The sequence below is a fragment of the Ursus arctos genome, unplaced genomic scaffold (assembly GCF_023065955.2).
Source record: "Ursus arctos isolate Adak ecotype North America unplaced genomic scaffold, UrsArc2.0 scaffold_22, whole genome shotgun sequence".
NCBI lineage: Eukaryota > Metazoa > Chordata > Mammalia > Carnivora > Ursidae > Ursus > Ursus arctos.
The window spans coordinates 41,759,925-41,832,013 of NW_026622897.1; the positions used below are offsets into that span (position 1 = coordinate 41,759,925).

Genomic DNA, 72,089 nt, shown 5'->3' on the forward strand with positions numbered 1-72,089 from the left:
CCGTAGGAGTAGTGTTTTTATGGAGAGAGGACACAGATACACACAGAGAGAAGACCATGAGGAGACACAGGGAGAAGACAGCCCTCTACAAACCAAGGAGAGAGGGCTTGGAAGAAACCAATCCTGCCAACATTCTGATCTCAGACTATGAGAACGTAAACTAGAGCTGTCAATGTCACCCATTCTGTGGCACTTTGTTATGGCAGCTCTAGCAAACTAAGACCATAAGGATTTTAGAGTATCCTAAGTCCTCCTCAATAGTCAACAATTGTCTAAGAACTCCTGGGGAGTTATTCAGCCAAGAATGGCTAGTCCTGCTTCTAGGCTGAAAGAGAACGCAAGAATTAGACATGACCACAGGCAGACGCTAGCTTTTTGACTCTCTGGTTTCTTTTGCTGCCAACTGGAGGAGTTGAGAACTTGTGCTGCCCTATGGAACATTTCCTGATCATCTTTAGGAAAGACACAATTACAGGTCTGGATCCTACTCCCATGAGTATTCTCTTCATCCACAGGTGCTCAAGAGGATGTACAAGGTTAGCGTTCTTTAGTTTAACTATGAAGGTCCAGCAATTGTGCCTAACATTTTCCTCTGAGGTAGGGAGAGATTTCCAGTATCAGCCACACGCCCATTCTCACCTCTGTTCAGGGCCTGCTGTGGAACCTGGGTGGCCAACCAGGCTCGCCCTTCCCTCCTGGCACCTTCTCCTCAGGTCCTTTCCTGTCAGTGGATTTTTTGTGGAATATACTCAGTTCAGCAGTAAAAATGTGATAGTATTGAAGCTCAAATAGAAAGAAGCTGGGATCTTAATCTCTTCCTCTCAGGAGGTTCCTAAGTCCCTTTACACATTTTTCTGTATGTTTCCCACACCAGAGTTCTGCTGATTTAGGGAATTAGGTGCCTATTTGATTAATATTTGCCTAAGGGACCTGTTAAGTAAGTCTCTGCAGAATAAATAGATCTGATTTATGGTGCTTTGCAGCTCCACCATGAAGAAGAAGATGAATTTTTTTTAATGGTAAGTTTTCTTGCTTAAATCCCAAACAATCACTGTCATGTAACAGAAAAAGTAAAATGATCAAAATGTTCTAGTTCCAACAGGTCTTAAATCACCACTAATGTTATCTTCTAAAAATAAAAATAACAACCAGTTCCTACCCCTGACCCCCTCCTGCCCACAGGCCTCAATCCAGATAACTTCTTAACCTGGCTCCAAATAGAAAGCCAAGGAACACACACAAAATAAACACATTTCTACTCTTCTCTTAAGATTCAGCTCAAATATTTACTCATTTTTTAAAAAGATTTTTAAAATTTATTAGAGACAGAGAACAAGTAGGGGGAGTGGCAGAGGAAGAGGGAGAAGCAGACTCTAACTGAGCAAGGAGCCCAAGGAGGGGCTCAATCCCAGGACCCTAGGATCATGACTCAAGCCAAAGGCAGATGCTCACCAGACTGAGACACCCAGGCACCCCTCAAATATTCACTCTTACCTATGTGCTCCCAAATACATTGATTCATGGTTGTTTTCTTTGATTCCTTTTTTTTCAATTTGAAAATAAATTATTATTGAAGTATAGTTGATATTCAATGTTATATAATCTTCAGGTATACAGTATAATGATTCAAGAATTCTATAGGATAAGTGGTAACCATCTATCACCATACATTATAACAGTATTATTCACTCTATCCTATAGGCTATGTGTTTCATTTCTGTAACTTATTTTATAACTAGAAGTTTGTACCTTTTATTTATTTATTTTTTTATGATTTTTTATTATATTATGTTAGTCACCATACAGTACATCCCCGGTTTCCGATGTAAGGCTCGATGATTCATTAGTTGTGTATAACACCCAGTGCACCATGCAATATGTGCCCTCCTTACTACCCATCACCGGTCTATCCCATTCCCCCACCCCCCTCCCCTCTGTAGCCCTCAGTTTGTTTCTCATAGTCCATAGTCTCTCATGTTTCAACCCCTTCTGATTACCCCCCCTTTCTTTATCCCTTTTTTCCCCTACTGATCATTCTAGTTCTTATGTTCCATAGATGAGAGAAATCATATGATAGTTGTCTTTCTCTGCTTGACTTATTTCACTAAGCATTATCTCCTCCAGTGCCGTCCATGTTGTAGCAAATGTTGAGAACTCGTTCTTTCTGATTGCTGAGTAATATTCCATTGTATATATGGACCACAACTTCTTAATTCAGTCATCTGTTGCAGGGCATCTCGGCTCCTTCCACGATTTAGCTATTGTGGACATTGCTGCTATGAACATTGGGGTGCATATGGCCCTTTTCTTCACTACGTCTGTATCTTTGGGGTAAACACCCAGTAGTGCAATGGCTGGATCATAGGGTAGCTCAATTTTTAACTTTTTAAGGGACCTCCACACTGTTTTCCAGAGTGGCTGTACCAACTTGCATTCCCACCAACAATGTAGGAGGGATCCCCTTTCTCCACATCCTCTCCAACATTTGTTGTTTCTCGCCTTGTCTATTTTTGCCATTCTAACTGGCGTAAGGTGGTATCTCAGTGTGGTTTTGATTTGAATTTCCTTGATGGCTAATGATTTTGAACATTTTTTCATGTGTCTGTTAGCCATTTGTATGTCTTCATTGGAAAAGTGTCTGTTCATATCTTCTGCCCATTTTTTGATTTGTTTATTTGTTTCTCGTGTATTGAGTTTGAGAAGTTCTTTGTAGATCTTGGATACCAGTCCTTTATCTGTAGTGTCATTTACAAATATCTTCTCCCATTCCGTGGGCTGCCTCTTACTTTTTCTGACTGTTTCCTTGGCTGTGCAGAAACTTTTAATCTTGATGAAGTCCCATAAATTCATTTTATCTTTTGTTTCTCTTGCCTTTGGGGATGTATCATGAAAAAGGTTGCTTTGGCCGATGTCGTAGAGGTTGCTGCCTATGTTCAACTCTAGAATTTTGATGGATTCCTGTCTCACATCGAGGTCTTTCATCCATTTGGAGTTTATTTTTGTGTATGGTGTGAGATAGTGGTCAAGTTTCATTCTTTTGCATGTAGCTGTCCAATTTTCCCAGCACCATTTATTGAAGAGACTGTCTTTTTCCCACCGGATGTTTTTTCCTGCTTTATCAAAGATTAGTTGTCCAAAGAGCTGAGGGTCCATTTCTGGGCTCTCTATTCTGTTCCATTGGTCTATGTGTCTGTTTTTGTGCCAGTACCATGCTGTCTTTGTGATCACAGCTTTGTAGTACAGCTCAAAATCCGGCATTGTGATGCCCCCAGCTTTGTTTTTCCTTTTCAACAGTTCCTTGGAGATTCGGGGTCTTTTCTGGTTCCATACAAATTTAAGGACTATTTGTTCCAGTTCTTTGAAAAACGTTCTCGGTATTTTGATCGGGATAGCATTGAAAGTGTAGATTGCTCTGGGTAGCATGGACATTTTAACTATGTTAATTCTTCCGATCCATGAGCATGGAATATCTTTCCATCTTTTTATGTCTTCCTCAATGTCTTTTAAGAGTGATTTATAGTTTCTAGAATAAAGGTCCTTTACGTCTCTGGTTAAGTTAATTCCAAGGTAACGTATGGTTTTTGGTGCTATTGTAAATGGGATGGATTCCCTGATTTCTCTTTCTTCGTTCTCGTTATTCGTGTACAGAAATGCAACTGATTTCTGAGCATTGATTTTGTATCCCGCCACGTTACTGAATTGCTCTATAACTTCTAATAGTTTGGGAGTGGCTTCTTTTGGGTTTTCCATAGAGAGTATCATGTCGTCTGCGAAGAGAGACATTTTGACTTCTTCTTTGCCGATTTGAATACCTTTGATCCCTTTCTGTTGTCTGATTGCTGTTGCAAGGACTTCTAGTACTATGTTGAATAATAGTGGCGAGAGTGGGCATCCTTGTCGTGTTCCTGATCTTAAGGGAAAGGCTTCCAGCTTTTCCCCATTGAGAATAATATTTGCAGTAGGCTTTTCATAGATGGCTTTTATGAGATTGAGAAATGTACCTTCTATTCCTACACTCTGAAGGGTTTTAATCAGGAAAGGATGCTGTATTTTGTCAAATGCTTTTTCGGCATCGATTGAGAGGATCATATGGTTCTTGAGTCTTTTCTTGTTGATATGATGTATCACGCTGATTGATTTGCGAATATTGAACCACGCTTGCATCCCATGTATGATTCCCACTTGATCGTGGTGGATAATCCTTTTAATGAACTGTTGGATTCCATTAGCAAGTATCTTGTTGAGGATTTTGGCGTCCAAATTCATTAGGGAAATTGGTCTGTAATTCTCCTTTTTGAGGGGGTCTTTGCCTGGTTTGGGGATCAAGGTAATATTGGCCTCATAGAATGAGTTTGGTAGCTTTCCTTCTCTTTCTATTTTTTGAAATAGCTTTAGGAGAATAGGTATTATTTCTTCTTTGAATGTTTGGTAGAATTCCCCAGGAAAACCGTCCAGGCCTGGAGTTTTGTTATTTGGAAGGTTGTTTATCACTGACTCAATTTCTTCATAATTAATTGGCCTGTTTAAGAAATCAATTTCTTCCTGTTTCAATCTTGGTAGTTTATAGGTTTCCAGGAAGGATTCCATCTCTTCCAGATTGCTTAGTTTATTGGCATATAGCTGTTGATAAAAATTTCTAATAATCCTTCCAATTTCAATGGTGTTCGTCGTGACCTCTCCTTTTTCATTCATAATTTTAATAATCTGGGTCCTTTCTCTTTTCTTTTGGATAAGTCTTGCCAGTGGTCTGTCAATTGTATTGATTCTCTCCAAGAACCAGCTTCTAGTCCTGTTGATCTGCTCTACTGTACTTCTGGTTTCTGCTTGATTGATTTCAGCTTTAATTTTGGTCAACTGCTTCCTTGTGCGTGGATTAGGCCTGTCCCTCTGTTGCTGTTCCAGCTTCTTGAGGTGAGAATATAAAAACTGCATTTTAGATTTTTCTATTCTTTTGAGTGAGACTTGGATGGCTATGTATTTCCCCCTTAGGACTGCCTTTGCAGTATCCCATAGGTTTTGGACTGTTGTATTTTCATTCTCATTGGTCTCCATAAATTGTTTAATTTGATTTTTGATTTCCTGGTTTATCGAGTCATTCCTGAGCAGGATGGTTCTTAGTCTCCAAGTGTTTGAGTTTCTTCCAAATTTTTCCTTGTGGTTGAGTTCCAAGTTCAGAGCGTTGTGGTCTGAGAATATGCAGGGGATAATTTCAATCTTTTGGTATCGGCTGAGACCTGTTTTGTGTCCCAGAACATGGTCTATTCTTGAAAATGTTCCATGGGCATTAGAATAGAATGAGTATTCTTTGGTTCTGGGGTGTAGTGTTCTATATATATCTAAGAGGTCCAACTCGTAGAGTATGGCATTCAAAGCCTTTGATTGTTTGCTTAGTTTTTGCCAGGGTGTTCTGTCTATTTCTGAGAGTGGAGTGTTGAGGTCCCCTACTATTAATGTATTTTTATCTATATGTCTCTTTATTCTGGTTAAGAGTTGGCTTGTGTATCTTGCTGCTCCCCTGTTGGGGGCATATATATTTATAATTGTCATATCCACTTGTTGAATACTTCCTTTAAGAATAATATAGTGCCCTTCTGCATCTCTAACTATAGTCTGTAGTTTAAAATCCAGTTTATCTGATATGAGAATTGCTACCCCAGCTTTCTTTTGAGTTCCATTTGCGTGAAAGATGGTACTCCATCCCCTTACTCTCAGTCTGAATGCATCTTTGGGTTCGAAATGAGTCTCTTGTAGACAGCAAATGGATGGGTCATTTCTTTTTATCCAATCTGCAACCCTGTGGCGTTTAAAGCAAGAATTTAAACCATTAATGTTAAGGCTGAGTACTGAGAGATATGCTTTTAATTCTGCCATGTTGTCAGTAAAGTCTTTGTTTGTATTGGCTGTGACTTTCTGTTTTGTATCACTCTTGGGGCCTTTTTACTTTTATAGAACCCCCCGTAATACCTCCTGTAGGGCTGGTTTCGTGGTTACGAAATTGGCTAGTGACTGTCGATTCTAAAATGTCTTTATTTCTCCATCAATTCTGAATGACAGCCTTGCTGGATAAAGGATCCTTGGCTGCATGTTTTTCTCTGAAAGAGCTTTAAAAATGCTCCCCCAACCCTTTCTCTCATTCCAGGTCTGTGTAGACAGGTCTGACGTAATTCTGATGCCTTTGCCTTGGTACGTGAGAAATTTCTTTGCCCTGGCCGCTTTCAATACTGTATCCTTGGATCTCATATTTGCGAAATGCACTATGATGTGACGTGGTATAGGTCTGTCAAGGTTGAGCTTGGGAGGGGTCCTCTCTGCCTCTTGGACACGAATGCTTGTTTCCTTTGCTAGATTAGGGAAGTTTTCAGCTACAATTTGTTCAAATATCTCTTCTAGATCTCTGTTTTTCCCCACCCCCTCGGGGATGCCGATGATTCTAACATTGGATCGTTTCGTTGAGTCAGTAATCTCCCGTAGCCAACATTCGTGGGCGTGGATTTTTTTAAGACCATCTTCTATTTTTATTTTTTCCTCTATTAACCCATCCTCCAATTCACTAACCCTTTCCTCTGCTTCGGTGACCCTGGCTGTCAGAGCCTCTAGTTTTGCCTGCATTTGGCTCATAGAATTTTTAATTTCTGTCAAATTCGCTCTCATTTCCGCCCTTAGGGATTGTATATTCTCAGTAACATTTTCCTGAATACTTTTTTCAAGTCTACTCATTATCTTGACCATTGTTACTCTGAATTCCATTTCTGATAATTTGGTTACATCCATATCCGTTACTTCTGTGGCAGAGGCCACTGACTCACTGTCTTTTCTTTGCTGGGGGGGGGCTTCTCCTTCTTGTCATTCTAATGAGGGGAGGTTGCGGGGTTGTCCAGAGCCCAAAATTATTGACTGGGTCCCAGGCCGTGCCCCTTGTTTTATAGGGATCTTAGAGATGTGGGCTTCTTCTTTAAAGATTTTATTTATTTACTTATCTGAGAGAGGGAGACAGTCAGCAAGAACGGAACAGAAGCAGGGGAGTGAGAGAGGAAGAAGCAGGCTCCCAGCAGAGGAGCCCGATGAGGGACTCCTTTCCGGAACGCTGGGATCACGCCCTAAGCCGGAGACAGGCGCTCAATGACTGCGCCACCCAGGCCCCTCGGGTTGTGGGCTTCTTGATTTTTCAGCCTGCCTTCTGGGGGAGGGGCCTGCCGCGCCGATACTCAGGCAACCCTGTTTGGTTAGAGTCTCCGTGTCCCCTGCGAGGGAGGATGGGGATGGGCACTCTCTGAGCCAGTATTTCCAGGCTTTTGTTCTCTGGCGGCTTTCCCTGGCGGCCGGCTATGCCTCTTCTGAGGGTCAGAGCAGCAGAGGCTGCATTGTCACAGAACAGAGGGATTGTGGCCCGTTCTCCACTGATGTTCTGGCCACTTTAACTCTATTACTGTTGGTGCTGCTCAACCCTGAAGCGTGCCGGGATGTGCGCACCATCTCGGCGTCCCTGCCCTCACTTCCAGGGCCGGCGCATCTCTGTCCTTTGTGTTTCTAATGCCGCCAGCCACCGGCCGTCCTGCACGCTCCCGGTCTCCCGGTCTCAGTCTATGCCCGGTGAGCACACCTCGATTCCGGAGTTTCGGGAGAAGCCTGGTGGCGCACGCACCCGGTTCAGGGTCTCAGTCTGCTGTTTCGCGGGTGCCGACCTCGAGTCCGCCCGCTCCCCGTGCAGGTGGCCCGCCAGCCGCCAGCCGCCCCGCTCGCGCTCCAGGAGCTCCCGGTCTCAGTCTGGATCCCGTGAGCACACCGGGGATTCCGGTGTTCCGGGAGATGCCTGGTGGCGCGCATTCACGGCTCACCGGTCTCAGTCCGCTCTCTCGCGGGTGCCCTCTGTGAGTCTGCCTGCTCCCCCGTGCAGGTGGCTGCCGCTTCCCGGCGCCCAAACGCGGCGGCTCCCTCCCCCTTCCGTTTATCTTCCGATATCTGTGCACGGTTTACAGCTCCCCTCTTGGTACCTCAATACTCAGCGCTGGAGATGTTCATTTGTAGAGTTCCAGATGCATCATCCTGCGTCTCAGGCTGATTCCGTGGTTATTTAGGCTGGTCTGGTACCTATCCAGCTCGACTCAGGGGACCGGCTGAAAAAGGGGTCCCCTACTCCTCCGCCATCTTAACTCCTAGCAGAAGTTTGTACCTTTTAATCCCCATAATCTACTTTGCCCAACCACCCCTCCATCTCCCTTCTGGCAACTATCTCAGTTTATTCTCTGTATTTAAGAGTCTGTTTGTTTTGTTTTACTTTTTAGATTAAACATATAAGTGAAATCATATGATACTTGTCTTTCTCTGTCCAACTTACTTCACTTAGCATAATCCACTCTAGGTCTATCCATGGTGCTGCAAATGGCAATATTTCATTCTTTATTTACAGCTGAGTTATATTCCATTGTATGTATACACCACATCTTCATTATCCATTTATCTATTGCTGGACACTTGGGTTGATTCCATATATTGGGATTATAAATAATGCTGCAATAAAAATAGAGGTGCATATGTCTTTTCAAATTAGTGTTTTCTTTGGGTAAATACCCAGTAGTGGGATTACTGGATCATATGGTATTTCTATTTTTAATTTTTTGAGAAACCTCCATACTGTTTTCCACAGTGACTGCCCCACTTTGCATTCCCACCAACACTGCACTAGGGTTCCCTTTTCTCCATATCCTCACCAACACTTGTTATTTCCTTTTTTATTCTAGCCATTGTGACTCATGTGAGGTGATATCTCTGTGGTTTTGATTTGCATTTCCCTGATGATGAGTGATGTTGAGTATCTTTTCAAAATATGTCTGTTGGCCATCAGTATGTATTCTTAGAAAAAAATCTATTCAGGTACTCTGCCCATTTTTTAAATCAGATTGTTTGGGTGTTGAATTGTGTAAGTTCTTCACATAACTATGTATTAGATGTTGTATTTTGTATATAATTCTATAGTTCTATATTTTGGATATTAATCCCTTGTCAGATATATCATTTGCAGATATCTTCTTTTGTTCAGTAGGTTGTCTTTTTGTTTTGTTGATGGTTTCCTTCACTGTGCAAAAGCATTTTATTTTGGTATAGTCATAATAGTTTATTTTTCCTTTTGTTTCCCTCACCTGAGGAGATGTATCCATAAATATACTGCCAAGGCCAATGTCCAAGAGATTACTGCCGATGTTTTCTTTTAGGAGTTTTGTGGTTTCAGATCTCACCTTTAGGTCTTCATCCATTTGGAGTTTATTTCTGTGTATGGAATAAGAAAGTGTCCAGTTCCATTCATCTGCATGCAGCTGTCCAGTTTTCCCAGCACCATTTATTGAAAAGACTGTCTTTTCCCATTGTATAGTTTTGCCTTCTTTGTCCTGGAATAATTGACCATAAAAGCATGGGTTTACTTCTAGACTCCCTTTACTATTCCGTTGATCTATGTGTCTATTTTTGTGCCAGTATCATACCATTTTGATTACTATAGCTTCATAATATACTTTGAAATCTTGGCTTGCAGATTTCAGAATTTGTCTCTAGCTTTGTTCTTTCTCCAGGTTGCTTTTGCTATTTAAGATCTTTTGTAGTGCTATACAAATTTTAGGATTATTTGTTCTAGTTCTGTGAAAAATGCTATTATATTTTGATAGGGATTGCATTGATTCTGTAGACTACTTTGAGTAGTATGGCCATTTTAACAATATTGGTTCTTCTAGTCCATGAGCATGGAATGTCTTCCCATTTGTTTGTGTCATCTCTGCTTTCATCAGTTTCTTTCTTTCTTTTTTAAGCTTTTATTCATTCATTTGAGAGAGAGAGAGCGAGAGAGCACAAGCAGGGGGTGAGGCAGAGGGAGAAGGAAAAGCAGACTCCCCGCTGAGCTGGAAGTTCAATGTGGGACTCAATCCCAGGACCCGGAGATTATGACCTGAGCCAAAGGCAAATGCCTAACCATCTGAGCCACCCAGGTGCCCCTCATCAATTTCTTAAAATTTTCAGAGTACAGGTCTTTTGCCTCCTTTGTTAAGTATATCCCTAGGTATTTTATTATTTTTGATGCAATTGTAAATGGGGTTGTTTTCTTAATTCTTTCTGCTACTTTGTTATTATTGTATAGAAACACAACAGATTTCTGTATATTAATTTTGTATTTTAATAGTTTTTTGGTGGAGTCTCTATGGTTTTCTATATATAGTATCATGTCATCTGTAAATAGTGACAGTTTTACTTCTTTCTTACCAATTTGGATGCCTTGATTCTTTATTATTCTTCTTAAGTTTTGTCGACTCCACTTGTTAAAGGAAAGCCAAGAACTCTTTCTTTTTTATCCTAACCATCACAAAGCGTAGCAGATTCGCTGCGTTTGGTAAATAAATAAATGAACGGGATAGATTTTTGAAAAGTATTGCTGATTGCCATGTAGAGTATTTCTTGAATTGCCTTTAAAGTTTCACTCGCTAAAATCAGGAAAACAAAGTGAAAATGAAAAATAATTTAAGCAAGAAATGATGTGTTGAACTAAATAAACAGTAGTGGGATGGAGAATAACAGATTTTAGAGATAAAGAATTCTCAGTGTTGGTGCTTAATTGGTTAAAGGTACAAGGGAAGGAAATGATTTTCAAATTGCTGACAGAGAAAATTGAGTAAAAGTTGGTAACTTTTTCTGATAGAACACCAGAAAAAAAAAATGCAAGTCAAGGGTACTCATATTTTCTTTTTCTTTTCTTTTCTTTTCTTTTCTTTTCTTTCTTTCTTTCTTTCTTTCTTCTTACAAACTGTGATGAAATGTGTTTTACTAATAAAGAATTCACCATCTAGTTGGAAGTTGAGACATACATTTAAATTATATTTTTAAATTGTGAAATGGTTTAGAAAGATATCAAATCAATGGGGAATAAACATTATGGGGGGAAAATATACCACTTACTTCCTAGAAAAGAATAAAAGTCAACATTGTAATGACTGTATGATCTGGAGTCAGCTACTCCACTACTCTGAGCTTGAGTTCCCCCTAACTGGCAATAAATATTTTTGTTGATTTGACATATTGATACAGGGAAAGCTCTTGCTGGATTGCCTCAAACTCATTAGGCCTTATTGAAGATTCTTTATGTTTGGCAGAATCCCAGCTTACACTGGGAAGTTTCTTGGGTTGCATAACTGAAAGACCAGTGATAGTGGGATAGAGAGGTAGAATGTGAGGCAAGGCTCCTCAAAATGGTTCATTACTAAAATAAAAGGGCAAGTTATAGATAGGCAGAAAAAATTTTATATTCTCTCTAAGCATGCACACAGTATTTCTTTGTGATTTTTTTTAAGTCTTTGTGAATGAGTATTCCTACAACTTTTAATAAGAAGGCATACAACCCAGTATACAAGAGCAAGACTTAAAAAGACACTTCACAAAGAAGATATATAAGATATATGATAGAAGTATATATAAATTGCTATATTCATGGAGTTATATTCATTCATACTGAGCAGTAAGAAGAAATGAATTACTGACATATACAGCAACTTTGATGAATCTCAAAAGCATTAAGTGGAAGAAGGCAGACACGAAAGATTACATACTATATGATTTTATTTACACAACTTCTTAGAATAGGCAAAATTAAGCTATAGTGAAGGAATGGTGAGTCATTTCCTGGGAACAGGGGTGGTGTTGGTGATTTATTGCAAATGTGCATAAGTTTTGTGATGATGACAATGTTTGATTGTGGTGTGTTTACAAAAGTGCATTTTTAAGACTGCCCAAACTGTATACTCAGAATGGGTATATTCTAGGCATATTTATTGTATATGATTTATACATCAATAAATTAGTATTAAAAAGTTCAAGTTATTAATCTATCATTCTTTGAAAAAAATCAAATAATCACTCTTATCTAACTACAGTTAGATATATGTATCAAAAAATAAAGAGTGAAAGTGTATCTAAATATAAACAAAATGAAAAATGACAGAGGGAAATAACTATTTTATTTTATTAAAGATTTTATTTTTTTATTTAAGAGACAGAGAGTGAACCAGAGAGAGAGAGCATGAAGCTGGGGTGGGGGGGCAGGAGGGGAAGAGGGAGAGGGAGAAGCAGACTCCTTACTGAGCAGGGAGCTCAAGGCAGGGCTCCATTCCAGGACCCTGGGATGATGACCTGAGCTGAAGGCAGACAATTAACCAACTGAGCTACCCAGGCACCCTGGAAATAACTATTTTAAAAAGATGAAATTAAGGTCATAAAAGACTATTTCACATGAGTTACAGATATATATTTGAAATCTGATGTGAAAAGAAAATTGATTATAATTGACCCTACCTGTGATAGAAATATGACTGATTATCATATAAAAAAGGATAGGGGCACCTGGGTGGCTCAGTCCGTTGAGCTTCCAGCTCTTGGTTTCAGCTTGGGTAATGGTCTCAGGGTTGTGGGATGGAGCCCCATGTCGGGCTCCATGCTCAGCAGAGAGTCTGCTTGAGGTCCTCTCTCTCTCTCTCTCCCTCTCCTGTTGCCACTCTCCCTCTGCCTCTCCCCAGCTCACACTGACTCTTGGGCTCTCTAAATTAAATAAATAAATCTTTAAAAAAATTTAAAATATTAAAAAAGGATAAAGAATCCAAAGAACTACCTCCTAAAAACCAAACTAGACAGTTACATAGGCAATTTTACCAATCTTTTAAAAACAATTCTTACTAAAATTCTTCTTAGGGCATAGAAATAAAAGAGAAGAAAAACTTCTATATATTTTTCTGAAATAAATGTAATGTTTAAAACTAAATCTGATAAAAATAAGACAAAAAGCTGGAAAAATTATTTCCTTTAAGAATATTGATTTAAGAACCCTAAATAAACTATTTGCAAAAGAGGAACAAATGAACTTATCTGTATATCAGATGATAACATATCTGCATAGAAAAAATTAATTCAAGAAATTGCAACATGTCATTTTGAATGTACACCCTTAATAAAATATGTACCAAGAATGAGAAGAAACACAAAGATATCTTGAACTTTACTAAGTTGTTTTAGTAGTGGTTTTGTTTTATACATTTTGAAATTATTTTATATGGTGCAGGATAAAACAGATGGGTAAATTTGGTATGGAAAAAAGCTGAGGAAGAGCACTGTGCCATTGAATTTGAATTTTTATTAGCATGGATGATTAAATGTATGTAATTAAGCGACAGAGAGGGCCAGAAAGTGTTACATCAGTAGTTACCAGTATACTTTCCTCGTAGATCTTGACTTGTCAACAACATTCCTTATTAAAATGAACCTGGGATCCTTGGAGGTATAACTGAGACCACACCTTTGGCAGAGTAAGTACAACACAACTTGAAACATCTTGTTGTGTGTGGTTGAAAGTAAAGAGGTGTCACATACTGAGGGTACAGATTAAAATGGCCCAGAATTCAGCTCACCTGAACTTCTATTGCCCAAATTTAGGATGACTTTATTATTAAAAGTGAATAACGATGGTTATTAAAAATAATGATGATAATATCTGTAAATAGGAAAGTTTCATTCATTTTAAAAAGATACAATTAGGTGAAAGATGACATACTGATACTGATTGATTAAAAACAGCTTAGAATAAGAAATCTTTTCCTAAGGCTTTTATTTTTATCATCATCATACAGATGAAAAAGAATCACAAATTAATTAGGAGACAGACCCATACACTTAAAACCTGTTTTTGTTGTTTATTAGTTCTGTGATAATATCTCTTGCCCTCTTATTCTTCACCTGTCAAATGCAGAAATTAAAAGTACCTCACTCATGGTAACGTTGTGAATATTACCTAAGTTCACACATGTAAATCACTTAAACTAGCATGTAATATGTAATAAGTACTCAGTAAAAATATGCTATTACCATTATTAATAGTATTGTTAGAGACTCATACCAAGGTGAATTGAAAGTTGTTGCTTTCACCAAGTTTAAAAACTGATTTTCTGCCCAACACATTATTTCATTTATGTATATTTTACAAACCCTATGTAAATTTTGTGTATTCTGGAATGAAATGGCTAAAGACAAATTAGGTGGTCTTTGTCAGTAGCTTCAGTTAGAGACCCTCTTTGGAAAAGACCTATTGCAGGTTGTCACATAGACTTACCTCGGTCCTCTCTGATTTATTGCGTGTATACTTTCTATATGCTAACCATGCACCTCACTGTTCTAGTGAGGATTCAGTGGTGAATCAGTGTCAAAGAGCTATGTGTGTGGAGAAGATAGACTACAAACACACAAATGCATTTAGACTAAGTACTATAATATCAGGTATGGATAATTCCAGAAAGTCAAAAAGAAAATTGGGGTGCTATTTTAGATAGGTCACAGAACGTTCTCAGAGAAAGTTACATGTAAGACCAAATGAGATGAAGGAGAGTGTTATAAATATTTGGGTATAAATATTCTTAGTAGAGAAGGCTGTAACCTAAAGAAACTGAGGCAAGATCACATTTGGGGGTATTCAAGGAGCCAGAGTGGAGATGGGGGGGTAGGTAGAATATGAGTAAAGAGAAGTACGTAGGGACTAGATTTCATACATGTATCATTATAAGGACTACAGATGGGAAGACTTTTGTATTTAGCAGGGAATGACATTATACAATTTACATTTTATAAGTATGATATCTGTTGGTCCAGATGAGAGAAGAAAGAATGAAAACAGAATAGTTAGAAGTCTGTAGCAGGAGAGCAGGTAGGAGACATGACTTAGAGCAGGGGGGTGGTAGCAGAGATGGAGAGATTTGGTTGTGGGTATATATCAAAGGGAAAGCTGAAAGATGTGCTGACAGAATGGATGTGTATCTCTGTGAATGAAAAAGAGAAGTCGTGGATGGCTCTAAGGTATTTGGTCTGTGCAACCGGAGGAATGGCGGCACCATTTACAAAAATGGGGAAAACCGGGGATGGAGCAGGTTTGTGGGTGGTGGTGTAGGTGGAAAATTAAAAATAACTGTTAGTCATCCAGGCAAAGGTGTAAAGAATCAGTTGGACACATGATTCTGAAATTCAAGACAAAAGTCTAAGCTGCTGATTTAAATTTGGAAACATGACTGAAGAGGAAGTATTCCAATTGATTTATGGAAATTACCCAGGGAGTGAGTATAATGCGGTTAGAATAGAGGAACAGGCATGAACTGTAGCATGTTCAATCTTTTAGAAGTGGAGAAGACAAAAATAATCCAGCAAAGGAAATAGAAGCGAATGGCCAGTGAGGTAAGGGGGGAAATTGGGAAAATGTTCTGTACACCCCACCCCCAGGTGAAAAATTTGCTTCAAGAAATAGGAGCGATTGAATACGATGGTGTTGTTATTCAGTGAAAAAATATGAAGGCTGAGAATTTGCACATGTACCTGGTTTCTGCTAGGGACAGAGTAGGTTACAATAGGAGTTTTGCTATAAAGAGAAACATAAATGCGGTAATTACAAAAGAGGGATATGAGGTTGTAAGGGGGGATTTTCTTTTAAGATCGGAGATAATTCTCTGTGTTTGAATGGCAGTGGAAGAATTCTAGCAGGGAGAGAAGAAATGATGATACATGGAAAAGAATGGACAATGCTAGAGAAGTATCTTTAAATGAGAAGGAGGGGATCCAGCGCTCCAGGGAGGGGTGGACTTGAGCTAATGGCAGGAAGGTTAGCAGAGTAAATCATAAAGACAAAGCCAGGCTGTGGGCTATAGAGGGAGGACAGGAAATTTCTCTTCTCAGTGCTTCCCTTTTCTCAGTAAAATAAGTAGCAGGGTCTTTGGAAGAGAGAGAGGAGGTGGTGGAGGATGATGAAGATTTTAGAAAAGAGGAAATCATGTGGAATTGTTGGTACCTTCCTCTCCACTATTTGACATATATATTTTTAAGATTTTTATTTATTTATTTGACAGAGAGAGAGACAGCCAGCTAGAGAGGGAACACAAGCAGGGGGAGTGGGAGAGGAAGAAGCAGGCTCATAGCGGAGGAGCCTGATGTGGGGCTCGATCCCAGAACGCCGGGATCACGCCCTGAGCAGAAGGCAGACGCTTAAGGACTGCACCACCCAGGCACCCCAGACATATATATTTTTTTTAACTCATTGACCAATTTAGGTTTTTTTTTTTTTTTAAGATTTTATTTATTTATTTGACAGAGATAGAGACAGCCAGCAAGAGAGGGAACACAAGCAGGGGGAGTGGGAGAGGAAGAAGCAGGCTCATAGTGGAGGAGACTGATGTGGGGCTCGATCCCGTAATGCCGGGATCACGCCCTGAGCGGAAGGCAGACGCTTAACCACTGTGCCACCCAGGCGCCCCCCAATTTAGTTTTAATACAGAAAAAAATAAAAGAAAAAAGTTCTGGGTAACATGTAGAGACAGAGCTGAAATTGCCCAAAGCTGTTGAAAGCTGGGGTCTTAGAACAAATGCATATTCCATTGGAAGTTGCAAAGGAGCCACTGTGATACTGGGATATGTAATAGTTAATCTAAAAATAGTTGAAAATCATTGTATAAGAATTGGATATAGCCCTTGAGACACAGGGTTAGTTTTACGTACAAAATTTCTTGATTGTAAATAAATATCATAGCATGACAGAAGTGGTTATATGAATTGAAAGATTTTATAATTCCCTCATTATATATAAATGTGTGCATATACACAAATATATATATATATCCTCCTTATTACCAACCAACTTGGGAATATGAGATCAACAAATAGATTTCCTCCATAAAAAAAATGGAAGTAAGCATATATGTACAATATCATAAATAAGGAAGTATACATGGACCAAAGGATAAGAATCTGGATCCTACCTCAAATGTATCCTAGGCTAACTGACCTTTCCTCTCTCACGTCTGTGCTTTGCGTATTTTCTCCTTTCTGCCTCCAATACCGTTCTTTGTTTTCTTGCCTATTGTTGCTTCTCCTTCAAATTTGAAGTTAAGCTTTGCCTTCTCTGTGGTTTCTTCTTACTCTTTTTTTTTAATGTTTTTTTTTATTATATTATGTTAGTCACCATACAGTACATCCCCGGTTTCCCATGTAAAGTTCGATGATTCATTAGTTGCATATAACACCCAGTGCACCATGCAATACGTGCCCTCCTTAGTACCCATTACCAGCCTATCCCATTACCCCGACCCCCTCCCCTCTGAAGCTCTCAGTTTGTTTCTCAGAGTCCATAGTCTCTCATAGTCCATAGTCTCTCATGCTTCATTCCCCCTTCTGATTACCCCCTCTTTCTTTATCCCTTTCTTTCCCTACCGATCTTCCTAGTTCTTATGTTCCATAGATGAAAGAAATCATATGATAATTGTCTTTCTCAGCTTGACTTATTTCACTTAGCATTATCTCCTCCAGTGCCATCCATGTTGTAGCAAATGTTGAGAATTCGTTCTTTCTGATAGCTGAGTAATATTCCATTGTATATATGGACCACAACTTCTTAATCCATTCATCCGTTGAAGGGCATCTCAGTTCCTTCCACGATTTAGCTATTGTGGACAATGCTGCTATGAACATTGGGGTGCATATGGCCCTTCTCTTCACTACTTACTCTTAACAAACCCTAGGGGCTCCTTCCTCCAAGCTCCTGTTGCTTCCACAGTGGCATTTATCACTTTGCTTTGGAACTGTTGGTTTGCAAGTCGTTTAACCCATGATGCTGTGGATTCTTTGAAGGCAGGGACTAAATCTTTTCATTTCTGAATCATAATTATCTAGATTAGTGCCTGGCAAGTTTTGAATGCATTTTACAAATAAGGAAAAATGAGATCTAGAAGAATGTAGGTAACTTAAGCAAACTAGTTGTAGTACGAGACAAGACCATAGTGTTTTTCTTGCTCAGTTTAGGTCTCTCTTTATTCTTCCTGCATTTATTTGCTTTTAGGAAGGGCAACATTTACACCAGGAAATTGTGTTAGGATAGCTTTGGAGCTATATTGCACATCCAGAAGGATAAGTGCTCCCCCTTGTGGCATCTCTGGGAGGTGGAAGTGGAAATGACTAGACTCCCAAATCCTGGTTAAGAAGCAAAATGGATCTTTTGCTGGGAGTAAAACATTGTACCCTTCAAACTTTGCTCCTCTTCCAAGAGGAAGTTAATGAGAAGACGTTTCCTTTCTTCACCACAAGCAAAAAATATCTTCCTATCAGTGATCTGAACTGTTTCCATTAGATTCCATGGCTATCTGGGAAGGTTCCTTAAGCAGATACTTTTCATCTGTCTTATCTGATGTTAAGTCCTCACTACAACACTCTTGAAGCAGGTTCTCATTCACATGTTGCAGAGGATAAAACTGAGGTTCAGAAAGTTAAAACAATTATTCTAAGGGTGTGTAGCCTGGAACTCAGATCTTTGAAATCTTCTATGTAGTGCACGTTCTACCACACTGTGTTGCCCGTTTAGGCAGTGGAAGAGTGGGAAGCTACACAATCAGTTAGCCATCCTTGTTACCAGAATTATATCAACTACCAAGTAAGTATAAGCCGTTGACTCTTGGCTGACAATGCAGAAATCAAAGCTGCCTTTCCCTGCATAATGACTCCAAGTGTTCAAAATTTTGTTTGAAGACAAGGGCTACTGAGGGGTGGGAGGTGGAGGGAAGATGGCAGAGAAGTTCAGGTATTTCTCTCTGTTATCCACAAGCTCAGACTTCATGGGTAGCCAGCAATGATCCTAATACTTTGCCCAGAACAAAGGTCAGAGAAGAGGGAACAATCTTCAGGCTGCCTCAGAAAGGTGCCAAAGTCCAGTCTGAAACATTTTTCTTTTCTAAGACTCAGTACATTCTTTTAACCAAGGCAATAGCTTGGGGACATGGAGCAGCCCATAAGGGACCTTTTAGAAGGACTGGATACTGTCTCTAGTGGAGGAAGCAATATTAGCTTTGATTTGATGAATGCTTTCATAACCTACTCTTCCCTCCTTCTCAAGACTCTTCCCCTTAATAGATCTAATAAACATCCAAATCACCACAATAGCATGACTAACACATTTCCATATCCTGAACCCCCGCAAGGCAATGGTCAAAATAATAGCTAACACCTATTGATCACTCATTATGTGCTAAGTGCTTCACCAGCATGATTATCTCATTTTATCCTCACAGCAAACCATATTATACCGACCAAGAGAGGCTCTAGAGTTTAATTGACTTGCCCAAGGTCACAATGAGTAGTTGATAGAGCTAGAATTGAAAGCAAACAACCTGATCCTATACTGTAGAGTTATTGCCTGAAAGACTAAATGTAAATAGCTGATCTCCTGAGTATCTGAGAAACTGAGTTTCCACCCATAGGGCTCCTCCTCTAGTTTACTCAGCACGCTGAAGATGGCGAAAGACAAAACAGTTGAAGCGTCTCTTTTCCCAGTCTGTACACCTGGTCAGATGGCGGAGGAGCAGCCCATCATCTAGCCAGCCATGTGTTTCTGAAGAAAAATAAAGGCAATTAAAATTCTCACCAAGAGTTTAGATTGTAGGGAGAATTTATAACTGACAAAATTTGTAAAGAAATATAGGTGACTGGGTGCCACTTGGCACTTTGATGTTAATTGTTGATTACTAGTTTGCTTTGATTGTCAACTTTACTTTAAGGAATCCCTGGATTATCTCTTTACAATTTTCTAGAGGTTGCCATATCTTTCTTTTGTATTTATTTTATTTTAGTATTTTATTTTATTTTAATTCCAGTATAGTTAACAGTGTTATATTAGTTTCGGGTGTACAATGTAGTGATTCAACACTTCCATACATCACCCTATGCTCATCACAACAAGTACATTCCTTAATCCCCAACACTTACTTCCCCCATTCCCCCAAGCACCTCCCCTCTTATAGCCATCAGTTTGTTCTCTATCGTTGAGAATCTGTTTCTTGGTCTGTCTGTCTCTTTTTCTTCTTTGCTCATTTGTTTTTTTCTTAAATTCCACATATGAGTGGAATCATATGGTATTTGTCTTTCTCTGACTGACTTATTTCACTTAGCATTCTACTCTCTAGCTCTATCCGTGTTGTTGAAAATGGCAAGATTTCATTCTTTCTTATGGCTGAATAGTATTCCATTATATATATATACATATATATATATATATATGTATATATATATATATGTATATATATATATCCCACTTCTCCTTTATCCATTCATTAGTTGATGGACACTTGGGCTGTTTATATAATTTGGCTATTGTTAATAATGCTGCTATAAACATCAGGGTGCATGTATCCCTTTGAATTAGTATTTTTGTATTTGGGGGGTAAATACCCAGTAGTGCAATTACCAGATTGTAGGGTAGTTCTATTTTTAATTTTTTACTATTTTCCACAGCGGCTGCACCAGTTTGTATTCCCACCAACAGTGCACAAGGGTTCCTTTTTCTCCACATTCTTGCTAACACTTATTGTTTCTTGTGTTGTTAATTTTAGCCATTCTAACAGGTGTGAGGTGATATCTCATTGTGGTTTTGATTTGCATGATGAGTGAAGTGGAACATCTTTTTATGTGTCTGTTGGCCATCTGTCTTCTTTGGAGAAATGTCTGTTTACTTCTTCTGCCCATTTTTAATTGGATTATTTGTTTTTTAGGTGTTGAGTTGTGTGAGTTCTTTACATATTCCGGATATGTCATCTACAAATATCTTCTATCATTCCGTAGGTTGCCTTTTAGTTTTGTTGATTATTTCCTTCACTGTGCAGAAGCTTTTTATTTTGCTGCAGTCCCATATCTACTTTCTTATTTTGCTCAGAAGCCATGTGATCCTGTGCTGCTCCATTCTAGCCCTACTAACACTTCCCAGTGTTGACCTTGATGGCTGTGCCTCTTGTTACCCTGGTCAGTTCCACCTGGCTCCATTGCTGAACATCAGAGGCTCCAAACTGTCTCTTCCCATCCTCACCCCAGTCACTATGCATGTAACAAAGTTCAACAGGAAACAAAAGAATTGAAAAAGAATCCTCCCTAATCCGTACGTTAGCCAGGGTGAAAAAGAGGCTTCATCAGTAGGGGAGGTGGTGGGGGCAGGATTTGGGATCACCACCGCCACCCACAGGGCTTGCTACAACCAGAGGATAATGGAGGACAGCTTTGAAGTCAGAACATCAATATGTGATCTCTTAAGTAGAGATAGTAATACCTACCTAGTAGTAGTGTCGTATGATAAGAGGAGTGACAGATGGGTCATTTTCACTCTTGTAATTTTAGGGTATATAAATTAGGGGGCAACATGAGGTAGATGGTTGGGGGCAGGCATATCTGGGTTTGTGTCCTAATTTGCACCACTTAGTAACTCTGAATTTGAGAATTTTTTTTCAACTCCATATTCTCAATTTTCTCATCTGTAACACAGAGTTGAAGCTACCTACCCCATGAAGTATAGAAATAAGGTAGCATATATAAGCTGCTGCCGTAAGGGCTGGCATACATATCCCAAACCCCTTCATTTCTTCCACTAGAGTTCCCATTATCCTTGACCCTGGTTGCTGAAGAGCCAGATTGGGAGAGGAGACTGCCTCCAGATATGCCCTCATCTCTTAACCCCTACTTGAGAATAGGGTAACAATAGCAACTATAGCTACAACCACAACTTCTAACATGATGCTTTTTTCCTGCTGCTGCCCCTGCTGCTATTCTGGTATTATTTATTGAGCACAACTATGTAGCACATGTAAAGGGTACTGTGCTGTGCATTTTACCTACATTATTGATCTTAATCTCAGTATATCTGTTTTCTATGAAGTCTTTATTGTGTGGCCTTGAAAAATAGCTATTCCATTCCAGCCCAGGATGTTTGCAAGGCAGGGTTCACATGTGAGGCCCTCATTAGAAAGCAAGCTCCAGGGACTCTTGGAGAACAGGATTTGGCCATGCACCCTTCCTTTTTACCATCTCAGCTCCAGCCCCTCTGACGGGTCCCTCTCTGACTGATTTCACGGCTCACCATCGTAACCATTGTGGCCTCCTTTCCGTAGAGTTTCACTGCAGCATTTTGCAGACAAGCATAAATTTCCAAATCCTTAGGTTTTCAGTCAGGTAGAACAAAACCTCCGCATTGCTTTTCATGCTGTTAGTCATTCTGAAGCAGTCTTTTCCTTTTGTTCCAGTCATTCTAAACGCTGAAAAACAACAGAAACAAAAAGCAATCATGAAGCCACATCCTTGGATGTTATTAGTACAAAATAAAACAATATCCATTTTTATTCTGTTGAACACGTACTCTCTCTAAACAAAAGGAATTGGTGAACTAAAGCAAATAAAGTATACTTTCCTCAGCCCTGCTTTAGACAGATAAGCAAGGACAATTAATATCAAGGCTGTTTGTTTCTTTGTTCCCATTTTCTGTCCTTGCTCCTAATTGATATTCCCAGAGGTATCTGAGATTAGATAACTATTTAAGATTCCCTTATGGATTATTTTTGGTACTCAGTGAAAGTTTATTTCTTTTTTTTAAAAGATTTTATTTATTTATTTGACAGAGATAGAGACAGCCAGCGAGAGAGGGAACACAAGCAGGGGGAGTGGGAGAGGAAGAAGCAGGCTCATAGCAGAGGAGCCTGATGTGGGGCTCGATACCGTAACGCCGGGATCACGCCCTGAGCTGGAGGCAGACGCTTAACTGCTGTGCCACCCAGGCACCCCAAAAGTTTATTTCTAATAGGCCTTCTGAGTCAAATGAACTCCAACATATTAATAGATTTACAGAATATCAGAACTAGAAAGAATCTTAGATATAAGTTCTTTCTGGGGTAACCCGCTCATTTTGCTAGTGGGGAACCTTGAAACCCTGAGAACTTTGGGGTGTGTGTGCTGTGAGAGTTCGGAGAGGATCTTCATTACAACCTAATATTCACTTCTCTGCACATTTGGTTCTTGGAAAGTATCTTAAGATTGTGCATATTAAATAACAGTTTCCCTCTGAATTTAAAAAAGAAATCAAATTCTTCTAATGGCATAGTAGAGCAACAACACTTCGACAGATTCATCTTGCTTTTTTCAACATCCACTGGGGCACAGAGGAAGGGCAGGAAGTGGACAGATTATACTAAATAAAATTAAGAAATAATCCTATTTCTTCAACACAGAAGCGTTTCAAAACCATATTGCTTCTTACTTGGCTGGTTGAGATTTGTTGTGTGTGTAATGGTTGTCTCAGGGGCCTGAGTCCACAGTCCAAAGGACCCACATTATTTTGGAGGACCTGGCAATTTTTCTTTTCTTAAATTCCCACCCAGAACCTGAAAAACATGCTGCCAGACATGTTAGCTGTCCAGGCTTAAAAATATTTTTTAACAGAAACCTTAGCAGGAAAACAACCCAGTAAGACCCAGAAGCTCCTTACCATACTTGGTGCCCACCATTTCCCTCTCTGTTAGTTACCAAAAGTCCTGGCTTCAGTCTCTTGCTTTCAGATGTGGTGGCTTCTTCTGCTGCTGGTCCCATCTACTGACACAGATACGGAAAGTTGCCCCTTGGTGTCCTTCCAAGGAGCTGAATAACATGGTGACTCTTTCTGTTCCTGCCCCAGCTGACACGTGAGAAGCTCCTGGGTGATCATCAACTTCATGCATCAGTGGAGTCAATCTGAAGATTTCTACTCTGCGCTATGCCTGTTGGTGACCAGATTTCCACACTAGTAGCTGATGAGGTCCAGAGAGGGAAAGTGACTTGACCTAATGAGTAGCTGGGCTAGGGTTAGGGTGGGACTCTCTGATTCTAAGACCAGTGATGTCCCATCTCTCAGGTGAATATCACAGCTTTGAGAACCTTAAGGAAGGAGAGTGTAGAAAAGGAGTGGAGAAAGAGAGAGTGCCCATGGCTCCTTTGACCTGGACAAGCAGGACTAAGCATGAATGGGTCAGTTAACAAAGCAAAGTCTCTTTCCCCAAAGACAGTATGTCTTATAAAAAACAAAAGATGGAGTTGGACAGCCCTATGCTTGAATGTCAGTTACCTACTATCTGACTTTGAGACAAACTACTGAACCCCTCTGAGCCTTGGTTTTCTAATCAATACATGAGAACTATATCTACACCATGAGGTCTTTTTGAAGGGCTAAATGATATATTGTATATAAAAGACCTAGAAAAACATCCATAGGCACAAGCTAAGGTAGTAATCATTAATAGCAAGACTAACCTTGCTGTATTCTCATCCCTATTTATACTTTAAAATTTTCTGGCTATTCTGCCATTTCAGTTATTTTTTTGAGATTATTAAGAAGGAGTAATTTTTAACAGCACATGATTTTCAATCAGATACAGATTGGAGGTACAACATCTGTAAAATGGGAGTAATAATACCCCTTTGTTAGAGATGAGCCTATTTTGAAGATTAAATTAGATTGAAAAAGACTGTAAATTTTAATGAAAGCAGAAGCCCTATCTTACACAATGTGGTGTTCCTTGAATCTGGTAATGTGCCTGCCATATAATTAGTTTCAAATGAAAAATTAATAATATATGCAATATAAGCTTTTAATGCAGTGTCTTATACATACTAAGTGGGAGCTACATCTGTCTTACTCCAGTTAAAATATATGAAGGTGAAACAGAATTGCAAGGCCATTTAATACCTTCTCACAATAGAAATCAGTCTGGAATAGCCTATCAGATTACCAGGATGTCTCCTTAAGTAGCTCTGACAACTTTATTTTCAATAAATAAATCACAGGGAGATAAATGTCAGGGAAAGTGGTTAATAGCTGATCCTGGGCTCTCTTGTGGAGACCTCCAGAGGAAGAGTAGTTTCTAATGTTTGGGAATGCTAGGTGGGTCGATAGGGAATGGAAGAGATAGTAAAGTCTGGGGATCTGGCATCCAAGGGGAAACTATGAGCAAGGTAAAAAGGATGAGGTTCTTAATACCTGGCCTTAAATCCTTGGAACTTAGGCAAGTCACATTTTTTAGTATCAGTTCCCCATTTATAAAATAGGAAAAATAGTACTTTTCAGGGCTATTATGGTAATTAAATGAGACAGTGGGTATAAAAGGTGATCAGTAAGACACCAGATGAAAATAGGAGTTATTACTTGAAGATAAAACTATATTGTAGAATTTTGCTTTCTCTACTGAGGTTTTGTTCATTTTTTGTCTTTTTTTTCTTTGTTCTTAAGATTGACTGACTAATTTCTACTAATTTGTCTTTAAGTTCCTAATCCTTTATTTTGCAATAACAAATCTGTTGTTCAAGCTCAATCTATGACTTTTTCCTTCCAGATTTATGGTTTTTCAGTTCTAAAGTTTCAGTTTAGTTCCTTTGTTGTTGTTTTGTTTTGTTTCCTTTTTTGTTTCCTGCTGAGCTTCTCCATTTGTTCTCTCTTTATACTCCTCTTTAAGTCCTTGAACACATATACAATATCTTGTTTAAAAGTTTTTTTTTTCTGCCAATTATAACTGGATTCTCTTGAAATCTGTTTCTATTGACTTTTTTTTTTTTTTTGCTTAATTTTTTTGCTTGAATTTATTTCCCTACTTCTTTGGCTATCTAGCAAATTTTTGTATTATGTTGGTGTTGGGGAAGAAAAATTTTTCTGTATCCTTCGAGGTTTTCTTGGGTGGCCTAAGAATTAAATTGACAAGAGACAGAGTAACAGCAGAAAATTAAATTTAATATGTACCTATGAGGAATCCACACAAACATGAGAGATTCCAAAGTCAGTCAGGCAAAATGAGGTATATACGCCATCCTGAACAAAGGAGAAATGTGTAGAGGTCTATGGCTACAAAGGGAAGGAAAGCAATTCACAGGAAAAATGGAAAAGAGTAAATATTTGGTAAACCAATGTTTTCTGAGCCACACAGAAATAATGGGGACACAGAGAGGAATTTTAACAAACAAACTTTGCTATATTCTTCCCTGTCTACCCTACCCACTGCATATTATCCTATTGTTATCTATGGGGATAGCTCAATTCCTGGGATAGACCCCTATCTAAATTCTTTTAAGCAGTTAGGTGGAAGGTCACAAGTTCTTCCTACACCTCTGTTTCTTAAAAATAATCAGCCTAAAGTCATTCACATGCCAAAAAAATATAAGGGTGGCAAGTTTTGTTCCTCTGCATTGGACATTGTTGATGACACATTGTAGAAATACTGAATTACATTGTCTGATTTTAATTACATTGTCTTTTTTAAAAAATCTGGCACACAGTTAAATAATGATGGGTTTTATTGATCACATCAGACTTACATTTACCTTTGCTTTTTGGGGGGGTATTTTAATTTTGTTTTTCATCTTAGGACATGCCTCTTAACATAGGGCATGGTTCTCACTTGTAAGATGGAGTACTTCAGAGGTCTCCAATAAATGAGCAAGGTGGTCGCCAAGGCTTCTTCACTTTAGCCTGGATTGGTACTCCCATATATTCCAGTAGTGCATGTTCTCTGCTATTTTCTTTGGGGGCTCAGTCTGCACCAGTTCCTCCCCTCTGGGACTCACAGGGTCTCACCCTTCACATATGCAGCCAGTTTTTTATAAGATCTATAGGGGACAGCCAGACAGACTTCTGGATACCCTCAACTGCAGCTTCCTCTCCTCTGGTAGCTTACCCCCAAATTCCAACCATTTCAGAAGCCCTCTTCTCAAATTCCTGATTCTTCAGCTCACTGAGACTACCACACTCTGCTTCGTTTCCACTGTCCAGCTCCATGGACAGCAGTGCACCTCAAGACTGAAGGCCTGGAGAAATGAGCTATCTTTCTTTGTTCCTCTTATTTCAGAGATTACAGTACTGAGTTGTCAATGATCCAGTTCCTGAAAACAGCTGCTTAATGTGTTTTTCTATTTTCATAGTTGTTTACAGCAAGAAGGCAAATCTTATAGTTACTCTTTCATGGCCAGAAGCTGGAGAACAAAAGATCTTTCTTTTTCTCTGATTATGATAATATCCTCTTCTTTAATGGATGAAATATCTTCCTTTATTTCTCTGGGGATATTTATGATTGTTTGCTTTTTTGTTTATTTAGCTGCCTCCATTTTCTTTCTTTCTCAGCATGTCTTTTTCCTTTCTTTCCTTTTTTTTTCATATTTATTTTACCTCTGACTCATATTAGGACTACCTCAAATATATAAGTAAGCATCATTCAAAAAGCTCTTTGGAAACTCCTTTACAAGGGTGGAAGTTGTTGAATGACTTAATTCACCAGAATATGATTAATTGGAGGGATTGGTTGCTTTATTGAGGGGCCTCCAGATGTCAGTAGGTGTAGATCTATTTTTGTAAGCTGGCTAGTTATCTCAGAGAGGATTTTCCTGACTCTGTTAATGTGAAAAGAAACATGAACTTCTGTCTTATTGAAGCAAATACAAAGGAGATATAGTCACCTGTCAAGGAGCACTAAGGGAAGAGTCCTGTGGTGAAGGACACCATATAAATATTTTCAACCAGTTCCTTTACTTTCATCTCCACCCTATTCCCCAGTCATTAGTTAACCTTCCTATTTCCAGTATACTCTATGGTGCTGAGATGCGACCATCTCTCCTGCTGCACTTCCTCAGAAGGAAAGTTTCAGTCTTTTGTGTACTGTTACCTCAATAACTACTCATGGATCTACTTCCCATCTTCCAAAACTGTGCAGGTCATTCAGATGGGCTGTTGCCTTCTTTAAAAATATTTTTTAAAAACCTTTTACAGTTATTTTAGTGGGATTTCAAGAGGGGGAGGCAATGAACATGTGTGTTCAATATACCATGTTCAACAAGAGCAATATTATTGGTTTTTAGCAGAGTGAAAATAAGACAATGAGGCATGGACAAAGGGAATATCATTCAGGAATGGCCCTTTTAAAATTGTATTTAAGCTCACTCACCCAACAGTAGGTGTGACCCACACCCGCTCCTCCACATATTAGAACATGTTTATCCCCTGTCTTGCTCCAACACCTCTGGTCTTTCATTCTATGTCTATGGAACTGAAGCAAGAAGAAACCATTAGCTTTCAATGACCTTACCTAAACAAATGTATTATCTCCATGTTACTTATGCATACAGGCAAGAGTAGAATAAGGAGAGAAAGAAAAGAAAGAAAGAAGAAAGAAAGAGAGAGAGAAAGAAAGAAAGAAAAAGAAAGAAAGAAAGAAAGAAAGAAAGAAAGAAAGAAAGAAAGAAAGAAAGAAAGAAAGAAAAGAAAGAAAGAGAAAAAGAAAGGAAGGAAGGAAGGAAGGAAGGAAGGAAGGAAGGAAGGAAGGAAGGAAGGAAGGAAGGAAGGAAGGAGGAGGGAGGGGGAGGGAGGGAGGAAAATTAAACAGGTGTGATAGGAACTGAAGTCACTTTCTCTGTACTTCTGAGTTGTACACTAGTTCAGGTTTCCTCTGATTTGCAGAGATAAATTAGTGGTAGCTTATCATTTCTAAACACAAAAACACAATTTGTAGGGCTCTCTCTTGCCTTTCCTGACTTTATCTCAACAAAAACCCATTTGGAAACACCCTTGAAGCAATGTTCTTCCTGCCTCATTACAGCTACATCAACACATCAGCATTCTGGAACTGCCCCGCCTGTCTCCTTTCTCAGCCAGAGCATCTCATAGGCAATTAAATCCACAGTAGCTCAGCTCTGAGACCTTGTCCTTGCTCCCTTATTGCTTTTCAATAGCTTGAAATCTAGTCATCTGAAAAACCAAACTGATAACCAGGCAGGAATCATCACTGGAGTGAGAAATGATGGAAGAACTTTGTGCAACGCTGAGGACTGCCCCATTGGAATGTGGTCCTGGATATGAAATGAGCCTTTTTAGCACCCACTTGAGAGCAGCTGTGACTTTCTACACTTGGGTGCTCTGTTTGTGTTTCAAATACCAGGGATGGAGAGTGACATTTAGCTGCTGCTCAGGGACTCATTCTGTCCTTTGCCATCTCATGCCAGCATTGTTTAAATGTTTGTCACAGCATCCAAGAAGCAAAGGAAAAATCAAAGCGTTGGATGTAAGGTACTCAGTGGTGACATGGGGAGTTAGCTGTCAGCTTTCCGCTCTCCACCTCTTCACCCATCAGCTCTGCTTCCCCTGCAGGCCCCAGAGTGCTTATACATCCATATACACGTAATGCCCCAGCTGTCTAAGTCTCCTTCTCCTAGACCCCTTACCAGACCACCTGGAGAATGCCACAGCTGGAAGGGATGGAGGAAATCATCTAGTCCAAGTCTTCTACTTTACAGAATTAAATAAATAACAATAAATATCTCTTTCTAAAATAGCAGAGCACATTTTGCTCTGGGTAAGGCAGGAATTTGGACTCCTAGTTCAGGGCTGGGACTTCGATGAAGCTGAGTGAGGCACTCACCCCAGGTGTAAAATGTAAGAGGGCATCAGTCAATTCAGTGAGCAAGATAACAATGTTTTAGTGCAATATTTTTAAGAAATAAAATTAATGCAAAAAATTCTATGTTGAACAAAATATCAGAGTTTTAAAGAAAGCATCCAACAGGACCAGGGTTAGGGTGAGGTAAGTGAGGCAGGACTGTACAAGTACAAAGTTGGACCTAGGTTTTTATAAAATGTTTTTATAAAATGGTTTTTATAAAATGGTTTTATAAAATGGTTTTTATAAAATGTTGATATTTTGTTCATAAATTTTTGGGGTGCATTTTGATTTTTAAAATTAAATTGCATTGAAATGTTATTTCTCTATATTACTGAGATTTTTGGGGTCCCCTTAAATTTTGCTTCTATGATGAATATCTTACTTAACTCTACCTCAAGCTCTTTTCTTATTCTCAAAACTCTTCTCTGTATAAGCCTATTTCCCTGACACTTCCCTGTCCATCTTCTCACTTTGAATTTTTTCTGTTAAAGGTTTATCGAGATATAACAGACATATAACATTGTGTAAGTTTAAGTAAAGGTGCAATGTGAAGATTTGATACAGTAATATATCGTAAAATGAATAAAACAATGGGGTTAACATCTCTATCACCTCACATGATTATTATTTGTTTTTTTTTTGTCGTTGTTGTGTTGTTGTTGTTGTTGCATGTGGTAAGAATATTTAGGATCTACTCTCTTAGCAACTTTCACATATACAATACAGCATTGTTAACTATTGTCACCATGTTATATGTTAGATCCTCAGTCATCTTTTAACTGGAAGTTTGTATCCTTTAACCAACATCTCCCCATGTCTTCTATCCCCCAGCTTCTGGCAACTACCATTCTACTCTCTGTTTCTATGAGCTCAGCTTTTTTGGAATCCACATATAAAAGATGTCATACAGTATTTGTCTTTCTTTGTCTGACTTATTTCACATAGCATAATGCCCAAAAGGTTCATCCATGTTGTTGCAGGATTTCCTTCTTTTCTGTAGCTGAATATTCCATTGAATATGTATACCATATCTTCTTTATCCATTCATCTGTAGACAGACACTTAGGTTATTTCCATATCTTAGTTGTGAATAATGCTGCAGTGAACACAAAAGTCAGAAATAAATCTCTTTGAGATACTGATTTCCTTTCCTTCTCATATGATAGTTCTATTTTCAATTTTTTGAGAAAACACCATTCTGTTTTCCACAGTGGCTGCACCAATTTACATTCCCATCAACAGTGCATAATGGTTCCTTTCTCTCCACATCCTTGTCAACACTTATCTCTTGTCTTTTTGATAATAGCCATTTTAACAGATGTGAGGTGATATCTCATTGTGGTTTTGATTTATATTTCCCTGATGATTAGTGATGTTGAACAGCTTTTCATGAATCTATTGTATGCGTTCTCTTGATCCTAAAACACACTAGGCTGGATGCTGACAGCCTCCATTTTGCTTTCCCAAGAACGTTGCTAAATGCTCATTGTGATCTCTCCCAGGCACATAGATTCCAGCCAGCGTTCTGCACATGCTCATTAGCTGTCTGCCAAAGCTTGCTCTTGGAGCATTAAGAGCATACACAGGGAGGCATTTATGGATACAGGGTATACAGATGAAGCATGAAGAATGTTGGGAGTACCCATGAGCCAATTGGGAGATTTAAGGGAAGGGCATCCCAAGGGCTCATGGATAGGCCTCTCGATGGAGTCTGTGATGTGGTTAGTAGGATCTCTGTCCCTTTTATACTTTCTGAGCCCTGTCTGGTCTCCTAGTGGCTCATTGCCTCCCCCACCAACCATGCAGCTCACAACTCAGCACCCTGGATAAGCCAAGAGAAAACTGGGCCTCTTTGGCAGCATGCCATATATCTGGGGAAACCCTGTGCTCACTCACAAACTTTCACTTTCCCCCTTGGGAGAAATTAGAGACTGAGAAGGGCTTTCTTGGCACTAGGCTGTGCCATCTTGGGCTAGAGGTGATACAGGTAAAGTCAAACTTTCTCTTACCCTTTTCAATGTATCCAGTATTAGATTTTTTTCCTCCAGTGGTGTGCTGGAGCTACTCCACTTGACTTCTGGACTCCAGAAAGGATCTCTTATCAGCATTGATTGTCTAAGTTAGTGTTCTCCAGGGGCTCCTGGACCATGGTTGAATGAGGATAAAGCCCACTGAGAGTACACAGCTGGGACCAAGGTCTATATGCCTATTATGTAGTGCATGGGAAAATAAGGCTTCTCTCAGGTGCCTTGACCTATGGTGCTGGATCCCATAGTTCCCACAAAGGTACTATTGTCTATGGATGGATGTCCAATTACTGTCATTGAGGAAGGGGATAGAGTGATAGACATCTTCTTTGGCCTTTTTGCGGACATCGCTTCTCTTTGAAATCTCTTGATTCTGCCTTCGTTGGTCTGGCAACTTTCACTCTTCCCACTGAACATGGAGCTACTTGCTTATTTGGAGTTTGCTTATGCAGGGTTCTATGTGGATTGGTATTCCTTTAGTGAATCCCAGCCTTCCTCAGATGCTGAATTCTTTCTGCTTCTCTGGCCATGACTGCATATGAGCTTAGAGTCTCTTGACCTACAGCAGTGTCACCACAGAAAGAAAAGTCAAATTGCTAGTTCTAAAAGCAGTCTCCTTCATGCTGGACCTTGCTAATTTATGGTATGGAGTAAAGAAACAGAAAAGCAAGCATGAAAAGTAAAATGTGTGGTAGAAATGCATCATCTCTGTACTAAATTTCTAATCCATCTTGGATAAATATAATTTTCCAGCACGGATGTAGCTCTGAGATCTATCTCTAGGCTCCTTGATCTGCAGGTTGCATTATACTGAACTGCCTTTTTGGTTGATCGAAATTTTGATAATTGAATAGTAAAAATAGCTAACTTATAAATTAAAGACCTTATGAAATCATTTTTGCTCAGGGCCTGAGGCTTCCTCCTTCATGCCTACCATGACTTTATGTAATATAGCTGTGCAACTTGCAGCATTTGAAAAATCAGTTTTTTAAAATGGTTAACCTACTGGTGACTTCATCGTGATAATTCCTATCTTAACAAATGCTTGCCTTTGGAATTCAGGATACCTTTGGTATATGACAACTTTCCTTCATGGACTGTGTGTGTTCTATTTGTCTTAGAGAGGGAGTGATGAACTTCATCAAAGGATGGTGATGGTCATGTAAGATGAGACCTTCTAGTGTAATTGAAGAATGGCAAGGAGGAAAAGGCCTTTCCATCATAATTCTTGTATTGTTAATATAATTTGAGTTAACTTTTCTTCTTCTCTCTCACTACCCAAGAACTCATGTCAAAGTCCATTGGAAAAAAGATAAAGAGGGAGTCAAATAAGCCTACACATTTCCTTATGATACTGATGATGGTCAGGTTTGGGGCCTATCTAGTGAAAAAGTACAAAGTACAAGACTAATAAGAGAAGAGTTGTTGCCAGAGGTATTGGTTAAGATATTATTTCAGCTGTTTTAATGGAGACTAAACAGAATCCTATACGAGAGAGGTTTTTTTGTTCTCATACAAAAAGGTCCCAGTTGTCTATATTCCCCAGGGATAGGGTGGCTCTGCTCTACATGTTCTTTGAGACAGCCAGATTTCTTCAATTATATTTCTATGCCATCTTCTGTGGTAGTTCTACTCAAAATATGGTCCATCATTTTTTGTTACTGGTCTTCAATAAGATAAGAAGCTTGCACCAGTATTCAAAATAACCACATATCTAAGCACACTGCTTTGCTTTGTCCAGCTATTTTTTTTTTCTTAGCTAGACTTTGGTAATAAATCAAGCAGTACTATGGTACAAGCTTTTTACCTCCTTGTGCACTGCAGCTTTGAGTTGCACTGTTAGAATGTGTTGTTGTCCATGTCCTCCTGCCTGAAGCTCGCTTGCCATCACTATATGTCCTAATCTGAGGAAAAGTGAAAGTATATGTGTAGGACAACATATTCCTTCTAAGGACATGCCTCTGAAGTGTCCATTTTACCTATGCTCACATCTCTTTGACCATATCTTAACACAGTGCAACACCAATAAGGATGGGGAACTGGAAAATGTAGTTGTTAGCTAGCTGTTTTGTACCCAGCCAAACCTTTAAAGTTCTTATATACTGAAAGGAAGAAGGGGAAGTGGTTATTGGAGACAATGGATAGTCCCTGGCATACCACATTTTAGGCATGGAATGGTTATGGCTAAAACCAGTGAGGATCTTCAAATCAAATTTATAACATAAAAAGAAATTATAAGGTATAACAAGAAAAAAAACCTGTTTTGGGGACATTAGGAAGGTATAATAAATAGAACCCCTATTTACTCTTGTGAGTTCTTTTTTTTTTTTAAAGATTTTATTTATTTATTTGACAGAGATAGAGACAGCCAGTGAGAGAGGGAACACAAGCAGGGGGAGTGGGAGAGGAAGAAGCGGGCTCATAGCGGAGGAGTCTGATGTGGGGCTTGATCCCATAATGCCGGGATCACGCCCTGAGCCAAAGGCAGATGCTTAACCGCTGTGCCACCCAGGCGCCCCTACTCTTGTGAGTTCTTAACCATTTAAAAAATAACCCAAGTTAAGGCAAATGAGAGACCAAAATATCAACTTTATTACTGGAAAAGAATATATTGTGCTTATATTTGCAGGCAAATGCGCTTCCAGTAAAGAACCTCAGAATTAAGAGAGTTACTCAACCAGTAATTGTTCCACTAGACCACTAAAGGTGGTATACCCTCCTCCTCCCTGCCAATGGTGTCAGAGCCTTTCCTATTTTGTACATTGAAAGACTGAAAGCAATCAAAAGCACATAATCTCTGCAGACAAGGTCATTCCCAACAAAGAAAGGAAGAAATTGAGCTGAGCTCACCCGTTTTATTCTTCCCAAGTTTTTCCACAAAAGAATCACCTCCTCTTCTCTGAGGAGAAAGGAGGTCAGTAGTGTTATACTTAACAGAGCTTCCTCCACCTGGAAGGAAACATCAGCAGTGGAGAAGATGGCATTCCTCCCCTCTCACATTCCCCAGCTTCTGTTTTCTTAACACATTAGACTTAACAATTAAGCTGATGACCAACCTGTGATATGACTATCTCCCTAATGTAAGCAGATCTGCCATTTCTCAATCCAGTCTTATTTTCATTGTCATGAGGATATTTTCAAATTATTAATTACTAATTCTTTGGATGTAATCCTGAAATCACTAGTGGACAGTACAACTTCTGACCCCAGAAAGTTCTGAAATTGATCCAAAGAACACATTAATTTTATTTCAAGGCCATTATATTCCACTCCAATTTATACTGCCATCTTGTCCAGCATTGTCAATCAGAGGTTCTTCAAAGAGATCCAATAACCATATTACAATATTCTAATAATAAAATGCCAAGAGAGAAGTGTCACAAATTTTGATACAAATATTTCTCAATACAGAGTAGAAAATAAATGTTGAAGCATAAATCATTTTGCAGATTAAAGTCCAATGTTTTCAAAATTCAGAGGAATTAAATTTGGAAATCAAATTCTCTGGCCTCCATTCTCCAAATTCATATTCAGATTAATCTCAACCAGAGGAATGACTCATGCCTAGCTAGAGTAAAGATTCCTTCAGTAACTAAGTCCAAATGGTCATCCATCAGAATTGCTGTGGGTCCTTCATGACCTGAAAAGGTAAATTTGTTCAATACCAAATCTCTTATGAGCCTCCCATTTGAGAAGTTTAAAGAGATAATAGGACATATATGATCATCACAGCACTGGCCTGCACCCAGGAAATTTTGAAAATGATCCAATCCCTAGCCCCTAGAGAAGTTATTCCAGACAAAACTATGCATGTGATATTGCCAAGGATTACAGCAGAGACTTAGTGGGATCTATATAGAAGAGACAAGATAGAGAAAAATCATTAAAAAAAAGATTTTATTTATTTATTTGACAGAGAGAGCACACAAGCAGGGGAAGCAGCAGGCAAAGGGAAAGGGAGAAGCAGGCTCCCTGCTGAGCACAGAGCCCGACATGGGGTTCAATCCCAGGACCCTGGGATCATGACCTGAGGTGAAGGCAGATGCTTAACTGACTGAGCCACCCACTCACCCCAAGAAAATCACTTTTTGTTTCAGTCTAGAAACAATATCAGTCATCTGGTGCCTTGTCCAAAATCCATGACCCGTGTCTTATAAACTTAACTGAGAGGTTAATCTTGACATTGTTAATTTACTAAATGAGAAGGGTGAAAATCACTGAGTCAAACTGACCTGAGTCAGCTTTATCATAAAAAGGAGAGATTGTTTTTTTTAGGAGAAAATCATACTCATTTTGATTTATCTTTGTTTCTCAGATGGATCCGCTGGATTTGTGATGTCAGGGGATGAATGCTTTCAGTCTCTAGGGTTGGTTCTGACATATAGAATGCTATGGCTGCCACATGAGTAGCTCTGACACTTTTTAGGAAATGCTATTACACATCCACATGTTCTTAGCTCAGAACACTTCTCTTAATCACTTCATCTCAACATTGTGTGGATTACACAATCTCTCTTTAAACTGAGGTCCTGAGGTCCTGAAGTTAGTTCTCAGGAAACTTCAAATTATCAGACAAGATAAATCTCCACTAAGTCTACTCAGCTCTTGTCCTGGCTGGGATTAAAGTGCTCTCCACATGATTATTTCACCTGTTCTGGATGGATGGAGAACCAGGAGCACAAGTGTCACTAGGTTTTGGAGGAGGCAGAAGAGGCTCAGATATGCTTGGAAATTTGATTTTATTCTGATAGCCACAGCACGGAAAAAGACATTGAGACTAAAGAATTGGATGGCTGGTTTAAGGTTGCTTTCTTTTTTTTTTTTAATTTTTTTTTATTATATTATGTTAGTCACCATACAGTACATCCCTGGTTTTTGATGTAAAGTTCGATGATTCATTAGTTGCGTATAACACCCAGTGCACCATGCAATACGTGCCCTCCTTACTACCCATCACCAGCCTATCCCATTCCCCCACCCCCTCCCCTCTGAAGCCGCAGTTTGTTTCTCAGAGTCCATAGTCTCTCATGCTTCATACCTCCCCTTAGTATGAAGTGACTTTGATCTCTGTTTAGGAATGGGTGTGTCTTCATTCACTTCCCTGCGACTTTCCCATTAACCGAGCCTGTCTTCGTATGTCAGCTTTACTCCTTATAACACAACCACAAGGTACCACCATACAACAGATGGACAAATCTGAAGCCTAGAGAAGTCTAGGTATATTTTGCCTGGTCTGGCTGAGTGCAAAGTTAGACTTTAGCCTCTCTAGAGAAATGAAGTAGGGTTTATACCTCAGGTTCCTCTTTATGAGCTTTGTATACATTAAAATAATGAGCATTAAAGAGCTGTGACTCTGAAATTAGGCGCCATGACAAATAAGGAAGTAGTAAAATTCAGAGACTAAGTTGAACTCCGGTTTGGAGGTCAGACAGATATAGTTCATATTCCCAATGTGAACACGTAACTGTATGGCCACAGGAATTAATATCTTCAAGCCTCAGCTAGCTCATATATGAGAGGCAATTTTTATTTATTTACTTACTTATTTATTTAGAGAGCGGGGGGAGGGGCAGAGGGACCAGGAGAGAATCCTAAGCAGGCTCCATGCCCAGCATGGAGCAGGGCTTGATTCAAGACCCTGAGATCACCACCTGAGCCGAAATTAAGAGTCGATGCTTAACTGACTGAACCATCCAGGCACCCCGAGAAGCAATTTTTAAATTATCTTGTAGAGTATATGTGGGGATTGAATCTAATATGCATTAACACTTAAAGCAATGCCCACCACACAATAAATGCTGCCTTTCATTACCATTGTTACTGCCATCATCATTATTCAGTTCTTTACCCCTTTGCTTTTAGTCATGCCCAGGGCTTCTGCCTTTTGAACTTAAATATCTTAATATTCTAATTAAAATCCAATTTCTCTAATTCTTTTATCTACCATTCCTACTTAAGGAATGGGCTGTCAGTGCTGCTCAAACCATGGTCTCTAGACAGGCAATCTCAGCATCATGTAGGAGCTTGTTAGAATTACAAATTCTGGACCAAGACCTCCTTGATCCAAATGTCTGGAGAAGGAATCTGCATTGTAATAAGCTTTCTAGGAGGTTCTAATGCCTGTTAAATTTTGAGAAGCACTTTTCTAAGTCAATTATACAGTTTGATGAAAAAGCCCTGAAAATGGGTTTGGATTTGGATTTAAATCCTACCTCTGTCATTTACTAGCTATGTGAACTTTGGGAAATTATGTAATGTCTTTGACTCCAGTTTTTCTTTTATAATGTGTGCAAAGTTCCTTGGAGTTTTATTATTCAGGTTATAAGCTAAGTTATATCAATGAAGAGACCCAAAAATACAGTTTATGCAAGCCATTCAGATATTTTTCTCTGCAGAAAAGCCCAGAGGTAGGAAAGTTGTCCACAGTAAGTTGTTGCCTCTGCTCATGAGGCCATCTAAGGACTCTCTCTCTTCTCCCAGTATTCTCTCCCCCCTCCTGGGACTTTGTCTGGGTGGTTGACTTAGGTTCAATGACACTATGTCAGACTTCTTGCTGAGGAAAAAGGGGAAAAGAGAGTAGAGAACAAGTGATTTTCTTTTAAGGAAGTGATGTAAGAGTTGCACACATTCCTACTGCTCATATTCCCTTAGTGAGAACCTGGACTTTTGGCCACATCTAGTAGGAAGTTTGGCAATGTGTCTATGAACTAGGTGACCAGGTGCCCTGTACAAATTCAGGAGCTATAGGTTTTCTGATCCTAATAAAATAGATACTTGTCAAAACATATAGCAGAACACCCAGCATCTAACAAGCACTCTACAAATACTAACATTCGATGGGGGTTGCCTGGTGTGGAAGAGTCAGGCAGACATGAGCATGAATGCAAGTTCTGCTGCCTACATAGTATGTCACCCTGGGGAGATTATTCTTCGAGATTCAATTTCCATATTTTCTAAAATAGAAATTATAGTGTCTTACCTTACCGTGTGGTTTTTAGGATGATGTGTGATTGCCGGAGTTAGGCTACCTCCAATACTGGGTCAGTATGCATTTTGTTTCTTTTAATCACAATGAAACAGGAGATATCCAAAATTAGCTAGAATGTTTCACATGTCATTAATTCCTTATCAAGCACAACTCCAAGCAACATGCTGCAATTACTGTATAGCTTTTGGCCCTCAGCCTGAAGATAGGAATCCTAATCCTAGGGCCCATTTGATGGTTGGTGGGGCATGCATAACAGAGATCTTGCCAACAGCCTAAAGCACAGCTCTCAGTTCCAAAGAAGGAGGGGGTGTTCCCATCCTTTTGCTATAATCTCCAGGGCAGAAATTGTGGGCCAGCGGTGAAATATAATTACAATTCTCCGTTGTCTTATTTGGGGTATAAAGAAACAAGTTCCTTTCTAATCAATTTACAGAAACAAACATAAAGGCAAATATACAGGCTTCCTACAAAAGGAGTATTAAGCAGGATTTGCATATACCATTTATTCTGGCAGAGCAGAAATGCAGCTTTTTCTTTACAAACAAGGCCAATGCACACCCTGTTGAAGAATAATGTTCTATATCAAAGTTTAGTTCCATCTGTCATCTGTCTTGACATCAAAAATTCTTTTGTACCTATTTTCTGCCAGCAGTTTTCCATCTTTCAGAAGACATCTTTTCTATATTCTCCAAGTTAATAAGGTCAAAGACATCTCTAGTCTCTCTGCTCTCTACTTCTGTCCTTCACAAAACACATTAGAGGCTGGGAACAAGAGAATATGTTATTGCAGGTATGTTGCTACATTACTGAGAGACCAGCTCGGGATTCGTTTTCTCTGATGACCAAGGAAAGTGTCTAGGAGTGGGAAGAGGAGCATGGGGGGTTAAAGAAGAAGGCTGGAGTTTGTATTAGCTTGGATATCCTCCAAAGCAGAGCCTGAGACAAGGGAAGTCATTCCAGAGAAGAGGAATACAGATCCAGGAGAAAGAAACAGGAAAGGGGGGGGGGGAAGCGAGTACAAAGATGTGTTACTGAATTGTCTACTGCTTCTAGCAGATGAAGCTCGATCCTGTGGGAACTTCTGAGAAAACTTGTGATGTGAATCTTGGAACTGTCCGCTTAAAGGATAAGGAGGGGAAGAAATTACATATGAGTTCCCAGACCGCCATTCAGGGTCGGACCCACAGGGGTTCATTATGCTGCCCTTTCGTTTCCACACACGTCTCTCACTGTGGCATCTGGGAGGCCACAGGGCAGAGTGTGAGAGGCCCACAGAGCAGCTGTGGTCCAAATCCACCCACAACTGGCCCCTGCAGCTGAGGGGAACCCAGAGGGCAGCCAAGAGGAGCTGAGATGGTGCATGATGTGTCTCTGATACAGGTGCCTAAAGCATATTTTCTCTCTGTCACAGTTTTTTGATTCTAGTCTTATGTTCTTTTTTTTTTTAAAGATTTTATTTATTTATTAGACAGAGATAGAGACAGCCAGCGAGAGAGGGAACACAAGCAGGGGGAGTGGGAGAGGAAGAAGCAGGCTCCTAGCAGAGGAGCCTGACGTGGGGCTCGATCCCATAACGCCAGGATCACGCCCTGAGCTGAAGGCAGACGCTTAACCGCTGTGCCACCCAGGCGCCCCCCCCCTTTTTTTTTAAAGATTTTATTTATTTATTCGACAGAGATAGAGACAGCCAGCGAGAGAGTGAACACAAGCAGGGGGAGTGGGAGAGGAAGAAGCAGGCTCATAGCGGAGGAGCCTGATGTGGGGCTCGATCCCATAATGCCGGGATCACGCCCTGAGCCGAAGGCAGACGCTCAACCGCTGTGCCACCCAGGCGCCCCTGATTCTAGTCTTATGTTCTGTGTAATTTTATAATAATACTAGTTACCATTTATCTGATATTTGCCAGATGCTGTTTTAGACATTTTCCAAGCATGTTCCCATTTTCTTGTTTGTCCTTGATGCTAACTTTGTATTATTCACACTTTACTTAGGAAGGAACATGTTGAGAAAAGGTAAATAATTTACCTAAGTTCATAAGGCATATACGTGCATGCAATTTTTTTTATCATTTTATTAATTCAGATATTCTATTATCCCTATCATAGATTAGAGGATTTTAAGCATTTTTATCCAGCATTCATTGGACTGATAGACATATAAAACTGAAACAAGAATTTTACAAAATGATACTCCCTCTTTTTACATGTGCTGTATTTTAGTATTTTCTAGTCTGTTCTATTTGTAAATGTGTGTGTGTGTGTGTGTATGTGTATGTGTGTGTGTGTGTTCTTCGCTGCCCACTAAATAGGTTTTATCATTTACTATGAGTCATGTCTCCACAGTGTGAAAAATGGTGGCCTAGTAACCAATATTTGATAGACAATATTCATTTTCAGGTGGTGGGGTCGTCTGAAGCATCATGAATCCTGTAGTTTGATAGATAGATGATAGATAGATGATAGAAAATAAAAGATATATGTTGTGTTTATTAATCCATTTGTATGTGGCTTATAGCAAAGTATAGACTTTATATAAAAGTTTTAGTCTTTGTGGGGGAAAAAAAGTCTATGGGAAGAATTTTGTGAACTACCAATATATTATTTTCCCAGAAGCTCCCTGGAGTCATCTTTCTGTGTGGAAACTCTATACTATAGTCAGAAGAGGAAAAAACACCTGGATATTTGACCCATTGCCAATATACAAGAGTTATTAAACACAACCAGAATAAATGAGAAAATATGGTGCCAGTTAATAACAGGATCATGTCACCCTTTGGGTATCTGAACAAACAACTATAGGTATTGCTCTTATAAAATAGAATCCTTGAATATAGACAAAAATTTTCTTTCTGGTGAGTCCATATAAATTATTTTGTTGAATCCTTATCTATAAATGCCTTTTTTAACATAAAGAGAGATATGAATGATTTATTAATTAAAAATCGTTTTCTCCTTATCACCACTAAATAAATGTGGAGCATGTTCTTAAAGAAAGGACACCATCTTACCAGCTTTCCCTGGGTGCCCACCAGACTTAGTCTAGCTTTGACTTATGTTATGCTGAATTGGTTGAAGTTCCTGCAACATTTTGTCCTCACCTCTCTGCATTTGTCCAACATTCCTCATTTTAACTGGCTCCTTCTTTTCTTTAGTATTCAGATTAGGTATTACCTTCTCCAGGCAACCTCCCCTGATAATTCCCCAATTCCAAATTGGGTCAACTGTCCCTTATCTGGGATCCCAAATAACATAATAGCATAATCTCTCAATTTCATTTTCCATGAATTTGTTGAACAAATAACTCTGAGTGAATGGATGTTTTGCATTGATTCCCTTGTATTCAGTATTACCAGAGCTGCCCTGTATCTCTTGGGACACCCCGGCTTCTCCCTTTATGTCAATATGCAAAATTAATCTTACTTTGCAATGCTACAGTTCTCTTTTTAGCAAAATAGCACTATGCAAATGCAGTCATTTCATTAAATGAGAATTGATGTCAAAGAACTCTTAAGCTAGATTAAGGATTCTAAATGCTCAGAGATCTCATCCTCTAGAGATCTCTAAACTGTGATTATGAACAATTAGAATGAAATTTATTTGTGGCATTCAATACCTAGAAACAGTCCATGTTCCTGTGCATTTTAATTGGTGACTTTTTTTCTCTGAAATAGTCCCTTTAATTGACTCTGGCAACAGTGAAGACAGATCCAATTAAGGACTCATTCCTTGGAATTAAAAACAACTAACACTAGTGTCAAAAAATCAAGGTAAATTATAGCTGATGGAATTTTACAGTGCTCTCCAGCATCCTCAACCCAGAGTGATTCCAATGTGAATAAATACAAGCATATCAAAGGCGTTCTATCTTCGAGCTCTTGCCGCATACGGTAGCAGTGCATGAACATGGCGGCAAGCCGTTCAGTCAGGCTGTTGAGATTTAATGGACTACACTTGACAGTGTCACAGTTTTCAGGGGAGTAAACCAAAACCTTAGTCTTGGGTACAAGTTACAGCTTTGTCACTATCATTTATGACCAATGACTTGGTCAACTCATTTTAACTTTTGTGCATTGGTTTACTAATCTGTAAAACAGAGATAATACAAACTTCCTTAGAAGTTCCTCTAAAAGTGGACCAAGATAATGAATATACAGGTGCTCATCATAGCAGTGAGAACATAGAATCTTCTCTGTCAGTGTCTTACCCTTCTCCATCCTCCTTGCTCACATTTTAGCAGGCAGTCCTGCTAAACTAATGCAAAGCCTCTAAGGCCTCCTCCTCATTTTCTTCCTCCTCCTCCTCATGGGTAGGTGAGACCCTGTTTCCCAGATTTTTGTATTTCATGGATAAGTAATATTATTTTAATGGAGGAATGGGAGAGGATTGGTATTTACTTCACAATGTAAAGATATTTCAAAAAACGAATGCTATCTACTATAACCATCATTTCACAAAGGAAAAGACCTTTAACAACAAAAAATAAAAAGGATATAATCTCAGAAGGAAAAAAATACCCCTTCAAATTGAATATATTTTATATTATGAAAAATTGACTGTTTATTTTGTTTTTTCCTGTAGCCAGGGACTGGTGAGCACTCCATTAGGAACTAGCACTTGTCTATAACCTGGCATACGGAGTAGTGGCCCCCAAAAGTCTCATCTCCAGGTGGACAGCCCCTAGGCATGGCTACAGGCTGGATTCCTTAGACTCCAGATGCCCAGATGACTGAGCGCATCTTCCAAAGACTAAAGAAGCCAAGCAGGACTGAATTTACATACCTCAGATAAGTCAGGGTCAGTACCTTGTTTAAGGGATAGCACCTAGTCCTACAGAAAAAGTGCCAAAGTGATATTTTATTTGGGGGAGAGAGAGAGAGAGATTGTAGTAACATTTAAGGACTCTACCACCACCTCTACAGCTTAGGGCTTAGTTAGGGTGAACTACAACGTGCGTACATGTGCATGTGTGTGTCATTAAGGAAGACTTAAGACTGGCCCACGTGGCTTGGAGGGAATGGCGAGTCATCAAAGAACTGAATAACTGAGCATGGCACTGAGGAACCCTAACCTCCCTCCACCCCAACCCCCACCCCAGCCCAATCCCCACCCCCCCAGCCTTCAAATGATAGGCATTATCTAAGTGTTGGAGGAAGAAATTCAATCCTCTAAAATACGTGGTCAGTTTGTGTGTATCCCCATACTAGTCAACTGCAAATGTTTATGAAATCAGACCAATCAGAATTTAAAGTCAGGCTTCCCATATACTAACTACCTTTGTGATTAAATCTCTACCTTGTGATTTAATCTCTGGCTATAAACTAGAGGTTCTCAGGACTCCTTCATCAGTTTTCTTTTTTTTTTAAAATATTTTATTTATTTATTTGAGAGAGAGAGCGAGTGAGAGTGAGAGCATGTGAGCAGGGAGGAGGGGCAGAGGGAGAGGGGGAAGCCGACTCCCCACTGAGCAGGGAGCCCGTTGTGGAACTTGATCCCAAGACCCTGGGATTATGACCTGAGCTGAAGGTAGATGCTTAACCGACCGAGCTACCCAGGCATCCAACCCTCCTCAGTTTTAATTAATTTGCTAGAATGGCTCACAGAACTCAGAGAAAGATTTTACTTACTAGATCACCAGTTTATTATAAAAGGATATAACTCAGGAACAGCCAGATGGAAGAGATGCATAGAACAAGGTATGTGGGAAGGGGTGCAAAGCTCCCATGCCCTCCCTATGCACATCACTCTCCCTGAATCTCCACACACTTACCAGCCTGGAACCTATCCAAATCCTTTCCTTTTGGCTTTTTATGGAGGCTTCATTACATAGATATAATTGATTGATTGATTGATTGATTAAATCATTGGCTATTGGTGATTGGTTCCACCTCCAGCTCCTCTCCCCTCCCTGGAGTTTCCTGATTTTAGTGGAAAAGCTTTCAGGTTTTTACCATTCAGTATGATGATAGCTGTGAGCTTTTTATATATGGCCTTTATTATTATGAGGAATGTTCCTTCTAAACCCACTTTGTGGAGGATTTTTGTCATGAATGGATGTTATATTTTATTGAATGCCTTTCCTGCATCTATTGAGATGATCATATGGTTGTTATCCTTTCTCTTGTTAATGTGATATATCACAGTGATTGATTTGTGAATATTGAACCACTCTTGCATCCCTGGAATAAATCTGATTCAACTGTGAATGATCCTTTTAATGTAATATTGAATTTGATTTGCTAATATTTTGTTGAAGGTTTTATATCTATGTTCATCAGAGATATTGGTCTATAATTTTTTTGTTTTGTTTTGGGGTGTGTTTGTTTTTAGTGTCTTTGTCTGGTTTGGGCATCAAGGTAATGCTGGTGTCATAGAATGAATTTGGAAGTTTTCCTTCCTTTTCTATTTTTTTGGAATAGTTTGAAGAGAATAGGTGTTAACTCTTAAAACATTTATTAGAATTCACCTGTCAATCCATCCTGTCCTGAACTTTTGTTTGTTAAGAGTTTTTTGATCACCAATTTGATTTTGTTACTAGTAATCAAGCCATTCAAATGTTCAATTTATTCCTGATTCAGTTTTGGGAGATCATATGTTTCTAGGAATTTATCCATTTCATCTAAGTTGTCCACTTTGTTGGCATATAATTTTTCATAATATTTTCATAATTCTTTGTATTTCTGTGGTGTCAGTTGTTATTTTTCCCCTCTTAATTTCTGATTTTATTTATTTGAGTCCTCTCTCTTTTTTTCTTGATGAATTTGGCAAATGGTTTATAAAACTTCTTTATCTTTTCAATGAACCAGCTCTTGGTTTCATTGATCTTTTCTTTTCTTTTTTTTTTTTTTAAGTCTCTATTCATTTATCTCCAATCTAATCTTTATTATTTCCTTCCTTCTAATGGCTTTGGACTTTGTTCTTTTTCTAGTTCCTTGAGGTGTAAGGTTAGGTTACTTATTTGAGATTTTTCTTATTTCTTGAGGCAGGCCTCTATTGCTATAACTTTCCTGTTAGAATGGCTTTTGCTTGTATACCAAAGATTTTGGACCCAAAGATTTTTGTCTACATGTATTTTTTTATTTCTTCTTTGATTTCCTTTTTGATCTATTGATTGTTTAGTAGCATGTTGTCTAGCCCCTTGTGTTTGTAGTCATTCCAGTTTTTTCTTGGAATTGATTTCTAGTTTCATACTGCTGTGGTCAGGAAAGATGTTCAATATAGTTTCAGTCTTAAATTTATAAAGATTTGTTTTGTGATCTAACACGTTATCTGTTTTGGAGAATGTTTCATGTATTCTTGTGAAGAATGTGTATTCTGCTATTTTTGGATGGAATGTTCTGTATATATCTGTGAAGTCCATCTGGTCTGATTTGTTGTTCAAAGCCACTGTTTCCTTATTGATTTTCTGTCTGGATGATCTATCCATTGATATAAGTGGGGTATTAAAGTCTCCTACTGTTATTGTATTACTGTCAATTTTTCCCTTTATGTCAGTTAAAATTTCTTATATGTATTTAGGTGCTGCAATGTTGGATGCATAGATATTTACAATGGTTATATCCTACTGGATTGATCTTTTATCATTATACAATTCTTTTCTTTGTTACTTGCTACAGTCTGTTTTAAAGTCTATTTTTTCTGATGTAAGTATTATTAACCCAGCTTTTTTTTTTTCCTTTGGCTTCCATTTGCATGTTTTTCCATCTCTTCACTTTCAGTCTGCATGTGCCTTTAGGTCTGAAGTTAGTCTCTTTTAGGCAGCATATAGATGAGTCTTTTTTTTTCTTACTCAGTCACCCTATGTCTTTTTATAGGAGCATTTAGTTCATTTTTTTAAGTGATTACTGATAGATATGTGTACATTTCTATTTTGTTAAATGTTTTCTGGTTGTTTTTGTAGTTCTTCTCTGTTCTTTTCCTCTTTTGCTCTCTTCCCTTGTGGTTTGATCCCTTTTCTTAGTGTTACGTCTGGAATCCTTTCTCTCTATTTTTTATGTATCTATTATAGGTTTTTGGTTTGTGGTTACCATTGGGTTCATATGCAACATACTATGTGTATAGCAGTCTCTAGTAATTGGTAGTTGCATAAGTTTGAACACATATTAAAAAACACTAATTTTTACTCTCCCTTCACATTTTATATATACAATGTCATATTTTACATCTTTTTATTTTGTGTATCCCTTCTCTAATTTTTATAGATATAATTGATTTACTACTTCTGTGTGTTAACCTCCATATTGGCTTTTTAAGTGATTGATCTATTATCTTTATTATATGTTTACATTTACCTGTTAATTTTTTCCTTTCATAATTTTCTTATTTCCAGTTATGGACCTTAACTTCCACATAAAGAATTCCCTTTGACATTTTCTGTATGGTTGGTTCAGTAATGATGAGCTACTTTAAATTTGTTTGTCTGGAAAACTCTATCTGTTCTTCCTTCAATTCTGAATGATAACCTTGCTAGGTAAAGTATTTTGGGTTATAGGTTGTTTTTTTGTTTTTTGTTTTTTGTTTTACTTTAAAGCACTTTGAATATATCATGTCTTTCTCTTCTGGCCTGGAAAGTTTCTGGTGAAAAATCAGCTGATAGCCTTAGGGAGTTTCCCTTGTATGTAATGATTTTCTTTTCTCTTACTGCTTTTAAAATTCTCTAACTCTATTTTTTTCCATTTTAATTATTTTGTGTCTTGGTGTGGACCTCCTTGGGGTAATCTTTAGAGGCTTTCAGTGCTTCCTGGACCTGGATGTCTGTTTCCTTCCCCAGATTAGGAAAGTTTTCAGCTATTATTTCTTACGATAAGTTTTATGCCCTCCTTCTCTCTCTCTTTGGCTTCCAGAATCCCTATAATACAAATATTATTATGCTTGATGATGTCCCAGAATTTCCTTAACCTATTATCTTATTTTATTATTCTTTTTGCTTTTCATTACCCTGTTTTCCAGGTTGCTGATTCACTCTTGTATATTCTCTAATGTGTTGTTGATTTTCTCTAGTGTATTGTTTATTCAGTTATTGTATTCTTCAGCTCTTTTTAAAAATATTTTCTCTTTGTTAAAGTTCTCACAGAGTTCATCCACTCTTTTCTCAAGTCCAGCGAGTATCTTTATGACCATTACTTTGAACTTTTTATAGCGCATATTGCTTATTTCCATTTCATTTAGCTCTTTAACTGTGATTTCATCTTGGTCTTTCATTTGGGACATATTCTGTCTCCTCATTTTGTCTAACTCTCTGTGTTTATTTCTATATAGGAGGTAGGTCAACTACATCTCCTGGCCTTGAAAGTAGTAGCCTTATGTAGAAGAGGTCTTGTAGTGCCCTGTAGCACTATCTCCCCTGGTCACCAGAATCAGACACTCCAAGTGTGTCCCTTGTGTGGATTGTTTGTGCCCTCCTGTTCTGTGGCTGAGCTGTGATTACCTTCAGCTCAGCAAACTGCAATAATTTGCTTTGCCTGCTGTGGGTGCAGTGAGTAGGGTTTGCTCCCCATGCTTTTGAGCAGCCTAACTCCAGGTGTACAGGCCCATTGGTGAGCAGAACTCATATTTAGCCTAGCTATCTACAGTTTGCCTCTCTGCCACAGCTGCTGATGAACTGAAGGTCAGAGCTTGCTCTCTGCAGCTAGTTAAGAGGCCTGACTGCACAAATTGTGGTTACACTGGTGTGTGGGGTTATCTTCCCTCCTTCTTTGAAGGGCAGGAATCACTTTGGAGTGGTATCATTGTGACTGGGGCTGACTGTTGGGTGTGGTGGAGCAGGGACTGTTTTGAAAGGACACCTGATGAGGCTGGTGGGTAGGATGGGGTAGGTGCACAGGGAAATGTCAGGGTGGAGCACACAGTGCTAGCAAGGTAGCACTGTTAGCATTGACTCTTATAAGCATCTGGCTATCCAGGCTAGGGGAGGGCAAGAAAAATGGTGCCTAGCTAGGGCTTTTATTCTCAGAGAAATCTGCAGATCCCTGCCCCTCTGGCACATATTCTAAGATCAATAGGTCTTCACATATACTCTAAGAGCTCTTAAAACTGCTGCTTCTGTGCTGTGTCTCAGGTTGAGTTATTTAGTATGTTGGCTCTTTAGGGGTAGGGACTTGCTTTCCTATTGCCCTCCAGCTGTTCCAGAGTTCAGTCCATTGATTTGTAAAGCTCATGGAGTTAAGCCTTACTGATTTTCAAAGCCAGATGTTATGGGGACTTGTCTTCTCAGTGTGGGTCCCTAGGCCAGGGGTGGCCAGTATGGGGTCTGATCCTCTTGCTTCTCCATGCCTGTGATGTCCCTCTCATTTATGATTAGTTGTGCTTTAGTTCCCAACTGTGTCTCCACCCCGTTACCCTTTCCACTGTGGCCTTCTCTCTACAACTAGCTGTGGAAGATCTGTTCTGCCAATCTTTAGGTCATTTTCAGGGGTAGTTGTCTTAGTGTATCTGTGGTATGAGGTGAGCTCAGGATCCTCCTTTCCTATCTTCCTACAGCATTAGCTCTTGGTGTTGTGAATAACTAAACTAAGGTGACTACAAAAGCAGTCAAAATAAGCATAAACTTTAGATTTGTATTGTGAGTTGTGAATTTTTAATCCTTTTATTTACATCATGTGTGTCAATTCTTACACCCTGGGGAATCACCGGGGGGGAGGTTATTATCCAAAGATGACAATTAAGAATATTGAGGCACAAAATGGCCATGTCTTTCTTACTCAAAGTTTGATGGGTAAATCAGTCACATCAGTGGGAACTTCTTAGAAATACAATATTTCAGATCCCATCCCAGACCTACTGGAAAAAGTCTGGAATTTAACAAGATCCCTGGGTAATTCTCTTTAAAGTTTCAGAAGCACCCAGTTATGTGATTTTTCCCAAGGTCCTACATCGTGCACAGCTGATAGTGAGCAAAACCATCAGGAAATGAAGAAATCATTTACAACGAGATATATTATTGCAGCTAGTAACTTAAAATCATATTGTGCACCATTTTCTTGATGAAAAAGCTATAGACCACAAAGTAGGGAGTCAAGACTGTCTGTGGCTTCACCATCACACAATCACACAAGGAGCAACAGAGAAACAGAGGTGAAAAAGCATTCCTCTTGGGAATGATCCTGAGAGCAAGGCTTCTTTCTGCTGACAGGTAAGGGGAACTGTGCTCCCACAGTAAAACAGAAAGGAAGAAGGGCAGGGCAAAATTGGGAACATAATATCATCCAAATAGTAATTAATCATGTTCTTTAGTTGGCCTCAATAATCCTCAGTAATTAAAAAAGAGAGAACATTTGAAATTTTCCCTGTTCTTTGACTTATAGGAAATACTTGGAATCAGAAGTGCCCATTCCTTTACTCCTTCATTTATCCATTCCACAGTTGCTGGGCATTTACTAGATAGATGCACAATGCTTTGGATATTGAAACAAAGGACACAGATTCTTGCCATATGATGGAGAGGGGAAGAGAATCAAGTAGAGGGATGACTTCAGTCAGCTTTCAGTCAATAATATCATCTTATTTCATTTCATGTCATGTGGAGCTGTGCTTACCTGTTTTTCAAAGAATCCAACTTTATATCTCTTGACCAGAAACAAAAGAAAATGGTCTAGCCAGCTCCAGCCAGTTAAAACCCAGACAAAACTGTGATGAGTCTAAGTTGCATTCCCATCTATGAACCTATCACTATGGCTACGGGATGGGAAACTTTGGGCCAGTTTGAGCCATTGGGCCATTTCTGTGATTGAAGTGGGGACAGAGATGTTACCAAAAAGGCTCAGGGTAAAGAGGGTTGGAAGGTGCTATTTCCAGCAAATAATTGATCTGTCTAATACATCTCCATATCTAAAATTCAGTGTCTTCTAAAGGCAAGAGTCTTTCTTTAGGTTTAAGTTCACCATGACAACTAATTAAAAGTTATAAATTTTAAGCTGGATTTGGCTGGGAACTAAGTGACCATAAACACACTCAGTCATAAACAGTAATGCAAAAATCTCTACAAGGGCTAGTATTTGGTATCTGGCAGACACAAAAAAATTAACTCATAAAGTAAAAAACAATTTAAAAATATAACAAAGGATTTTCACCTTCAAGGACATGTAATAGACATACTTTTTCCTATTCTTCCCACTAAGTACAACTAAAAATCTTATAAATTATACATAAAACAAACATAAGAACACTCTGAAAGGTACCAAGAAAACAGACGACCTAGGGATTTCAGGACCTGAGTAGGTGGTTGTGAACTCACAGTGGTGAGTTCTTGAGTTTTCTTGTTGTCTTAAATATACCTGAAATGAAGCCAAAGAAGCCAGCAATTGGACATATACAGGCAAGAAAATAAACCTTGACCTAAGTCTCATACCTTCCACAAAAATTAATCCAAAATGGATCATGGCCATAAATATAAAATACAAACTTTTAGAATGACAATAGAAGAGAAAATCTTGAGGGTTTAGATCTGGGCAAATAATTATTCAACTTGACACCAAAAGCACAATCTATAAAAAGAAAACTTGACAAATTAGGCTTCTCCAAAATTTTAAAAATTTACTCTGCAAAAGACCCTGTTAAAAAGAAAGAACAACAATCAGGAGAGAAAGAAAATATATTTGCAACTTACATATTCACAAAGGACTGTTATCTAGATTATATCAAGAACTCTCAAACTCAATAGCCAAAAAAATAAAAAGTAAGCAATCCAATTAGAACATGAACAAAAGACATGAAGAGACATTTTACCAAATAAGATATACAGATGGCAAATAAGCACATGAAAAGATGTTCAACATCATTAGCCATGAAAAAAATGCAAATTAAAATCACTCTGAGTGCAAAAAAATCAATCATGAATGGCTACACGCTGTTTGATTCCACTCATAACTTTCTTCAAATGACAAATTATAAAAATAAGAACAGGTTAGTGGCTGTTAGGAATATAGAGGAAGATAGGGTGGGAGGAAGGCAGGCGTGGCTATAAACGGGAACATCAGGGATCTTTGTGGTAATAGTAATGTTCTATATCTGTCTATATCTGTGTTAAAATCATGTTTATAACATTGTACTACAATTTTGCAAGAGGTTACCATTGGAGGAAACTGGGTAAAGGCATGTGGCATCTATCTGTATTAGATCTTACACTGCATACACATATATAATTATTTCAAAACAAAAAGAAAAAAAGAAAGAAAGAGAAAGAAAGAAAGAAAGAAAGAAAGAAAGAAAGAAAGAAAGAAAGAAAGAAAGAAAGAAAGAAAGAAAAGTAAGGAAGGAGGAAAGGAAGGAAGGAGGGAGGGAAGGAAGGAAGGAAGGGAAGAAAGGGAGAAGGGAAGAAAAGAAGAAAGAAGAAAAGGCAAACTACAGCTGGTTCTAAGAAATAATAATATTAATATTGATCTCAGGGCAGAATAACAAACCTCCATAGAGGTTGAATGTAAAAAAGTGAGATCTTCCAAAAAGTATGGTCTTGAATGAGAAATGGTAGTGAAGGTAAAGAGTTAATTTGTTGAAAACAATAAATAATAAAGAATTTTGAATTTGCAGGGGAATCCCAGGGGAGAAGCAGTAAAGAGATCAGAAAATGAAGAAAAAGGAGAGACGCAGAGGGCCAGAAGCTTGTTGGGAGAGCCCCCAAAAGGAATTAAAGCCGGAGAGAAATTCCACATGGATGAAATGACAGAGGAGCTATTACAAAAAAAAAATTATCTAATATATAATTTTATGGTTGTTTAACACATAACAACCCCTTGTTTCTACAAACCTTTGATAACTTTTTTGTTAGTGTTCCTTTGGGGTTTTAAAGGAGAAAAGGTCCCATTCCTTCTCTGGGATGATGCAAGGCAGAGAAAAGGACTTTCTAAGGCGAGACTTCACTGAAAAGAAGGGTTCAGTAAAAATAGAAAATTGGAAGAGAGGTGGTCAGGAAAATAAGACCCCTGAGTTGTGCAGAAAATTAAGTTTGTAGATATTGATCACATCATATGTAAGATGAATATTAAAGCTCCAACCTCAATTACTACCATGTTGCAAACATTGTTAAAGAAAATTATCCCCAGAAAATTGAAGAGCTAGTGGATTCCCTAGTGAGAGATGCTTGGGTTACATACTTATATTCTTAATTTAATGTGAATGTTTGCATTGGTCAAATCCTTTAGAGGTACAAGAATAATCATATGCCAAATATTAAGCTATGGCCTTTCAGCTCCCAGACTGCTGTTTTGTGCTCTTCTTTGTGATTTAAGAGCTGGAATTTTGCACATCACATTCATCCTTTACCAACTGGTTCCCTGCTGGGTTCCAGGCCACCTTAGGAGACTTGAAAACAGATGGAAGAGAGAGAGAACTTACCCTTTCCCACATGCTTGCTCTTCCTGTCAGCCTTGTTCTAGCAAAGGCTCTTTGCTTTGGCAGCAGGAGACTGTTTGCCATCTCTAGCTTTTTGTTGCCCACAGCACTCTCAGAATCAACTTCATTGTTTCCTCAAAGATAACAGAACTAGCCAGGTTGCAGTCCCTCCTCAGGGATCTAGTCCCAGCACTGCATAGTTTCTTCCTCAAGCTTCTAAAGTCTGATGGCTCCAATCTGTTCCCATCGTTGCCCCTTCCTATGAGGTGGTAGCTATTTTCCACAAATACTATGTCAGTGTTCATTCCTTTATTCCCCTTTTTGTTCTTTTAAATTAAATTTTAACTCTTATATTAATATGTTTAATATGTTTAATTTTTTCTGACCAGATCTTGGTCAGGAAATTATACTATGTTCATATAAATGAAACTTACAGATCCCCATTCCCCTTTAAGATGGAGATGGACAATAAGCCGAATTCAGAAAGGAGTTTGGCATTGTTTGGGAGAACCACCTCAACTCAGTAATCTTTTATGCTACTATGGCATTTATATTTTCCCAAAGAATGGATTTAATTGGGTCAGCTTTTTGGCACTAGTTATAAAATAACATTTTGGGTAGATTTCCCACCAGGCCACATATGAGATTAACACATAACTCAAATTATTTGTCTTCTAATCCAGTCTGTTATGATAACATGGAAGAAAAGATTTCACTAACAACTTTGCAATAGTCATAGCAAATGGGATAAGTGTTGGGAATACTGAAGTTGAGCCTTCAAGTTTTTCTTAAAATGTACTTATGTAGATAATAAATAGGCACTTACCATTTTGTGGATTTCCCCCTCAATTACTGCAGTGTTTGTCCTAAGCATATAGGCATGCTAGCTGTAGTTGAGATACACATCCAGACTTCAGTTTAACTTAAAAGACCTCTATATAAACATGGGATATATTCAAGTGCTTCATTGGGTGGCTAACAGAGTCACAAATTAATACATGAAGGTGTTGATGGGGTAACAGGGTGATGGGTAATAAGGGCACATGTTGTGACGAACACTGGGTGTTATATGTAACAAATGAATCACTGAACACTACATCAAAAACTAATGATGTACTATACAGTGGCTAACTGAACATAATGAACAAACAAACAAACAAAAAGAATGGATTTAAATGAGAAGCAGAGAAGTTTGGGTAGGGAAGATGTTTCAGTTAATATTTCTTGAAATGAAAATTGTCCATCTTGATAGGACTTCCTCTACTGCCGTTTAGCTTATGCTAAAGGGAAATTTGTTGCTTTATGTAAACTGTAAAATCCAAAACTAATTTTTCTTTAAGAAAAGCTTAACTCAGGACTCAAAAAATATGACCTGGACTCATCCCTTGACTCTGCCTATACTCTGCTGGCTTGATTTTCAGTTCTGCACAGATACACCAAGGAAACTTCACATTTATATTATCTCATCCCTATTCAGCAGTTGAGAGAGTCTGCCTTTCTGAGATCCCAAGTAGAAGTCCTCAGGTTGTGTCTTTTTGACTCTGGAGGACCTGCCTTGGGACATGTGCCCTTTTTAAAACCATACTGTGGCAAGCAGGATGGAATGAGATGACTAGGCTAGTCTGAACCACATGTCCGACTCATGTACCTTTGCATGAAACCAGCATTACCTGAAAAATGAGATGAGAGTGGGCAAGGAGTAGCTCTCCCAAAGGAAAATGAAGGTACCAGTGCTACAAAAAGGAGAAATGGATTTAGAACAACAATAAATACCGCTATATTTTATTTCTATTGAAAAATCATGCTGAAGTATCTCTGAATACTATTCTTTTTATTGCATATCTATTTCTGCTTCTCTGCTTTCAAAATACCCAGCACTCTCATGGCTAATTTCTTGTAGTCATGGAGGATTCATTTTTGTTGCCAGATGAACCTCTGTATGTGGTATTTTGAGTGGTGTGCACAGGCTATGCTGTTGCCTTTTTAAGGGCATTAGTGGGGCTCTTGAGGAATTATGATTTAGCAGACTGAAGAGTCTGTGTTCTCATAACTGCAACCAAGATGTCTTGAGTCCAAATTAAAAAAACAAAAATGCAATAAGGTGACCTGTCCCTAGCTCCCCTTGCTGCTGATTCTGGAGTTAAAGATGTCCAATATGGAAGATCCCAGCAACCAATATAGTTTGAAGCCTGAGGCTCAGCTGTCCTAAAGGTGCAACTGGATGAGTCAGGCCATTTTTACCCACATGCTGGACAACTAGCTATAGCTCTGCCTACACAGAAGGAAGGGGAGGGAATAATGGCTAAAGATGGGATCTAAACGTTTACCTAACACATGGGAAAGCAGGCTCTGGAGAAATCCATTTGTTGCTTTCCCAGCAGGATGATGATACCAGGATCCAAGTAAGATGTATCCTATTTTTCTGGGCAAAAGCCCATTAGAGGAACTTAAGGAAGCTCAGGGCACAGTGTAGGAGGAGCCTGTAGAGACAGCTTGGGCATGCTGGTAGAGCAGCTAAGCAGTCTGAACCAACCTGTCCAGACAGGGTAGAAATACTCTGCACAAACCTCTCTCCAAGATGCCCTTCTGGCACCTTCCAAATCTGTCCCTTTCTTCTCATGGTATTAAACTCTGTCCCAAGAGATTTCAATCATTGCCATCCAACCTGAATCTGTTTCTTAGCAAATTTTCCCTGCTCATGGTCATAGTTGAAAGGTCCAGTGTAGATATTGGATCCAAACTTAGGCATCTGGACCTAAGACATGACAAGATAGAACAATTTAGCCCTTGAAGACCAGAGCTAAGAGGTCATGTAGACACAGCGTTCCTTGTTCATATCTTCTTGATGGTTACATAATAAGGCTGATGCTGATGCTCTTCCCCACACCCACTTCTGCACATTATTCAGATAACCCACTTTTTCCTCTACTTCTCTGCCTCTTTTGCTTACAGCAAATGTAGGTACTGCTTCTTCCATCAGAGAACACATATACATTTCATTTTTGTTCTCACTCGAAAGTTAAAAACACAGAATTATGGAGGCATTTTGTGTACTAGGTAAGGAAAAGGTTACAGATGTCAAATGTTCTTAATATACTTGTTAATTTAACACATACATTCCCTTTGAATCATCAAAGCTAACAGAAGGGACCGATGCTATAGGTAATCTAAATATAATTTCTGTTTGGCTTTTGAAAATTGTTCTGTTCTGACATTTCAATGCTGGTGTGCCTGGAGCTCAGGGAATTTACAACAGGGAAGCAATCATATGATACCTGGTGGCCAATCACCTGTGGAAGACCAAATGATTTCTCAATCCTACCTCCTGCTACATGCTTCCCAGGGATGAGCAGAAATGCCTCCCACCCCAGTGCATAGCACCAGGTGGCCTGAAGCTACCTACATTCTCTCATCTTATATGACACTCTCTCTGCTCACACAGATAAAAAGGACAGAAAATACAAAGAAAGGGCCTTAACCAGAGCAAGAAACCCCAAACCATTTTGTACCTTCCCTCCTCCCTTCCCTTCCTTCCTTAGTAACTTGCATTAAATTCTCTTTGGGGGGCATGAAGGTCATGCATGCTTGCAATATTATCCCTGTCTTTAAAGATTTTGTTGGGTTTATTACTCATTTGATGTTTTAAAAATGAAAATTAATTACAACTATACCTAAAATAATTTTCCAAATGATTATTTGAAATGATCATTAGAATATTATTTGAAAAGGTTCAATGACTTGCCCAAGGCTGCACAACACAGAAAAAGAGTAGCAGAAATAAATTCAAGGACAGATAAAATTACCTAAAATTCAACTCCCGTTCAGGCTGGCTTAAATAATTATGGTGTATCTTTAGCAGGAAAAAGTGTAGGGCCTTTAGTAAGAATGAGATATACATATGTACATGAAAATATGCACGTGCTATATCGTTGAAAGGAAAACACAGGTGACAATAATGGTGTGTATGGCATTATGTCTCTAACTAATCAACTACCTACCTACCTACCTAAGACAATGTTATGCCACTGTGGAAGAAAAGTCTAGAAGTTAATGGTTGTTACCTCTGCAGGGGGATTTGGGTGCGTAGGGATGAGGAACTTCTACTTTTTATCTTATAGCATTCAAAAAATAGTAGAGAAATGAGTGATATTTTTTGGTTACTCTTTCTTTGTTTTTATTTTCATATTAAGAAATTGAGTGTTTCCTGCAACTCCTTCTGGTCTTATTCTTTGAAAATTTAAGACTTTTTTTAAGGTCATTTCAGCAAAACACCTCTATTCCCCTGTTAAGTTTCTAATAACTATCACGTTCATAGTGTTTCGATGAATGGGAGCATTATTTTTTTTTTTATTAATAATGATTTTTTATTTTATTATGTTAGTCACCATACAGTACATCCCCGGTTTTTGATGTAAGGCTCGATGATTCATTAGTTGTGTATAACACCCAGTGAACCATGCAATATGTGCCCTCCTTACTACCCATCACCGGTCTATCCCATTCCCCCACCCCCCTCCCCTCTGTAGCCCTCAGTTTGTTTCTCATAGTCCATAGTCTCTCATGTTTCATTCCCCCTTCTGATTACCCCCCCTTTCTTTATCCCTTTCTTCCCCTACTGATCATTCTAGTTCTTATGTTCCATAGATGAGAGAAATCATATGATAGTTGTCTTTCTCTGCTTGACTTATTTCACTAAGCATTATCTCCTCCAGTGCCGTCCATGTTGTAGCAAATGTTGAGAACTCATTCTTTCTGATTGCTGAGTAATATTCCATTGTATATATGGACCACAACTTCTTAATCCAGTCATCTGTTGCAGGGCATCTCGGCTCCTTCCACGATTTAGCTATTGTGGACATTGCTGCTATGAACATTGGGGTGCATATGGCCCTTCTCTTCACTACGTCTGTATCTTTGGGGTAAACACCCAGTAGTGCAATGGCTGGATCATAGGGTAGCTCAATTTTTAACTTTTTAAGGGACCTCCACACTGTTTTCCAGAGTGGCTGTACCAACTTGCATTCCCACCAACAATGTAGGAGGGATCCCCTTTCTCCACATCCTCTCCAACAATTGTTGTTTCTTGCCTTGTCTATTTTTGCCATTCTAACTGGCGTAAGGTGGTATCTCAGTGTGGTTTTGGTTTGAATTTCCTTGATGGCTAATGATTTTGAACATTTTTTCATGTGTCTGTTAGCCATTTGTATGTCTTCATTGGAAAAGTGTCTGTTCATATCTTCTGCCCATTTTTTGATTTGTTTATTTGTTTCTCGTGTATTGAGTTTGAGAAGTTCTTTGTAGATCTTGGATACCAGTCCTTTATCTGTAGTGTCATTTACAAATATCTTCTCCCATTCCGTGGGCTGCCTCTTAGTTTTTCTGACTGTTTCCTTGGATGTGCAGAAACTTTTAATCTTGATGAAGTCCCATAAATTCATTTTATCTTTTGTTTCTCTTGCCTTTGGGGATGTGTCATGAAAAAGGTTGCTTTGGCTGATGTCGTAGAGGTTGCTGCCTATGTTCTCCTCTAGAATTTTGATGGATTCCTGTCTCACATCGAGGTCTTTCATCCATTTGGAGTTTATTTTTGTGTATGGTGTGAGATAGTGGTCAAGTTTCATTCTTTTGCATGTAGCTGTCCAATTTTCCCAGCACCATTTATTGAAGAGACTGTCTTTTTCCCACCGGATGTTTTTTCCTGCTTTATCAAATATTAGTTGCCCAAAGAGCTGAGGGTCCATTTCTGGGCTCTCTATTCTGTTCCATTGGTCTATGTGTCTGTTTTTGTGCCAGTACCATGCTGTCTTTGTGATCACAGCTTTGTAGTACAGCTCGAAATCCGGCATTGTGATGCCCCCAGCTTTGTTTTTCCTCTTCAACAGTTCCTTGGAGATTCGGGGTCTTTTCTGGTTCCATACAAATTTAAGGACTATTTGTTCCAGTTCTTTGAAAAACGTTCTCGGTATTTTGATCGGGATAGCATTGAAAGTGTAGATTGCTCTGGGTAGCATGGACATTTTAACTATGTTAATTCTTCCGATCCATGAGCATGGAATATCTTTCCATCTTTTTATGTCTTCCTCAAGGTCTTTTAAGAGTGATTTATAGTTTCTAGAATAAAGGTCCTTTACGTCTCTGGTTAAGTTAATTCCAAGGTAACGTATGGTTTTTGGTGCTATTGTAAATGGGATGGATTCCCTGATTTCTCTTTCTTCGTTCTCGTTATTCGTGTACAGAAATGCAACTGATTTCTGAGCATTGATTTTGTATCCCGCCACGTTACTGAATTGCTCTATAACTTCTAATAGTTTGGGAGTGGCTTCTTTTGGGTTTTCCATATAGAGTATCATGTCATCTGCGAAGAGAGACATTTTGACTTCTTCTTTGCCGATTTGAATACCTTTGATCCCTTTTTGTTGTCTGATTGGTGTTGCAAGGACTTCTAGTACTATGTTGAATAATAGTGGCGAGAGTGGGCATCCTTGTCGTGTTCCTGATCTTAAGGGAAAGGCTTCCAGCTTTTCCCCATTGAGAATAATATTTGCAGTAGGCTTTTCATAGATGGCTTTTATGAGATTGAGAAATGTACCTTCTATTCCTACACTCTGAAGGGTTTTAATCAGGAAAGGATGCTGTATTTTGTCAAATGCTTTTTCGGCATTGATTGAGAGGATCATATGGTTCTTGAGTCTTTTCTTGTTGATATGATGTATCACGCTGATTGATTTGCGAATATTGAACCACGCTTGCATCCCAGGTATGAATCCCACTTGATCGTGGTGGATAATCCTTTTAATGAACTGTTGGATTCTATTAGCAAGTATCTTGTTGAGGATTTTGGCGTCCATATTCATTAGGGAAATCGGTCTGTAATTCTCCTTTTTGAGGGGGTCTTTGCCTGGTTTGGGGATCAAGGTAATATTGGCCTCATAGAATGAGTTTGGTAGCTTTCCTTCTGTTTCTATTTTTTGAAATAGCTTTAGGAGAATAGGTATTATTTCTTCTTTGAATGTTTGGTAGAATTCCCCAGGAAAACCGTCCGGGCCTGGAGTTTTGTTATTTGGAAGGTTGTTTATCACTGACTCAATTTCTTCATAATTAATTGGCCTGTTTAAGGAATCAATTTCTTCCAGTTTCAATCTTGGTAGTTTATAGGTTTCCAGGAAGGATTCCATCTCTTCCAGATTGCTTAGTTTATTGGCATATAGCTGTTGATAAAAATTTCTAATAATCCTTCCAATTTCAATGGTGTTCGTCGTGACCTCTCCTTTTTCATTCATAATTTTAATAATCTGGGTCCTTTCTCTTTTCTTTTGGATAAGTCTTGCCAGTGGTCTGTCAATTGTATTGATTCTCTCAAAGAACCAGCTTCTAGTCCTGTTGATCTGCTCTACTGTACTTCTGGTTTCTGCTTGATTGATTTCAGCTTTAATTTTGGTCAACTGCTTCCTTGTGCGTGGATTAGGCCTGTCCCTCTGTTGCTGTTCCAGCTTCTTGAGGTGAGAATATAAAAACTGCATTTTAGATTTTTCTATTCTTTTGAGTGAGGCTTGGATGGCTATGTATTTCCCCCTTAGGACAGCCTTTGCAGTATCCCATAGGTTTTGGACTGTTGTATTTTCATTCTCATTGGTCTCCATAAATTGTTTAATTTGATTTTTGATTTCCTGGTTTATCGAGTCATTCCTGAGCAGGATGGTTCTTAGTCTCCAAGTGTTTGAGTTTCTTCCAAGTTTTTCCTTGTGGTTGAGTTCCAATTTCAGAGCGTTGTGGTCTGAGAATATGCAGGGGATAATTTCAATCTTTTGGTATCGGCTGAGACCTGTTTTGTGTCCCAGAACATGGTCTATTCTTGAAAATGTTCCATGGGCATTAGAATAGACTGAGTATTCTTTGGTTCTGGGGTGTAGTGTTCTAAATATATCTAAGAGGTCCAACTCGTCGAGTATGGCATTCAAAGCCTTTGATTCTTTGCTTAGTTTTTTGCCAGGGTGTTCTGTCTATTTCTGAGAGTGGAGTGTTGAGGTCCCCTACTATTAATGTATTTTTATCTATATGTCTCTTTATTCTGGTTAAGAGTTGGCTTGTGTATCTTGCTGCTCCCCTGTTGGGGGCATATATATTTATAATTGTCATATCCACTTGTTGAATACTTCCTTTAAGAATAATATAGTGCCCTTCTGCATCTCTAACTATAGTCTGTAGTTTAAAATCCAATTTATCTGATATGAGAATTGCTACCCCAGCTTTCTTTTGAGGTCCATTTGCGTGAAAGATGGTACTCCATCCCCTTACTCTCAGTCTGAATGCATCTTTGGGTTCGAAATGAGTCTCTTGTAGACAGCAAATGGATGGGTCATTTCTTTTTATCCAATCTGCAACCCTGTGGCGTTTGAAACCAGAATTTAAACCATTAATGTTCAGGCTGAGTACTGAGAGATATGCTTTTAATTCTGCCATGTTGTCAGTAAAGTCTTTGTTTGTATTGGCTGTGACTTTCTGTTTTGTATCACTCTTGGGGCCTTTTTACTTTTATAGAACCCCCTGTAATACCTCCTGTAGGGCTGGTTTCGTGGTTACGAAATTGGCTAGTGACTCGATTCTGAAATGTCTTTATTTCTCCATCAATTCTGAATGACAGCCTTGCTGGATAAAGGATCCTTGGCTGCATGTTTTTCTCTGAAAGAGCTTTAAAAATGCTCCCCCAACCCTTTCTCTCATTCCAGGTCTGTGTAGACAGGTCTGATGTAATTCTGATGCCTTTGCCTTGGTACGTGAGAAATTTCTTTGCCCTGGCCGCTTTCAATACTGTTTCCTTGGATCTCATATTTGCGATTTGCACTATGACGTGACGTGGTGTAGGTCTGTCATGGTTGAGCTTGGGAGGGGTCCTCTCTGCCTCTTGGACACGAATTTTTGTTTCCCTCGCTAGATTAGGGAAGTTTTCAGCTACAATTTGTTCAAATATCTCTTCTAGACCTCTGTTTTTCTCCACCCCCTCGGGGTTGCCGATGATTCTAACATTGGATCGTTTCATTGAGTCAGTAATCTCCCGTAGCCAACATTCGTGGGCGTGGATTTTTTTAAGACCATCTTCTATTTTTATTTTTTCCTCTATTAACCCATCCTCCAATTCACTAACCCTTTCCTCCGCTTCCGGGACCCTGGCCATCAGAGCCTCTAGTTTTGCCTGCATTTGGCTCATAGAATTTTTAATTTCTGTCAAATTCGCTCTCATTTCCGCCCTTAGGGATTGTATATTCTCAGTAATATTTTCCTGAATACTTTTTTCAAGTCTACTCATTATCTTGACCATTGTTACTCTGAATTCCATTTCTGATAATTTGGTTACATCCATATCCGTTACTTCTGTGGCAGAGGCCACTGACTCACTGTCTTTTCTTTGCTGGGGCGGGCTTCTCCTTCTTGTCATTCTGATGAAGAGAGGTTGCGGGGTTTCCAGAGCCCAAAATTATTGACTGGGTCCCAGGCCGTGCCCCTTGTATTATAGGGATCTTAGAGATGTGGGCTTCTTCTTTAAAGATTTTATTTATTTACTTATCTGAGAGAGGGAGACAGACAGTCAGCAAGAACGAAACAGAAGCAGGGGAGTGAGAGAGGAAGAAGCAGGCTCCCAGCGGAGGAGCCCGATGAGGGACTCCTTTCCGGAACGCCGGGATCACGCCCTAAGCCGAAGACAGGCGCTCAATGAGGGCGCCACCCAGGCGCCTCCGGTTGTGGGCTTCTTGATTTTTCAGCCTGCCTTCTGTGTTCTGGGGGAGGGGCCTGCCGCGCCGATACTCAGGCAACCCTGTTTGGTTAGAGTCTCCGTGTCCCCTGCGAGGGAGGATGGGGATGGGCACTCTCTGAGCCGGTATTTCCAGGCTTTTGTTCTCTGGCGGCTTTCCCTGGCGGCCGGCTATGCCTCTTCTGAGGGTCAGAGCAGCAGAGGCTGCATTGTCGCAGAACAGAGGGATTGTGGCCCGTTCTCCACTGATGTTCTGGCCACTTTAACTCTGTTACTGTTGGTGCTGCTCAACCCTGCGGCGTCCCGGGATGTGCGCACCAACTCGGCGACCCTGCCCTCACTTCCAGGGCCGGCGCGTCTCTGTCCTTTGTGTTTCTAATGCTGCCAGCCACCGGCCGCCCAGTCTCTGTCCTTTGTGTTTCTAATGCCGCCAGCCACCGGCCGCCCCGCACGCTCCCGGGTCTCCGGGTCTCAGTCTATGCCCGGTGAGCACACCTCGATTCCGGAGTTTCGTGAGAAGCCTGGTGGCGCACGCACCCGATTCAGGGTCTCAGTCTGCTGTTTCGCGGGTGCCGACCTCGAGTCCGCCCGCTCCCCCGTGCAGGTGGCCCGCCAGCCGCCAGCCGCCCCGCGCGCGCTCCGGGAGCTCCCGGTCTCAGTCTGGATCCCGTGAGCACACCGGGATTCCGGTGTTCCGGGAGATGCCTGGTGGCGCGCGCGTTCACGGCTCACCGGTCTCAGTCCGCTCTCTCTCGCGGGTGCCCTCTGTGTGTCCGCCCGCTCCCCCGTGCAGGTGGCTGCCGCTTCCCGGCGCCCAAACGCGGCGGCTCCCTCCCCCTTCCGTTTATCTTCCGATATCCGTGCACGGTTTACAGCTCCCCTCTTGGTACCTCAATACTCAGCGCTGGAGATGTTCATTTGTAGAGATCCAGATGCATCATCCTGCGTCTCAGGCTGATTCCATGGTTATTTAGGCTGGTCTGGTACCTATCCAGCTCGACTCTGGGGACCGGCTGAAAAAGGGGTCCCCTACTCCTCCGCCATCTTAACTCCTCCCGAATGGGAGCATTATTTTGTATCCTTGTGTATTTTACTTCTTTTACCTTTGCTCACTTAAAAAAAAATGTTAGGCAGTTTGTCTTGATGGCATTTACTTTAAATCTTTAAATTGTTTTAATTTAGATTTAATTTCATTCAAACACATTTTAAGATCTCTTTTATAGCTCCATAAGTCATGCACAGTAAGGCTGACTTGCCTTATTTCATTAGATTATAAGCACGGTTTATCACTGGGAAGACTGAATTCAGAAACTTTAAATTTGCAACTTATTTTAAGAACATGTATCAGGTAAAGTGACCTTCCACAAAGATTTTCATTTCATATAAACTAGTCTTCAGAAGAATTGATTTAATTTTTTTTTAATTAAGACAATATTTTAGAGCAGTTTAAATTCACAGCAAAACTGAGGGGAAGGTACAGAGATCTCCCATATTCTCCTGTGCAATTGATTTTTTAGGTAAACTAATTTTATCACAACAGCTTTAACAAAAGTATAACATAAAAAAGGGGAGGGGACAGTACTGCTACAAATAATAGTTAAAACTTATTGAACACTTTACTGAGCAAGTACTGTTTTGAGTATATTACATTTATTAACTATTTTAAAACCCCACTACAAAACTATTATAATTCTTATTATCCCTATATTGCAGATCAGAAAACAGGTACGGGGGTGTGCCTGGGTGGCTTAGTAGGTTAAGCGTTGGACTCTTGATTTTGGCTCAGGGTCATGATCTCAGGGTCCTGATTTTGAGCCACTCATAGGACTCCCTGCTCAGCGAGGAGTCTGCTTGTCCCTCTCCCTGTGCTTCTCTCCCCCTGACAACTCAGTCTCTCTCTCTCTATGTAATAAATAAATAAAATCTTTTTAAAAATTTAAAAGATGCAAAGAAAAAAGACACAGGAAAGTTAAGTAACTTGTACAAGGATACGTAGCATAGCAAGGACATAGTAGGAAGAGATTTAAGGACAGAGGAATTGTTCATAGATTTATGAAGTGGGAGGCCAACTACCCCAAGGAAACCAGGAAGGCTTCTCAGATTTGATGCTGCCTTGTACCATGTGGGCCATATGAACAAATGGATTTGTTATTTAGGGAAAGTTGGAGATTCCATTTAGAGAACTGAAGTGCAAGAAGACGGGCCACACCACAGGCAGCCCATTTCAAGGTAAAAACCAGAGTACGATACTATGGATACTTCTGAAAAGAAAGAATATTATTTATAATCCAACAGCCTTCAAATAAAAATGATTCTCAAACTTTCTTTTCTTTCTCAAGCCTATATTGGAGATCAGCTCTATCAGTGATCTCCTCTAGAGGCTGGAAGATAGCGATGTATTGCACATAAACCCCTGGCTTACAAGTAGCTCACAGTCTAGGGTTGGAGAGTTGAGAATCTTACAACAATGTTATACATTAATATCCAAGTGAGAAGTATCTACTTGAGCAGTAACTACCTGTAGTTGTTCTTTATAAGCCCCCCTGGGCTTCATAGAAAATTAATAGCTGGGATGGTACAGCCAAAATCTGCTTGCTCTTTGTCACTCAGATGAAAGTTCACATGCCATCATGTTCCCATCTGTTTCTTTCAAGCAAGCTCTCTGCACTCTTGGATCTACCTCCTTTGCGGCTGCTATCACTGCTACTGTTCTAGAATGGATCAAACTAGGCCAAGGGAAACAGATGACCTTGTGCAAAGGAAGCCTGAGTGGAAGACAGAGCTGTAGCTCAGTGCTGCTATCAGCCCCACATTGATGGATGAGTGCTCCTTTACAGCTTGGCCAGTGGGGCCCTGTAAGGAAAGCTCACACTTTGCTCATCACTGTGTAATAAAGCCCAACTCCTCAGTAGCACCAGCCCCAGGCCAATACCTGTCAGCTCAGTTTGCTTCTCCTAATCCTCATTTAGACTGATCTGCAATAACTTACCAGCTCTCTTGGGTACTCAGGCTTCCTTAGATTGCTTCAATGGGTAAAATGGCTATTCATTGGGATTGAGAATGCTAAAGAAATAATACTAAAAGATTTATTTAAAGTAAAGCTGGAAAATTTTTGAGAGATTGTTTAGGTCAGTCTTATCATTTTCCAGGTGAGGCCTAGAAAGGTGAGCTGATTCTCCTAAGCACACACAGCTTCTTGGTGGCTGAGTTAGCTGTAGTCAAGTGATATCTTAGCTTCAGGGCCAACTCTTTTCTACTACATTTTAACTGACAATAATTTAATAATATTTTGTGATTTTTAAAAAATTTTAGTGAATGCAATAACTTTTCTGAAATTTCAGAACATAGGTCAATTAGGGCTATAGGTTTGGGGCTTTTGAAACACAGGTGTGAGAGAGATTAGGTTGAGAAAGACCTGAGGTTGGAGACATGAGGTTGGCAATCATGACAGCAAAGAGGCTATTGGAGATTCTTTCATTTTTGGACCTCTCTGCTCATATCCATGGAGGAGAACTCTGTACTCAGAATCAGGTGTAGGCCATAGGTCAACAGATTGGTCCCCTCTCAGTGCTGCATTAACTTTACATGAGTAGAGTCTGGATGGGTAGTGGTGTGGGGGTATATTGACATGAACTCTCCTCTCCTGCTTCATAGATAAGGCCTAAAACTATTGCTATTCCCTTTATAAAGTCTTCCTGATCATAGGATGGCAGATATTGATGTTAAAAGAGATAAATCAATGTCAAATAAATGTGAAAAATCTTTCCACGTCACTCCAGACAGATAAAGGCATTATTTGCTTAAACGAAATGAATGATTTCCAGAGATAGACCATCTTACAACTGGGTGACTTAATAGGAAGAAGAGTGGTCTGCTTCCTGAAATGCTGACACATGGTTCCTTCCAGGATGCATAAGACTACCCATTGGGATGCCTAGCTCAGGACCTAGGAGTACCTAAGCCAGGAGTATCTCTACTAGAAAACATTGGTCTTTTCTCTGAATGCCTTCACCAAACAAACATTTACCATACACATAGTCTATGTCCAGACTGTGCTAAAAGCTAAGCCTACTGAGCAAATAAGAGACTGTCTTTGTTAGTTCACAATACAGATATTTAGAAAAATAATTATAGTGCAACATGATCAGTGATGAGCATTATAAAAGGGAAATACAGATTAAAGAAAAAACAAGTATGGCTAACACGATGTCTTGTGCATGGTTGCTGCTCATGGTTACTACCTGCTTGACCCAAAGTAATTCCCTTGATTTTTATAAGCCTTAGTTTCCTCAAGGAAAAGGGGAATAAGAGTTCCCACCCACAAGCTGTGAAAAAGATGATCTGAGAGAGCATATATGTAAAATATGCCCTTCGAGATAGAGGAAGGCTTGCTTTTACCTCTCATAAATGTATGGCACAGTGGAGTGAAGGAAGTGCCCCACACAATGTACCTGAGATTAGGTCCTTTCCCACCACTGCACTATTAAGGCCCCGCTTCTAGCAGAGATTTGCCCAACAGTAAAAAAGACACCAGTAATGTTCCAATTAATGACCTCACTATTTAGCAAGCCACCTCGCATTTCCTCATAAATGCTACTCCAGCTCAGGTATTTTGTGATTAGAATTTGCTCTTTGAGTTCAAGGCTATGTGCTATTTATCTTTGCATCACATCAAGTGCCCTGAACTTGCAAAGTGCTTTTACTCAACAGGTGCTCAGCAAGTAGTTGTGGAATGGACTAGGTAGGTCAGTGTGACATGGAAAAGGGCACAGTCATATGTATTTTGAATTCAAATATGTATTCCCTCATTTGCCAAGGAACTGGACAATTTAACATCTCAAACTTTCCTCTTCCCATCAGTCAAATAAAGAAAGCAGTATCCTCTGCACAAGAGTGTCAATGTCAGAAGATTAATTAAAATCCATTAGCAAAGACATTACTACAACAATGCCAGGCATCTCATTCACAATGAACGTGTGCATGGGGGTTTACCCTTAGCTCTTTTTTGTTTCATCCCCTGAGATGAAAGAATGCCTTGAGATTTTTTTTTTCTTTTTGATCTCACTGGTCTTTAGGCCCTCTCTGACTTGGGGAGGTGAACATAATGTAAAGAGGCTAGAGTCTTTGGAAAAGTTAACTCTTCTCTGCAAGGCTATAATCCATCAATTTCAGAACCATGATGCAAATGCTAACTTTACAGTGTTGCTATTGGAATGAGATGAGACGGCATCTGCACAGTGACTTGATCAAAGCAGGTGCTTAATTCAGGGTAGCAATGATTATTAATTCTATCATTAAAGGCATCTATGGCACCAAGTCACCCCTTTCTTGATGCAACTTTAGAATTACTTGTTTGCATGAGAAATAATACTACCCCTTTTTAAAACCTGTCTGCTTTGGGCTGCCAAAAAGCTAACACACACACACACACACACACACACACACACACCAAGTGATTTTTCCTTATTGGAGCAAGATCCAACTACCTTTCATTCTCCTGAGCTGATTCTGTTTTTTTATGTGTCCCACTAATGAGCTAAGTTTATGCTTAAGGGCAAAATAAATGAAAGAATTATTTCTAACTCAAGTATCGGAATCTGAGAAGATTTGAAAAGTACCCTGCTGTTTTCTGAATATATACTCTAGAAAATAGGAAAAGGGACAATCAGTCTCTTTCTCTAGGATTTCACTTAGCTACAGCTTTGGGAATTTCTTCCTCTTCTGGTTTTATTAATGCTAATACAATAGGACATATTAGTACTTATTAATGCTAATACAATAGGACATATTAGTACTTCTATCATCCCAAAATAAGGTCACTGTGCCTAAAATTGAGGTAAAATTAGTCAGTTTATTGTTATTTATTTATGTTATCTAGAGGGGAGACAGCCCACAGCAATGATCAGTTGTTCAGGTACAACTTCGAGTCAAAATTAGTCAATCAGTCACACAACAGTCATGACCTTTCCTCTCTCCTTTCTTCCTTTCTCTGTCCCTCCTATCCCCTCCCTCTTCTTTTTCCCTTCCTCTTTTGTCTCATTCCTCCTTCCTTCTTTCATTTCTCTCCTCTCAGCCTGACTTATTTGTCCCTCCCTCCTTCTCTCCTCTCTTCCTCCTGCTCCTTCTCTTTTCCCTCCCTCCCTTTCTTTTCTCCTTCTGTCTCTTCCATTCTCCTTTCTTCATTCTTTTCTCAATTCCTTTAAAATACGTACTGGGGTGCCTGGGTGGCTCAGTAGGTTGAGTGTCTGACTCTTGATTTTGGCTTAGGTCATGATATCAGGGTCTTGAAATTGAACCCTGCATCAGGATCTACACTCAGCACAAAGTCTGCTTGAGATTCTCTCTCCCTCCCCATCTGCCCCTGCCCCTGCTAACTTGTGTATGCATGCTCTCTCTCAAAATAAATAAATAAATCTTTAAAATATGTACTGACTGACTGTTTCAGCCTCAGTGTAATGTTGTTAGGATAAAAAAATACCCACCAAGTTTCCACATACCACAAAACTTCTACAGTATCTGTGAAGCACAATCAAGTAAAACACAATAAAATGAGGTCTGCCTATATTGAAAATTTGCTCAGTGCTTTGGAAAAAACAAAGTACAAAGAATTTACTCTCTATTTTAAGAGAGAAAGAGATCTCAGTAAGGTGAATACAACTATCTTTTATTTTTTCTGGTGAGAAAACTGAGACTCAGAAAACTTGCATGACTTGTCTAATAAGAATATGACAGGGTAATTAAGCCTTGCCCTTTATCAAAAGGGTGAAAAGAAATAAGTGGGGGAATTATGTATTTAAAAACACTCCACATGAAAAAGAAAGATCTCTGTGATTGAAACAAATACATGTTCCCTAGGAGTTATCCTGTACCTCAGTATTTAAAATAGGTAGATTCTTTTAAAGAATATTAAATGAAGGTTATCCCAGAAATAAAAGAATTCTCTTTAGAGGGTGTGCACTGTGGGGGCAGATGACAGATTTACCAGTATATTCTTTCCACTTTTGAGGCTGCACAATCTGTCTCCCTAATGCAATATAATTACCATCTAAAGTGACACACTGCATGAAGCATCTTGGCACGGAAGTGGAGTTTATTGTGTTCTGGAAATATTTACAGTCATATAAGTTAGATGCTGTCATGAACCAGTCTAAAACACTGCTTAAAATCCTCACTTAGAATGTATTTAAAACATTCTTTTCAGAACAAAGGACACAGGTACTTTTGAGAGAATATATCTGAAGTAGCAGATGCCCTTGGTTAGCTACCTGGCAGCCATTTTGCTCCTTCCTCATGGCTGACAGACTCCTGACTTAGCTTAGGTTCAACCTTATGTTCATGTGTTTCAATGACTTTAGAGATTAAGTTCATCCCTTCATTAGTTTTTATTGAAGGTACTCCTTCAAAAATGGGATTTATAGTAATGTGATATACTGCTATCTGATAAGAAGCATCTGCTTACAAAATACTTTATTCAATCATTCATTCAACAGTTATTTACTGAAGGCTTGCCATGTGTAGGGATGTACTGTGGCCTGAGGATACAGGATGAATTAAAACCAATCCCTAAGATCAAGTAGCTAATAGCTGGTAAATGAGGTAAAAAGCAAAAGGCACTTATAGTACAAAGAAAATAGTGTTATAATATGTTTTATATATACATATGCTCTTTGTCCTATAGTGTTATATATATTATATGTTACCACACTGTGTTAGAGTAGCACCGAGAAGGTGGTGTCCTTGCCTTGGAGTTCAGAAATGACTTCTGAGCTGAGGAATGAGAGGTCATTTTGGACTCACACTGTATGACAACCTTTATCATTTAGTAGTACTGGAAATACAATGTTAAAATGGATTCTGGGATTTATAGATTACTTTTCCAAACAAGATAGAGTAATAAGAACTAGATTAAGCCCCTTAACTGAAAAACTAAGGAAGACAAAATATAGGAAAAACCACAGTTTTCAAAGAGGGGAAATCTGTCATTGAAGGATAGTGATCTATAAGAGACAAGGAACAAATGAGATTAGCCCTGTAATTGCCCCAGCTTCTACCTTGACAGAGTGTTCAGGTCATGAGGCAAGGAAGGGGGAAACCTAGACAACAGTTTCTCAGAGGGGAGCAGGTGGAGCTAGGAGTCTGGGAAAGAGCAATAGGAATTGGAAAGGTAGAACACCAGAGAATAGAGCTGCACTGAGAGGAAACTGCTGAAATCTGCAGAGGGGTTCCCTGGAGTAAGCAGCTGAGTAATGATCAGCGTATGCTTGTGAGAAGCTACCCAGGCGAGTGCACTAAGGTAATACCTGAAAAAATAAGAGGAGATAGTGCCTAGACTTCATCAGGGCTAGAAAGAGGGCCTATTCCCATTAACCAGAATGGGAAAAAGCTCATGATTCAGAGAATATTGGTTAAAGTACAATGAAGGGTCTTCTTGCCTTTTTTTAAAATTATATCATTTTATTTTTAAATTTATTTTAGACGGAGAGAGAGAGAGAGAGCATGAGCAGGGAGAGGGATAGAGGGAGAGCGAGACAAGCAGACTCCCCACTGACTGGGAAGCCCAACTTGGGGTTGGATTCCAGGACCCTGAGATCATGATCTGAAGAGAAATCAAGAGTCAAATGCTCAACCGACTGAGCCACGCAGGCACCCAGGTTTTGCTTTGATAGCAGCAAGAAAATTAGTACGAGATTGAACAGGCTTAGACACTAGCGAAATCTGGAAGAATCCAACTCTTTTGAAGTAACTTTAATCACAACCCAGGAAAAAAATCTAGTTCCTGACAAGGTAGAATCCACAATACCTAACATCCAATAAAAAACTACCATCATGCAAAAAAAAAAAAAAATCAGGAAAATAAAACTCATAATGAGGAGAAAAATCAGCTTAAACTGATACAGAAATGACGTGGGTACTAGAGTAGTAGACAAGGACGTTACAATGGTTAATATGATTTCATCCCACACGTTGAAGAAGCTAAAAGAAGGATTGACCACGTTAAGTAAGGGTAGAAAACAAACCTCTACTGATAAAATCTACATGCCTGGGATGAAAACACACTGGGTAGGGTTAATGGCCAATAGATATTGCACAAGAAAAGGTTATTGGTCGATGAGAGACTATGGACTCTGGGAAACAAACTGAAGGCTTCAGAGGGGAGGAGGGTGTGGGATTGGGATAGGTCGGTGATGGGTATTAAGGAGGGCACATATTGCATGGTGCACTGGGTGTTATACGCAAATAATGAATCATGGAACAGTACATCAAAAACTAAGGATATACTGTATGGTGACTAACATAACATAATAAAAAATTATTAAAAAAACAATAAAAATTATTTAAAAAAATTATTAAAAAAAAGGTTATTGGTGAATTCATTTCCATAGCAATGGAAACTACCCAGATTCAAACTCACAGAGGAAAAAGCCAAAAAGAAGAAAATTGAATGGTGTATCAGCTAACTGGGAAGTAGTCTCATATAATTAGTGTCCCAGAATGGGAGAAAATATTTGAAGAAATAATTGCTATAAATTTTCCAAATTTATAAAAATGATTACCCACATATCCAAGAAGCTCAATAAACCCCAATTACAAAAAAGAAAGAAAAAGAAGAAAGAAAGAAGAAAGAAAGAAAGAAAGAAAGAAAGAAAGAAAGAAAGAAAGAAAGAAAGAAAAAAAGAAAAAAAGGAAAGAAAGAAGAAAGAAACATGAAGAAAC

The 72,089-nt window shown here is 39.3% G+C and overlaps 1 long non-coding RNA gene across 1 annotated transcript; it reads left to right on the top strand.

The window, feature by feature from the left end:
- Positions 1-15,136: 15,136 nt before the first annotated feature.
- Positions 15,137-52,869, top strand: LOC130544567 (uncharacterized). Its single transcript, XR_008960956.1, has 2 exons — positions 15,137-15,237; positions 51,827-52,869. It is a non-coding gene; the product is annotated as an uncharacterized LOC130544567 (long non-coding RNA).
- Positions 52,870-72,089: the final 19,220 nt, after the last annotated feature.